This window comes from Emys orbicularis, chromosome 4, assembly GCF_028017835.1.
Source record: "Emys orbicularis isolate rEmyOrb1 chromosome 4, rEmyOrb1.hap1, whole genome shotgun sequence".
In the NCBI taxonomy this organism is placed as follows: Eukaryota; Metazoa; Chordata; order Testudines; family Emydidae; genus Emys; species Emys orbicularis.
The window spans coordinates 130,381,234-130,451,033 of NC_088686.1; the positions used below are offsets into that span (position 1 = coordinate 130,381,234).

At 56.2% G+C, this 69,800-nt stretch overlaps 1 protein-coding gene and 1 pseudogene across 1 annotated transcript; one reads left to right on the plus strand and one right to left on the minus strand.

Moving 5' to 3' along the window:
- Window positions 1–20,760: 20,760 nt before the first annotated feature.
- Window positions 20,761–34,709, plus strand: INAVA (innate immunity activator). The gene is made up of 10 exons (XM_065404215.1): window positions 20,761–20,864; window positions 21,872–22,011; window positions 24,637–24,761; window positions 25,496–25,618; window positions 27,207–27,429; window positions 29,316–29,369; window positions 29,619–29,874; window positions 30,725–30,904; window positions 31,936–32,638; window positions 34,617–34,709. Exons 1-10 carry the CDS (start codon window positions 20,761–20,763, stop codon window positions 34,707–34,709), a joined length of 2,001 nt encoding a protein of 666 aa, XP_065260287.1.
- A 9,130-nt stretch (window positions 34,710–43,839) lies between these two features.
- LOC135877860 (phospholipid transfer protein C2CD2L-like) lies at window positions 43,840–49,489 on the minus strand (annotated as a pseudogene).
- Between the last annotated feature and the right edge of the window lie 20,311 nt (window positions 49,490–69,800).

Consider the following 69,800-nt stretch of genomic DNA (forward strand, 5'->3'; position numbering starts at 1 on the left):
TATTTGTTACCAAGGCACATAAAATCCCCTCCGCAGTTTCAGTCAGCGATGGTATTCTCAATCACTTTCTCTCGCAAACTGCTGTGCACGTTGAACAGCTGCACTGTCCTGCCCCAGAGACGGCTGCATTTCAGCTGAAATTCACTAATCTGTAAAAAGAATACTAGCAAAACCCCACTGGTTTCACTATTCTGTACCTCTACAACTGAGTGAGTGAGGACTTTTAACTACCTTTGACTATTCAGTACTTTTCTCAAAGGCAGGTCCAGTGATGGTGTCCGTTTGTGTAGAGAGGAAGGAAGGCTCAGTGGTTAGGGCACTAATTTAGGACTTGGGAGACCAGGGATCAAGTCCCTGCTCTGCCATAGACTTCCAGTGTGACCTGGGTCAAGTCTCTTGGGGTACGTCTACACCGCAATAAAACACCTGTCTCAGGCTCACAGGGCTTGGGCTACAGGGCTATATAATTGAAGTGTGGCCATTCAATCTTGGACTGGAGCCCAAGCTGTGGGAAAGAAAGAGGAAACCAAAGAGAGTGAAACACAGCCAAAAAAAAGCAAGTGTGAGAGGGGAGTGGGGCAGAGTGAAAAAGAATCACAGCTAACAATCCTAAGTGTTGTGGGACTCGGGTTACTTCTGTGCTAAAAAATTAAAAATTCTGCACACAGTATTGCAAAATTCTGCAAATTTTATTTGTCAAATAAATGTGGAGGCTCCAGCATGGCATTGGGGAGCACAAGTACTGGCTGCACAGAGGTGGGAGATCAGAAAGTCATTTTTCTGTAGTGAAGCAAAGAAATCTGCGGGGGACATAAATTCTGCACATGCGCAGTGGTGCAGAATTCCCCCAAGAGTATTGGGTTTCCTGGCTCAGGCAGTGACTCCAGGCGTGGTCACTGCTGCACCTCTGTTTCCCAGTCTGTGCAATGGGACAGTAACCTCGTTGACCTCGCAGCGGGCTGGGAGGGTTTGGCAGGCCTCGGAATAGGAACCAACAAGGTTCTGCATAGATGTTACGGAGCGCTGAGATGGTTTGGCATGAAGGTGTTACGTATCCAAACCCATTTCCAAGCAAAAAGTTCACTCCTCCTCCAAGTGAGGTGAGGGTCAGAGGGCCAGATCGGGCATGGAGCTACACTGATTTACATCAGCTAAGGATCTGGCCTAAGGTCTGGTATCTAGACTGCAGGGCCCCATGCAGTGGTGAGCTGGAGCCAGTTCGCACCGGTTCACAAGAACCGGTTGTTAAATTTAATAGCCGGTGTAGAACTGGTTATTAAAGGGGCCGGCGGGTGGGCAAACTCCAGTCTGCGGGCCACATCCGGCCCGCGGGACCGTCCTGTCTGGCCCGCCTGAGCTCCCAGCTGGGGAGGCTCCCCCTGCCCCTCCCCCGCTTCCCACCCCCTCTTGCAGAGCCACCGGCACCAGCGCTCTGGGCAGCTCTGCAGCTCCTGCTGCTTTGAGCAGCATGGTAAGGGGGCCAAGGCTGGGAGGAGGGGTTGGATAAGGGGCAGGGAGCGGTTGGAGGGGGCGGAGGTTCTGGGGGGGTGGTCAGGGGACGGGGAACGGGGCGGTTGGGTAGGCGTGGGAGTTCCGGGGGTCTTTCGGGGTGGTGGTGGACGGGGTGGGGGCAGTCAGGGGACAGGGAGCGGGGCGAGTTGGGTAGGGGGTGGGGTCCTGGGGGGCAGTTAGGGTGGGGGGGTCTCAGGATGGGGGGGTCAGGGGACAAGGAGCGGGAGGGTTGATGGGTTGTGGGTTCTGAGGGGGGCAGTCGGGGGCAGGAAGTGGGTTGGAGTCGGATGGGGGGGCGGGGAGACAGGCACGTGGGGCTTGTACTCACCGCGCGGTTCCCTACCGGGTCTTCGGCGGCAGAGGTGTGGGGGGGTGGGTGGGTGTCTTCACTCGCTCCAGGTGAAGGACCCGCCGCCGAAAACCCGAAGCAAGTGAAGACACCCCTCCCCCCGCCGCCGAAGTGCAGCCGAGGACCCGGTAGGGAACCGGTTATTAGGATTTTGGGAGCTCATCACTGGCCCCATGTACCCTCACTGCTGACACTAGGTGTCCTCGACAGGTCCTTGCAGGAGTGAAACGGTTCAGCTGTTAGTGGTGCTAGGACCAAACGGGTCTGAGCCCATTACACAGTGCACGACTGAGGCCACGTTCCCCTGCGCTCGTTGGTGCATTTCTGAGTTGGCCCTGGCCAAAGCATTGTCCTGTTCACACTAGCAGTCGTTTCCTCATGAGATGGGCCCTGGGTTCCTGAAGGAATCTGGAGCGTGCAGAATGAACCCATAGACACTGAACACAGCATTGAAGTTCTGGTCTCAGCCCGGATCCCCGGGCAGTTCATTTGCTCGGCCCCTAAGAAGTACCCAGGCGAGCTGGCTTTCCAAACAACTCATTAGTTTGCCATTGTGCATTCTGCCTATCTGGCGGATTGCTGCTAATCCACCACAAGCCCCACATTCACAGCCAGCTGCCTTGCACACTTTCCTTGTGGGCGGATTTGAAAACACTCCCTGATTCCTTTCTCCCCACACTCCCCCCTTGGGTCTCCCAGGAGAAAAGCAGCCATGGGGGAGGATTGTGCTGCTGGGAGGAGCCCAGGGCCTGCCCTGCCCTGCCTGGGCCCGGGGCGCTGGAATCTGGGCAGGACACGGGGGCGGGGGGATGGTGAGTGACCTCCACAGCCACAAAACAACCAAGCGATCGACGCGAACACACAACTCCGCGTGCAGCATCCCGCCCTCGGCCTGGCGCCGCACTGGGCCCCAGGCCGAGCTTGTAAAGGGCGCTAGCGGCCTCCCCCTTCCCTGGGGCTTGGTCTGCCCCAGGACAGATGTCTGCAGCGCTCCAGCAGGCGGGACGGAGCCGGGCTTTGCCGGAGTGAAACCAGCCCCCCGGGGAGCTTTGCAGCCCGCCGGGCTGGGGCAGCGAGCGGCGGCCGCAGCGCTCCCGGGGAGCGCAGGGACAGAGCCAGCCCCGGTAAGTGGGACCCAACCCCGCCTCTCTGCACAGGGGAGCTCGGATCTGCGGGCTGGAGGCGCCTCGCGATCCCCCGGGGACGTGCGCGCGCTGCTCCCCTCTAATTGCACTTGTTGCTGTTTGAACTTGTTCTGCCGGGAGGAAGAAAGGCGCAGGCAGCCAGGTCCCGCTACCTTGGAACTAAGTTGTTGCTTTCCCACCCCCCTGCCGATTTCAAACCAGCCGGAGCCCAGAGCCAGAAGGATGCTGGGGTCCTTGTGAGATGTGGCTTTGTAATCTGCTGACCTGTCTCCAGGGTGGAGAGAGACCAGACAAAGAGCCTGGCCCGCTCCGGGGCTGTGGAGGTTAGCGCTCCATAGGTTTGGGTTCACACTGCTGAGAGCTGGCCAAAGGAAGGGTGAGATTTGCTGCTTGGAGGAAGAAAGTCAGGCAGAGACAGCCTGGGAGCTAAAACAGAAACCTATCACCGGAATGAGGTGACAGGCTGAGCTGAGACCCAGCTGCCCTGGCAATCCCTAGCTCCGGCAGCTTTCTCCTCCCGAAGGAACAAGAGCAGGAGTTGGCCAGCCAGTCCCCTTAGTTCAGAGCAGGAAGGAAGGGAAAGGTTGGCTGTTGTGCCGGGTGCAGGAAGGCTCTGCGGCAGGTTAATGTTTCGTGAATGTGTCCCTGGTCTCCTGTGTGCACTAGTGTGTTATCCATGTGTGCAGGTCCCTGGGGATCCTTCGGGCCAGTCCTCAGCTGGTGTAAATCAGCACAGCTCAGCTGCCTTGTGGAGCTATCCCAGCTTACACCAGCTGAAGAGCTGGCCCATCATTTCTATTGCAGCAGCACCTACCAACCCCCGATAGGGATCAGGGCCCCTAACTCGGCAGCCTACAAACAAGTAACACAAAGACAGTCCCTGCTTGTGCTTGCATGAAACCTGCAAAGCATTCTCACAATAGAGATGGGCCAGGCCGTCACCAGTCCGACTTGGGTTTCACACTCCTCATTGGATCCAGGAGGCCACATTCGTGTAAATTTGGGGTAACGCCATCAGCTTCAGTGGAGTTACTCTGGATTTACAGCAGTGTCACCGAGCCTGGAGTCTGGCCCAGGGTTCTTGAGCTCGGTGAAAGAGGCTCCGGACCAGGTGTGTATTTCAGTTCTGGGTTTGGAATCGGAACCTTGGGGGAGGGGCTGTGTGTGAAGAACAGGCCAAAGTCCTAGATCCAGCTCTTCAGAGTGATATCACAGAGGAGTCGATACACCCCTGCTGAGATCAGGGCCTCATTAGCCTGAGCGCTGCGCACACAGGGAGAGGCACACCCTGCCTGGCAGGGTTACAGCCTACACACACAAGTCAGATGGTGGGGGGAAGAACATATCAGTGTCCCAGTCTTACAGATGGAGAACTGAGAAGAATGAAATGTCTGTGAAAGTCTGTGGCAGTGCTAGGAACTCAGCACCGATCTCTGGAGGCCCCGTCCAGTGCCTTAACCACAAAGCCCCACCTCTCAGGGCTTTTCACTTGCTGCTATTTATTGTTTGAAGGGAGTTATCCCAGGCCCCAATCCTGTAGCTGGATTGTGTGCCTGCATAGGCCTGCGGGGATGGAATTGCAGGATTGGCTCTGACCTCCGCAAAGCGTGGTGCATGCAGCGTTTGGGACAGACACTGTATAAAGTCACCTTCCACTTCACTGACTTTTTTTTTTAAAAGACGGAGCTGGTTAACTTTTCCCTTCTCAGAATAGTTCAACAGTGATTTGGCCGAAGAGTTGAGATCAGGAATGTCCATTGTCTGCCCGGGGGCAACTTTTGACGGCAACGAGATAAATCCGTGCAGAGTCTGGTCTGTTTGCTTGTGATGGAAGTTCCAATAGACCCTTACCCAGCACCTCACAAATGAGGTGGTTCTTGAAATGCAGGCAGGTTTTAGGTCCAATTCCTACAGTCCTTTTGTAGGCTAGCCTCCCATTATTGTTATTTGGTGTCAGAGCAGCGCCTGCGGCCCCGGCTGAGATCAGGGTTCACTGTGCCAGATGCTACGCACACACAGCGCGCGAGATGGTCCATGCCCCAGAGAGCTCGCAATGGAAAGGAAGTGATGTTGAGAAATGTGAATGGCTCTGTCCACAGTCTGCGTCATTGCTGGGAATACAGCCCAGTCTCCTGAGTCCCACGGGACCTGCTGCTGCCTCTCCGGGAGACATCTTGGACCTTGCCTCCTGTTGTGTTTCTCACCCCTTCCCCTGTGCTCCGTCAATGACATCAGACCTGACACCCTGATAATATTCTTCTCCCGTCTCAGGGCCTTTCACCCCATGTCCTGCTCCCGTGGCATACCCCTCATTCATGGCATACACACTGACATGTTAGCTAAACATAAATACTTTGGCTGGAAGGCTGCAACGTCACACAAGTTTGTGTCCTAGAATGCTGAATGATAGCACACAGGACCAAAACACAGACAGAGACAAAGCAGTCTGCTCCCTAAGGCAACAGGCCCAACTCAGCCCACCTTCCTCTAGGCTGGCTGGCTGCAGGCAGACTGCTTGCTGCTAGGCCTGGATTGCACACTGCCCTACAGAGCCCCCCAGCCTGCAAACAGGACCAGGAACCCCCTTGATATTTAAAGGGACAGTCTTCTATTTTAACACAGGTTTCAATACACCACCCTTCCCTCCTCCCGGTTTATCAAACAACCCAGTCAGAGTGCTCCTAAAAGCTCACTCCTCCCATGATGCCCATAGGAAGCAAGCTCATGACTGTATAAAAGAGAAAAGCCCAGAAATCACACTCCCCACCCTGTGTTCTGTATCGTCCCGTAGCTTGGCCTTTGGCCCTAGTTCGGCCTAAGGGCTGTGCAGGGCTGTGCCGAGGCCCAGCAATCTGCCTGCGTGGATCTGCCTGCAGGACTGGGGCCTGTCATGACAAACTCTGTGGGGCAGGTGCTTTATCTCTTGTATGTACCAGGCACATTACCAGCACTAAACTAGTGCCTCATCCTGCAGGGGGGTTGCCTGTGGGAAGACTGCGGGGTGTGGTCCCCAAAACACAATACATTTTGGATCAGCCTTCAGAAGGCCGCAGCTTCCCTTTAGGCACCGAAATAAGGGCCTGGGTTTTTGGGAGAGCTGAGCGTGTTGGGTGCTGTCTCTGGAAATCTAACCCGAATGTTCCAGGGGGAGGTGCAGGGTGCTGGGCTCTGCTGCAAATCTGGCCCCTTGTGTTTTTGTGATGCCCCGAAGTAAATATCCCCCATTCATGGCTGGCTGCTGGAATCCAGGGCCAGCCCTCTGGGCTCCACTTGCCACCTTCTTTGGTGCTTTGAGCGGTGAGTTTCTAAGGGCATGTCTACACTACCCACGTTACAGCCCGGCCGCAGCAGCACTCTGACATGGGCAGCGTAGTCGCGCTTTATCGCCGGGGAGAGCTCTCCCGGCGATAAAAAATAACCACCCCGAACGAGTGGCGGGAGCGCGGCTCCCGGAGATAAAGCGCTGTCTATATTGGCACTTTTCAGCGCTAAAAATGTTTGTCGCTCAGGGGGGTGTTTTTTCACACCCCTGAACGACTAAAGTTTTAGCGCTGAAAGTGGCGGTGTAGACACAGCCTAAGCTCCCTGACAACCCCACTGTGCAGGCAATAGCGGTTCTTCAGGAGCCCACTTGTGGAGCGAGCTTTTGTCCAGGGAAACCTCCTACCGCCTGTCGGGGGGAAGGATCCCCAACCCTGACGAGGTTTGCATCTTTGTAGCAAGGGAAATCAGTCTCTTTCCCAGCCCTGCTGGATGATGGATGGTCTGTGACCAGGCAGGGAGACATTAACGTGGCACTTGTCCTGCAGTGTGGGTTATTTTTAAAGAGCTGATTATCAGAGCGGGATGAATCCACACAGTGTTCTGTGAATTCCCCTGCCGTCTGGCTAAGACAAAGGAGCCTAGGAGCAGGGCAGGCAGGAGAGGGGTCTTGGAAGGGAAGCTCCTGGGGATCACCACTGCGTTTATCACTGGCTTTCTCCCTTTAATTTCTGTTGTTCTTGGGCAGGGAATGTTTGCACAGCACAGTGCAGTTTGGTCTGCGTGCTGCTTCCTTTGGCACATAGCAGCTGAGAGCTACGGAGCAAGGCAGGTTTAGAAGCGACAAGAGGCAGAGACTGTGACAAGGTTTCTGGGATCAACAGACTCTTTATTGCTCACTGTGCTAACATGCAAACCTGATAATCCAGCCTCTCCCACCCACCGACAGCCACTGGCCTTCCACCCGCTCCTCAGCATGGTCACTTCTGCAAAAGCCGTTGCAGTTTGTTTGCTTTTCCAGGGTGGGCTGGATTTTCCTGAATGACTTAGGAGTCAATGGGACTTGTGCTCCTAAATCACTTTGGCACTTTGAAGCTGCCACCCCCAGTGTACCGTCAGGAGGGAGAGCATGGGGGGAGGGATAGCTCAGTGGTTTGAGCATTGGCCTGCTAAACCCAGGGTTGTGAGTTCAATCCTTGAGGGGGCCATTTAGGGGTCTGGGGATTGGTCCTGCTTTGAGCAGAGGGTTGGACTAGATGACCTTCTGAGGTCCCTTCCAACCCTGATATTCTATGATTCATAGTGTGGTGTTATTCCCAGGGGACGAGGGCAGGAGCCCAGGGCTCTGTTGACCTTGGGCTTGTCACACCAGATTTTTCAAAGGTAGATGCTGGTTTTGGTGTCAAACTTGAAACACTTAGGGCCTGATTTCCCAAAGTGCTGGGCACCCCCAAATCCCAGCTGAAGCCAGGGGACCCTGGGGGTGCTCTGCATCTGGAGATCAGGCCGGGGGGGGGGGTCTCACAAATTCAAGCACCCCAAACCAGTTTAATCCTTCTGGGCTGCAATTTTCCCCATTACAAATAAGGAAAAATGAGATCCTGACCTGCTTCCCAGGGGGTTGTGCGACTGAACCCCTGTTGATGCGGTGCTTCGGGATCCCTGCGTGGAAGGCACTATATGAATGATCTAAGGACGGTCTATTAAAACAAATCCTATTTTGCACTTCTATAGCACGCTCCACCCACAGAGCTCAAAGCGCGCTTCAGTATCGTCATCCCACGGTACAGATACGGAAACGGAGGGACAGGGAGCTTGGATTAGGCTTGCCCATGGCCACGAAACAAGTTAGTGTCAGAGCTGGGACCAGAGCCCTGGTCTGTCATTAGTCAAAAGAAGTGAACAAACCATGTTTGTGATGCAGCCCACTTGATTTGTGTGTCAGGCGTTCGCAGTGGGTCGGGCCAGAAGGGACCGCGCTGAGATCTAGTCTGAGCCCCTGCACAGCACAGGCCAGAGGACCACCCCTGGGTTCCCACGTGCAGCCCATACGCTGTGCTTGAGCTAGAGCAGCCCGGCTAGACAAACGTCCAGTGGGATGTGTGGTTTAGCACTGAGCTCTCCTGCTCCCCGTTGGCAATCCCAGCCTGGCCGGACAGCTCAGGATGCAGTCATTGGCTTCCCCGTTGTTGCTGTGAATTGGGGAGAGTCTCCCGTGAGAAGCGAGGCCGAGGCTGCGCTGGACAGGGGTGCCAGCACAGCTCGATCAGCACCGCTGGACTGGCAAACCCTCCTGCTGGAGATGCAGCATCCACCGGCCAGAAAGCGCTGTTGCCAGTATAGCTTGTACCATTTCCCTGAGCGAAATACACCCCAACCCACATTGCTATGGCAGCAAAAATGTCTAGTGTAGTGCTGGCCTTGGATTACAGGTATTGGCTTCTGAGACAAAGCCCAGGCTCCAGATAAGCTTGACTGACATAGCAGGAATGCAGAAAGAAGGGGACGTCTGTGAGCCCATGGGATTGATCCAGTACAAGGGAGCATGTGAGCTCCCAGGTACAAAGCAGTGCTGAGCAATTGTCCAATTGGCTCATCACCTTGGAACGACCTTGGTTTTATTTAACCAGGAGCTGTCCAAAGTATTTTGCCGACTCCCCTGGATGGGGAAGAGGGAATTGGGCCAGGCTGGAAACACGAAGAATAAAACCCCAAATCAGCAGCACGAAGTTCCAGGAGATTCCCTGGCACCGGCCTAAGGGATCGCTCACCCTGCACTGCAGTGCGGACTGTGGGGGTGGGTGAATGACAGTGCACCCAAAAGTGGGGAGCACTAACCGCCCCGTGGGGATGCTGCTGGCCCAAACGAAAAGGTAGCTAGTTTGCGCTACCATAGGCCTGTTTGAAAGAGGTCTTGTGCTCCTCACTCACTTTAGGCACTTCGGAAATTCCCACCTGCAGTCTCTGTGAGTAACATTTCAGAAGTGCTCGGTGACACGCTGGTAATTGAGGCACTTCTGAAAATGTTCCCCACAGAGATGACAGGTGGGATTTTCAGATGCACCCAAATGAGTTAGGAGCACAAGTTCCATTGACTTTGAGGTGCTTTAGCGGTACCTTCCTAGCCCAGACAGGGGTGCTGCTGGGACCCACACCCGCACCGGGGAATCGGAAGTCCTGATCTTTGCACCTTTCCCAAGGGTTCTCTGTAACATCAGCTGTAAGGAACGATAACAGGTCAGATCCTCAGCCAGTGTAAATCAGCATAGCTCCATTGGAGTCTATCGACCTAGCCTGATTTCCACCAACTGAGCATGTAGACCATAGTCTCGTTTTAAAGTGGCCCTGGAGGTGTACACCACCTCCATCTGGCGAGCACCTGGCACTGTGGTGTCTGGGCTGCCTTTGTGTGCACAATATAACACCCGCCTGCCAGTGAGAGCAGGGAGCTCGTCCTTTGCACTGCTCTACTGCCCATTTACACAGTCCCACAGCCCCATGGTCAGTGCAGCCTGAGGCACTCGGGTGCAGAATTCTTGACTCTGCTGGTGGAACATGAGCCTTCTTCTGGCTGCCTCGCCCCTTCCTGCTTTGGTCGTGGCCACAAACGGGCTTGCTCTCCATGGTCCTCCCAGTGGGGAGGGAGAAGATGTCAGGAAATGCCTGGAGGCCATTCACAGGGCTGGGTTCGGATTGTGTTGCTACCTGTGTCAATCAGGAGTGACTCTGCTGAAGTCACTGGAGTTACACCCAGGTAAACCCAGGGTCAGCGAGAGGGATACAGCCCCAGCCTGTTCAGATCAGCTGATGTTGTGGCTTTGGGAGAGCAGAGAAGCTTCTTAGGAGCTTGGGACAAGAGCCATCTTCCTTCTGTTCCCCTTTTTGTTGTGTTCAGTCTCACGGTGACCTGTCCTGCCCCTATGAAGGGTACAGCCCCCGCCCCACTTGGCAATGCACTCAGTGGCACTGACAAATGCCACGGGCTTTGAGGAGCAGCCTCAGAACCTTTGCCCCAGTTCCAAACACCCTGAGACTATGGCTCTGGCTCTGCATTTATCTAGGAGCCTCTGTGGCCCTTGGCGCTGGAGTATCTGAGCATCTGCCAGCTATCAATGGGCTCCATCCAAGGCAGGCAAGTGTTATCCCCATCGTACAGCTGAGGAAACTGAGGCACAGCATGGGGAAGTGACCTGTCCAAGAGCTCATGGGACTCTGGGGCTGCCCCAGGAACTGAACCCACATCTCCTGAGCTTAGCCACAAGGCCAGCCTTCCTCTCCACCTGAACTCAGTTCTGTCACCCAAGGCTACTTGGCCTCTTTGAAGAGCTCTCCCTGCGGCGCTGGCGTTCCCTGGTCAGTATTTATTTTCAGCCTTCCCCGAGCATGGTTAATAATCCCCCTGTTGATGCAACATCCCGTCCCCTGTGTCCACTGCGTGAATCAGTCCTGCACCAGACAAGGCTGGGCAAGTCAAGTCTTTGTCTTGGGCAACAAGGAAAGTTCTCGGGCCAGAACCCAGCTGTGTTCCTTCTGCTGCTGGCCAGGTGCCGGGTGCCCTGGTCCATGGCTGAGTTCTTACCAGAGTGGATGGGTGGGCTGGTTGGAGGGAAAAAGGCTGGCAGGGATAGCACTAGGGGACAGAAATGTTGGCCAGGATTTTCAGATGCAGGCACTCTTTTTTTTGGCAGCCCCACTTGAGATGCTAGGGCCCTTCCGAGGTGCTGTCTGTGTGTGTAACTCCATTTGAAGTCAGTCACCTTATGCTTCTCCCCTCCCATTCCCGCTTATCCTGGCAGAGATGTCTAAAGAGTGCCTCAGAGATGGGCTATACATCCCAGTGTGCTAGACGGGGTGCGGAGACTGTGTTTCTGGCCATGTTTGTAGGAGCAGATGTGCTGCTGAGCGCGGTTCCTGGGATGTGTGTGGGATCGGGTATGGTAAAGAAAATCCCTTAACTGGGCGTTTCCTTGTTTCGAAGGCCTGCTACACACACATGCTTTGTGCTGGTATCACTGTCAGGCAGACGTGTGATTATTTACCAGTACAGTTATACCACTACAAGCTCAAATGTGGGTGCAGTTATACCAGTATACAGGTGCCTTAAGCCAGGAGAGTCTGTTCCCCCTCCTGGATGGGGATGAATTAGACCGGTAAGAACACCTTCATACCAGTATAGTTGTGTCCGCACTCAGGGCTTGGACCACTTTAACCCTAATGGCACTGTTACACAGTACACCTCTACCCCGATATAACACGACCCAATATAACACGGTAAAGCAGCGCTCCGGGGGGGCGGGGCTGTGCGCTCTGGCGGATCAAAGCAAGTTCGATATAACGCGGTAAGATTTTTTGGCTCCCGAGGACAGCGTTATATCGGGGTAGAGGTGTACAAGTTCTGTGTGGAGACGAGGGCTAAGGGTTGTGGGGGAGTGGTGGCATTTACACACCCGGGCCTGGTTAGTGATGAGAACAACTAATAATCACCCCCCAGCGCCGTGCATCAGCAGCCTGGTTTTCATCCGAGGATCTCAAAGCACATTATAAAGGTTGGTTAATTCAGCCTCCCAGCAGACCAGTCTCACTAGCCCTCCTCTGCAGGTGAAGAAGCGAAGTCAGGGGAGGGGAAGTGACTTGCCAGCCAGCCAGTTGAGAGCAGAGGAACCCCTGGGCTCTGCTCTGACCACTAGACTGTACTCCCTGCAGATATATCCAGAGAAAAGTTGAAGTTCTGTGACCAAACAGCTGCTCGGCCAGGGGCTGGCTCCATTCTATGCGATCTCTCGCTCTGGCTATGCAGCTACTGCACATCCGTCACTGAGCCAGCCTAGACTCGGTCTTGTCTGAAGGAGACAGGTGTGGAGCGTTGTTCCAGCCCCGCCTTGGCGGGGTGGTCAGTGTCGGTGAATTTCCTTCCATTTGCTTCTGTGACGGGGCTGCACAGAAAGAACCGGGCCCCATGGCCCAGCGCTGGCAGCTGGCTGGAGTTCCACTAACTCAGGGTGGGTCTAGCCGAGCGTGTGACTGTAAAAACAACAGCCGCCCAGTATGGGCACTGTACGCAGCCGAGTGTTCGTGGCAGCGGCAGGATTCCGGCTGTTTGGCGGAGTCTCCACTCCCAGGCCTTTGGAATCTAGCAGCTCAGGAGCTCAGCTTGATTTCCAGTATACAGAAATCCAGCCCTTTGTTTGCCTTTTATCTTGCTGCCAAATCTGCGTGCGGTGCCTGTAACCCGTGTGTCAGGTGTGACATACCTGGAGTGTCTGTGTCTGGGTTAGCCGGGGAGCCCCTTGGGGAGAGGAGTGTTTGTACAGGGCTGAACGCACTGGTGCAGAGTGAGTAATTATTAGACTGTTGTGAGGGGTTTTCTTAGCAAATGCTGAGGTGTTATGTTATCATTCTAAGTCCTTGCCAGCAATAACAAACTAGCCCTCCAGTAACGAGCTAGTTTGCAGTTGGGAGGTGGGTGTGTAATATGCTGATTTGGATAGTCCAGTGCCCGTGAGAGATCCCACAATAATAAACAACAACTGGGGTCAGGTTTTCAGTAGGCTAGGTGCTGAGTGCTTGGGGATCTGGCCCTGAGCCCTTTGGGGGGTCTACTTCCATGTCTGTCCTCCTTCACCCTTCCCTGAGGTTTGTTCCCAGCCTGTTCTGCCATTTGTGACTTGGATTGTAATGTTCTTTGGGGCAGGGACTGTGGGGGGAGTTTTGAAGATATGCCCAAGTGACTTAGGAGTGCATTCGCCATTGGAAGACATAAGAACGTAAGAACGGCCATACTGGGTCAGACCAAAGGTCCATCCAGCCCAGTATCCTGTCTACCGACAGTGGCCAATACCAGGTGCCCCAGAGGGAGTGAACCTAACAGGTAATGATCAAGTGATCTCTCCCCTGCCATCCATCTCCACCCTCTGACAAACAGAGGCTACGGACACCATTCCTTACACATCCTGGCTAATAGCCATTAATGGACTTAACCTCCATGAATTTATCAAGTTCTCTTTTAAACCCTGTTATAGTCCTAGCCTTCACAACCTCCTCAGGCAAGGAGTTCCACAGGTCGACTGTGTGCTGTGTGAAGAAGAACTTCCTTTTATTTGTTTTAAACCTGCTGCCCATTAATTTCATTTGGTGGCCCCTAGTTCTTATATTATGGGAACAAGTAAATAACTTTTCCTTATTCACTTTCTCCACACCACTCATGATTTTATATACCTCTATCATATCCTGCCTTAGTCTCCTCTTTTCCAAGCTGAAAAGTCCTAGCCTCTTTAATCTCTCCTCATATGGGACCCGTTCCAAACCCCTAATCATTTTAGTTGCCCTTTTCTGAACTTTTTCTAATGCCAGTATATCTTTTTTGAGATGAGGAGACCACATCTGTATGCAGTATTCAAGATGTGGGCGTACCATGGATTTATATAAGGGCAATAAGATATTCTCCGTCTTATTCTCTATCCCTTTTTTAATGATTCCTAACATCCTGTTTGCTTTTTTGACTGCCGCTGCACACTGTGCGGACATCTTCAGAGAACTATCCACGATGACTCCAAGATCTCTTTCCTGATTAGTTGTAGCTAAATTAGCACCCATCATATTGTATGTATAGTTGGGGTTATTTTTTCCAATGTGCATTACTTGACATTTAATCTCCTAAATCTCTTAGGCCATTTTGACATGCCCATCCTGTGTCTTGCCTTGCTGTGTGAGTGCCAGACACACCTGGAGCGCTATATGCAAATGTTAAATAATGAGAACAATTAATGAAGTCCTGGCCAAGCTCCAACGTGGGTAGTTATATCCCACCTATTGAAACACGGCTCTTTCACTTGGCTACAGTATCTTCCCCTCCTGTCTGTGCAGCGTTGCTGTTCGCTGGGAAACTCAGTGTTGCAGCAGCATCAGAAGGGCCAGACGGAGATCCGGGCCCCGTCGTGCAGGGAGCTGGACATCCATGGGATGAGAACGAGCCCCTTCCTTGACGGCTCCCCGTGGAAATACAGAGGACAGATGAAGGGCAGGAGACAGGCCCAGAGGGGAAACGACTTTCCCAGTGTCACCCAGCTGGGGTTAGAACTCAGCTCTTCTTCCAGTTCACAGGGACACACTCCCCCAGCCCCTGAGAGGGTGAAGTGTCACTTTAGGCACCTAAATCCCATAGTCAGGGATTCACAAAACCTCTGCTCAGCTGCACCAAGCCCTGTCAGTGCCAAAACTTGCTCCCTACATTTTTGCAGTGAAAGGTGCGTCTGTGCACATGCCCTGGTGCCCCGCACCAGGCGTCCAGCCCCTAAACCTCAGAGTGATGCACCAGTAGGGGGAAGATCGGCCTTCCTCTGCCTGCAACTCCCCTGTGCGGCCCCATCCCATGGGCAGGCACAGAGTTCACCTATTGATTTACACTGGGGGGAGTGAGAGGGGAATCGGGCTCAGTGGGTTACTCCTGGTTCACACTGGGGGAGTGTGAGGAATTGGGCTCAGTGGGGGGTGAGGGAGTGAGTGAGAGGGGAATCAGACCTTTAGTTTACCCAGGCTGGTCCAGCCCAGAGCTCACTCAGATCCTGTATCCCTCTGTTACAGACACTGCTCCCTGGTGTGCCTCTGGCCAGTTAGGCCAGGCCTGTGTTTGGGAGACCCCGTGCAGGGATTCCCTCCTGCCTCACCCCTGCAGCTGTGGGGTGGTGAGCTCGGATTACCCCAGCTGAGCCTGCACAATCACAGCGCTGTGTGCGGGCGTGAGTCCCTGAGCCGCTCCTATTGCTGTGGGGCAGTGGGAGGGGGATACGTGCTACAGACGGAGCAGGAGGGATCCACACGCACTGCGGGGGTGCAGGCGATGTGCTGTGCGAAGGCCCAGGCCGGTGCCCCAGCTGAACCTCTGGCTGGGTTGGACAGGCTGCTGGGCCCTGGCTGTGCGTCTTGTGTGGTGCAGGTTTCCCACTCCGCTCTTGGAAGAGGGCTTGCTCCTCCCTGCCCCGGGAACACTTTGTGCTGCTTGCACACTGCCTCTGCGCCTGGCCCCGCTGCTCCTGGCAGGGCTGGGAAGGTGTTGCTCACCTGCCCCTCCTCTCTGACTCACTGGTTTCCCTGGCACTGCCAGAGCCAGCGAAGTGGAGCCAGAGCAAGGGGAGAGGCTGGCAGAGGGGACCAGTCGACTGAGTGTGGGGAGATTGGGAGAAACCCGCAAGTTGGATTTTAAAATCAAAAGGCAACTCCACGCCGTTTCCTTCTGGGGTTCTGGGCCGGCACGGGGCGGAGCAGCCCCCCAGGTAAGGACGGTTCTGTTCCTTCCCGGGGGTCAGTAGGTGAGCTGGGGCGGGGGAATGAATGGAAGGGAAACCCGGGGGGCTGGGGGGGGGATTTGCCAGCCCTGCTGGTGGTACCAGAGCACGGGGCTGTGGCCTGGGAGACATTTCCTTCCTGTGACCATTGCTGGGCCCCCCTGGGTTCCGCTGGGGGAGATGTGGGAAGGAAGAAGCGAAAAGCAGCCTCCTTGTTTACCACTAGCCCTTTGTATTCAAGGACCGTGGGGCTGACCCTCCCCTTTCTGGAGGGTGCTAATTACAGCTCCTGGAAGGGAGAGGTCAGCTGGCAGGCCCTGGGAGGCCCCTCTTTGCTGGTACAATCCCCTGCCCCAGTCCTGAGCCTCCGCAAAACCCGGAGCCCCCTCCTGCACCCCAAACCTCTCATCTCTGGCCCCACCCCACTGCCTGCACCCCCAGCCCAGAGCCCTGACCTCTCCTGCACCCCAACCTCCTGCCCCAGCCCAGAGCCCCCTCCCACACCCCAAACCCCTCTGCCCCAGCTCTGTTGGGTTGCGGGCATCAACAATTTTCTTCAACTGGGTCGCCAGAAAAAAAGTTTGAAAACCACTGGCCTAGTGTATGGAGCACTGCACTGGGACTCAGGAGACCTGTCTTCTTTCCCTGGATCCACTGGCCTGCTGGGTGACCCAGGCAAGTCACTACCGCTGTGCCTCAGTTTCCCCACCTGTACAATGGGGATGATGATCCTGACTTGCTTTGTAAAGCACTTTGAGATCTGCTGATGCAAAGCACTAGATGAGAGCAGCTATTATTTATTCATTATAGTCTTGCCTTGAGTAGAGATAGGAATCACTGGAACCCGGGTTCCCGTCCAGGCTTCTCTTGGATTTGCCTGAGGGCGCCTCGCAGCCCAGGGATGTTTGAAGAATCAGCCTGTTGTGGTGCTGCCTTTGCTCTGTGTGGGTCTCTCTCCCGCTGTAGCTGGTGACCCGTCGCTGTGATGTGTAGGCGCTGTGCACACAGGAACTGCTCTGCATTGTGTCCTGACATGAGACCTGGCCCCCTCTCCCCTTGCCACTGAGCCCAGTGCTGGCACGTCCTTGCTGGCCCCTGCCCACCTGCCTCTGCCCCGCCCCCCCATGGACCTGCGGGGGGGGGGGGGGGGGGAGGGGGAAATGTACAATCAGTGACTTATTGCTGAGCCACCCTTTACCTGGCTCTGTGTGAGTAATGAGGAAGGAGACAGGAGACGGCTGCTTCGCCTCCTGTGACTCGCTCCCAATTAACCCCTTCCCTGATGCCAGCAGGTTCGGGAAGGGGACTTAGGCTGTGCCTGGGCAGGAGTGGAGGTGTCATGCCCTGGCCCTGCTGCCTATCCGCAGGGATGAGGGAACTCACAAGCTGCTTGCAGCTTCCCTGGCAAACCAACCTGCATCCCTTCCAAAGAGAGCACAGGGCTGTGTGGACGCCAGGCATTCATGGCTGTGTGCCAACAACAGAGCCTCATGGGCTCTCGGTTTGGAGATATGCAGGTCCAGTTTTTCTGGGAGCTCAGCACCCAGCACGCTGAACGCTTCAGAGAATCAGGGCCACACTGTTCAGCTTGAGCGTCAGGCGGGCAAACACAGCCTGTAAGGGGCTGGCCCTTTGTGCGTGGGAAGAGCAGGGAGGCTGGCACTGGCTTGGAGAAGGCTGAAAGAATTGCAGACACTGGCTCAGGACGGCTGCCGAATCAATGTGAAAAGAGAGCGAGCCAGAGACTCAGACTGTGTCCTCAGGCTCATGGCAGGTCTTCCCTTAGCAGCAGGAGCTCCTCAGCCTGATCCCCAAAAGGGATCCTCGCGTGGGCAGCGGAAGGAGAGGTGGCAGTTGGCATTGGCAGGCAGGTGCCAGATGGAGTGACATGCAGCGCACGAATCACAGAGGCAAAGAGCCCAGGTTCCAAAGGGCCAGAATACGGATTTCTGATGAACTTTCCAGAGGACAAGGGGAGGGGCTAGGAAGAGGTGGATGAGAGGGAAACAGGGAAAATATTATGATTTGTTATGGCTGTGGTGGGAGCAAGGCAGGCTTTGGCCTGGACAGGACAGGGGCATGCAACCAGCAGGGTGATCCCGTGGGCTCTGCTCTGTTCTTGTTCGTGAATTAATAGTGGCTGACACCTCAGGAAGCTTTCCCAGTTTCTTGTTTTTCCCATTAAGAAAGGGATAGATAATAAGACAGAAAATATCATACTGCCTCTATATAAATCCATGTGATGCCCACACCTGGAATACTGCATGCAGATGTGGTCACCCCATCTCAGAAAAGATGTATTGGAATTGGAAAAGGTGCAAAGATGGGCAACACAAGTGGTTAGGGGTCTGGAACGGCTTCTGTATGAGGCGAGATTAAAAAGATTGGGACTGTTCTGCTTGGAAAAGAGACGACTAAGGGGGGATATGATAGAGGTCTATAAAATCATGACTTATGGGGAGAAAATGACCAGGGAAGTGTTATTTACCCCTTCACATAACACTAGAACCAGGGGTCATCCGGGGAAATTAATAGGCAGCAGGTTTAAAACAAACTAAAGGAAGTATTTCTTCACACAACGCACAGTCAACCTGTGGAACTCCTTGCCAGGGGATGTTGTGAAGGCCAAGGCTATAACAGGATTAAAAAAGAGAACTAGATAAGTTTCTGGATAATAGGTCCATCAGTGGCCATTAGCCAGGATGGTCAGGGACACAACCCCATACTCTGGGTGTCCCTGAACCTGACTGCCAGATGCTGGGTGTGGATGATAGGATGGTTCACTCCCTCTGAAGCACCTGGCACTGGCCACTGTCGGAAGACAGGAGACTGAGCTAGCTGGACCTTTGGTCTGACCCAGGCTGGCTGTTCGAATGTTCTTATGCTCAGTTCCCGCCCAGGGTGCTGTGCGGCTCACACGCCCCCCCGCCCTGAACCTGGGACCTGGTCGTGAGGGAGCAGAAGCGGATTTGTGGGGCTGCTGAGGTTTGGATGCAAAACCAAGTGGAATCTGGATTGTTGTGCCTGAATTCCCAACTAGCCAGGCCGAACTGAGGGGATGAGGACATAGAATCATAGAATATCAGGGTTGGAAGGGACCTCAGGAGGTCATCTAGTCCAACCCTCTGCTCAAAGAAGGACCAACACCAACTAAATCATCCCATCCAGGGCTTTGTCAAGCCTGACCTTAAAAACCTCTAAGGAAGGAGATTCCACCACCTCCCTAGGTAACCCATTCCAGTGCTTCACCACCCTCCTAGTGAAATAGTGTTTCCTAATATCCAACCTATACCTCCCCCACTGCAACTTGAGACCATTACTCCTTGTTCTGTCATGGGGGGGGGGGGCAGAAATGAGGGGGATGGGTCCCTCCCAGGAGCCCATTAAAGTGAGGGCGCTAGGCCCCCCAAAGCAAAGCTGACATCTGCAGCTCCAGTGCCGGCCTCAGACTGGGCAGCTTTGTACCGTGCCCGTTGTCCAGCTGACAGATGTTAGAGTTAAACAAAACCTGGGCTTGGTGCCCAGAGAAACTGGCCATTCCCTTGGCTGAACCTGCCAGGGCCAGAGGGCGAATCCTTTGTCACAGGGAGCGGGTGTGGCCCTTCCCCTGCTACTGAGGCAGGAGCCTGGGGGTGCGACTAAGTGAGCTCAGGGGGGCAGCCAGGACCGGCAGCAAGAGGGAGAGGAGAAAGGAAGAGCTGGCCGGGAGCAGGGGGAGGGGTGGAATTGGGGAGCCAGCCAGGGGCGGGGGTGGATAAGACATCCCAGCGGAGATGGGGGGGATAGAGCGGGGTCATTGTCCAGCAGTGAGTGGATGCAGGAGACAGGACAGAGACAGACGGGGATTTGAGCTAAACTCTCAGGTTACGTCTACACTGTGATGAACCCGTGGCTGCCCCAGCTATGCTGCCTTGGGGCCGTAGAATTGAAGTGTAGATGTTTGGGCTCAGGGACCCTCCCCACTCCCGGGGCCCCAGGGCCTGGTCTCAAGCCCAAGCCCTGCGAGCCTGCGTCAGCAGAGCCGGGCCGGCTGTGGGTGTTCACTGCAGTGTAGACGTACCTCAGTTGTTGCTCAGCAGCGCCCCACGCTCAGCGCTAGCTCTGCCTGTACCAGAGGAGGGCGCCAGAGCAGAGCTGCAGGGACCCTGCAAGCCCGGAGCCAGCGCTGTGCTCCCAGGCATGTTCCTCGGCCCAGTCGCAGGGCGCCCGGGGATGGCACAGGGCCTGAATTTCCCCATTGTGTGACTAGGGAGCGAGTGGCTCGCAGCATACAGCTGTTCTGCCAGGTCACTCTGGGGAGTCGGTGCCAGCGGCTGCAGAGCCTCACCTGTTTCCTCACCACCGTGTGGCCGCTGCTGAGCCTGTGCCAGGGGTTGTGCCTGGACCCGAGTTCTTGGCATAGCCCCAGAGGCAGAGCACAGCACGTGAGGGTGCAGGGTGGTTCACAGGGGGCTCCTGGGGATTCGGCAAACAGTTTGGGGCCCAACTTTCTAAGTGGCCACTGATTTGAGGGGCCTCCACTTTGGAAGTCTCAGTGGGTCTGATTTTTGGGGTGGGAGGCAGCTGGGGTGACCTGTGGGTGTTCAGCACCTTTGGCCTCAGGCCCTGGCTGGGGGCATTTAGGCTCCTGAAATTCAGAGGCTGCATCTGAGAACTTGTCGGCTAGAGCAGGATGGCACCGAGGGCATCTGCTGCCAGGGCTGGGTGCCTGCGCTGGCTGGGTGCGCGGCTCAGCCTGTAACTCCCCTTGGGAAACTGACTTGATTTCAAGCTGCCCGCGCTCCGTTCACAAGAACTGGCTAAATCAATCAGGGCAGGTCTGCAGGCGCCCGTGGAGCCAGCGCCAGTCTGGTGGCTTGTGGTTTCCACTCACAGTGAAGCAAACGGTGAGCGGCTCGGCTCTCAGAAACCTGAAACTGCGAGTGAAACTCGGTGGCTGGGATTCCAGCGTTATCTGAAACTGTGGGGGGGCTGGGCCTCTGTGAACCGAAACGTGGTGCTCTGCGTACAGCGCTCGGCTGGCAGACGGGGCTGGGATCTGGCTGGTTGCTGCCCTTCCTCCTCTGGGACGGGGCACCAGCCAATGGAGCGAATGCGTTACAGCCGCCTGCCCCATGGACCCGCTCTCCGGAGTGCTGCCACCCAGAGTGGCTGCGCTTTCGCTCCATCTACACAGGGACCTGGGGTGTAGTTAGATGTCTGCCAACCCCTAATGCTTACACCAGCTTGCTTTAGTCACCCCAGCGCAGGCTGTGTTTTGCACTGGTGCGGAGTGTCTACCCCAGCAGCGTGCCCTGGGGACCCACAGCGACACAGGTACGCAGGGCGGGGGGATTCGCTCCCTTTCTGTGTGGGCTCCCTCTGTCCCTCCCCTGGGAGCCGCCAGTCCCAGGATAAGCTCCAGACAGGAACTCTGGGCGACTTTCAGGTTGTTGTGTAACAGGCTGACTCAGCTGGTGGAGGTGGGGAGACGGATACAAACCCCGGCTCTGCCCCCAGCAGGAGAGCTGCAGGGTGAGCAGCAGTGAGTGGGACAGGTGGCCCCCAGGGCTCCACTCTCGCAGGCTGGGGGCCATGCCCTGGCTCATGGAGCGGGATCGTTCCATGTGACTGGGGCACCCCGCGCCTGTGCCCCCCTACACCTCCAGAGGAACAGCGCACTCCGGCTGCCCGCGGGGCTTTCCTGTGCCAGGGACAGAGGGAAGGGGAGGCCGGAAAGGGGATGATCTGCCAGTCCCCAGGGATGCCATCTGAGATGCCCTCTGGGGGCCTCAGCAGCTCCTGGCCTCAGCTCCCCCCATACATCCTGGTGCAGCATCGGAGAGCTTGGGCCAAAGCTGCCTGTGCAGCTAACGTTTTAAGTGAGCCAGCAGGGTTTGAAAGAGAGCTTGGCCTGAGGCAATCCCTGAGCCTCGCCCCAGGGCCAAACTGCCCCGTGGGCCAGCTCCCCTCGCAGGGCAGCTCAGAGAGGGGAGCTTGGCGACAAGGCACGAGAAGGAATGGTCCAGCTGAACTAATGCCCCAGTGTGTCTGTGCGTTGGCCTTACTCAACTCTGTGTGTGTGTCTGTGTGATGGCCTTACACAACTCTGTGTGTGTGTGTGTCTGTGCGATGGCCTTACACAACTCTGTGTGTGTCTGTGCGATGGCCTTACACTACTCTGTCTGTGTGTGTCTGTGCGATGGCCTTACACAGCTCTGTGTGCGTGTCTGTGTGACAGTCTTACACAACTGTGTGTCTCTATGCGATGGCCTTACACAACACTGTGTGTATGTCTGTGTGTGTGTGAAGCACTTCTGAGTCTTTGTCTTTTATTTAACCAGTTCCCACTCAGGGTCATCCACGCCCAGGAGCCCCAGCGTGGGTCTCTGCGCCTCACAGTTCCTGCCCCTGGGGCCACCACCGCCCATGGAGAGTAAAGAGGACGTCAGCGACTCGGACAGCGGGATCATGCTGCACTCAGGTGGGTGAGTGGCAGGGGAAGTCCAGCTGCTGGGCTGCGCGCCCTCCCTCTGCATCAGCCTGGTGCTGGAATGTGAGCCCAGGAAGGCGGGTGTGTGGGGGAAAAGCCGTTCTGTGTCAGTGTCTCTTCTGGGGATTCCCCTCCTGGCTGCCGGGTCGAGGTTGTTTTCCCTGCATCGAGAGCTGTGTCTGCAGGGGGAGGCCATTTGCCAGGGACACGTGAGCCCTGAAGTGCCTGTATATCACACACATCCGTCCTGTAACTGTAACCATAGGCAGGGCTGGGCTAGCGGGCTGTGGGGTGGGAGTGAGGGGCACCGGCAGAGCTGGGGGGACCGAGGGCTGGGCTGCAGGGGCTGTGGGTCGGCAGTGAGGGGCACCAGCTGAGTGTTGGGGGGGGCAGTTTGGGGCTGGGCTAGCAGGGGGCTGGGGGTCAGGAACTGTAGGCAGTGCGGGGAGAAGCCCCGGGTTGGAGGAGCAGGGGTGGCTGAAGATCTGGGCGTGAGTGAAATTATCAATGTATCTGTGAACTTCGAGTTTTCAGCATTTATTTGGCAAAAATAATCAGCTGATACTGTCACAAACCCCCTCAGATTTTCCAGTTGAAAATCCTGCTCCCTACATGCCCAGTCGTTCCCGAAGTCAGTCTAAAGGTGCCCCTCACACCTAGAGATGCTGGGCGGGGGGCGGGCGGGGGGGGGGAGTGAGGATGTCCCCAGCTCCATGAAGGTCGAGACCTTACCTGGAATCCCCTGGGCTGTCAGTGAGCGGGGCTAAGATTTACAGCTGGATTCGCTCACAAGAACACTGCCTTCAGTCCAGGACCTTAGCTCTGGCAGGGGCCGGTACCAGGTGTGTCAGAGGAAGCTTCTTAGCCCCAGGCAGCTCAGGAAAGTCTGCAGCATGGAACGGAAAAGGCCAGGAGTGCTGAGCTCTCTGCAAAATCCAGCCCCAAGTGTGGGTCCTGAGCCGTAGGACATTCCGGGCTGAAAGGAACGTCCTGGTGCGAAGGGGAGACATGGCTCTCTCCTGCCCCTCCATGTGCATTCTGCTCCCGGGACCCAGCTCAGCCCTGGCTGTCTGTTAAACCAGCAGTGTTTTCACTCAGGCTCCCTGCTTTATCTGATCAGTGACCTGGAGCTGGCTGCAGCCTGCGCGGTGAAAGGAGCGAATCCCACTCTCCAGCTAGAAACATTCCAGGCTGGGCTGGGAGCCTGCAGGCCAGCCTGTGCTTTGAAGTGCCACTTACCCTGAGATGGGCCAAGCCTGCTCTAGGATAGCCCTACAGGACAGTGTGTTTTAGGTACCAGCCCCACTCTGGCTCCGGGGATGAGCCAAAGGGCAGCTCTGTCTGCGTCATTAAACATCCGCGCTCAGGGTCACCTGGTTCCTGGAGCCGCCCCTCCAGCAGTGCCTCGGCCCCAGTCTGCAGAGGATGAGGAGCGGCGCTGGGTTGACAGGCTGGGGCAGGGAACCAGTCTCAGATGCATTGTGGGAAATATCAGAACAGAAATTGGAATTTCTGTCCCATGGAAAATTCCGATTTTTCTAAATTATTTTTATCCAAATTGGACAAAAAAATCTAAAGATTATGGTCACATGACTTCCATGATGCACTGCCTTGGTTAACTACAGGGTGACCGCAGTGCATCATGGGAGATGTAACCCAGCCAGGAGCCCAGTCCCTAGAGGACGGCGGGGGCACGAGTGCTTGTGGATAGATGAGTGTAAAACTGACTCGGAATGAAACCTGGGTTTGACAAACCAGAGCCTCACTGCTGGGCTGGCCCAGCCCAGACCCGAAGCTCCCATTTGGATTTTCCCAATAGAAAATCAACACGTTTTGGCAAAATCAAAATTTTTCCTGCAGAAAATTTCAATTTGGCAGTTAGTGCATCTTGCATTGAAAAAACCCATTTAGATGGGAAATTCCAGACCCCGAGTAATTCCTCAGCCAGATCAGTGACACTGGGTGGGCTCGGCAGCCGGATCGGCCAACACCTACCAGCTGCTGACGTGAAGTGAGCAGAACCTGAGCACACTCGATCCCTCCGGACTGGGCCGAGATGGGGCGCTCTGTGGGGCAGGGACGTCTCTGGGCTCTTTTTTGGCACAGTGACTAGCATTCTGGGATGCACTTGAGCCAGCTGTAGAGAGTAGCATAACAACGTGCAGTGAATCCACTTGTTTAGTTAAATCTTCACAACGGCTCCAGCAGCAGGTTGGTTTGTGCTGTTATTCAGAAGGGGAAACTGAGGCACAGAGAGGGGCAGTGACTTGTCCGAGGCCATAGGGGAGTTGCTGTTGGTGACCGGAGTAGAGCCATGGATTTCCTGGTGCCCAGTCCTGCGCATGGCATGCAGGCTGCCACTCTCATACTGGAAAGGGGCAGTGCCCCCAGCCAAGGTGACCGGTGTGAATGAAGGGGCCCCAGCCAGCAGGGGGAGAAACCAGCTCGGGGTGGGGTGGGGAAGGGGATGGGCTGCAGAGATGGCACAAGATATGGTGCCCAAGCTCCAGGCACCTTAGAATCCAAGGCCCCAAGTGGCCCCAGTCTGTGCTCAGGGCCGGCCCTGCGTCTCCCCGCTGGCTGCTGAATTGGGACTCCTGGTCTTGTCCCCCGCAGGCCCGGACAGCCCCGTGTCACCACTGAAGGACCTGACCCAGGCGGTGCGCAAGCAGCAGCAGGAGCTGGCAGCGCGGCTGGAGGCCTGTCTGGCGGAGCTGAGGAAGCTGTGTCTGCGCGAGGCGGTAAGGAGCCCTGGGCCTGGCTGGGGACATGGGCGTGGTCGCTGGGGGGATCTCGTGGGCTGGGCCTGGCGGCGGGTTGGCTGGATGGAGATTGTTCAGCCACCTCTCGTTCGGAGAGGAACCTGGTGGCTTTCCTGGAAGTCGGGAATCCCTGCGTGTGGTGGAGGGGGCTCCCCAGCTAGCTCAAAGCCTCGGCTTCTATCTAGGGCTGCCAGTTTTGGTCGGACGTATTCCTGGAGGTTTCATCACAAGACATTATCTTTAATTAAAGATTAATATTAATTCCTGGAGACTTCAGGCCAGTCCTGGAGGGCTGGCAATCCCCGGGCCTTGATCGCAGGCTGCCATGGCCAGGCCAGATGGCTCGGGCAAACCCTAGCCCTGGCATTGAGGGATTAGCTTGGGCCCATGGCTGCTCTGGTATCTAGGCTATCCCAGGAGGACGGGGAATACATGGCAGTGCCAGTCAGTTAGTGCAAAGGTAACAATGTGCCAAGGCCACATGCGTGTTGGCTGCAGTGCCCACTCCTCCAGGGCCTGCTCCTCCAGGGCATCACTCCCCCAGTGCCACGTGCGTGTAGGGTGGGGCACACTCCTACGCAGGACATGCTCCCTAGTGCGCCCCGGCGCCTCACCCATCTCTGGTGGAAAAGACGTGCCGTGTGTGATCCCTTCTTCCCTGGTGATGCCCTGTGCCGCCCTGGAGGCTGATGTCTGTCCCTGCCCTCCCCCAGGAGCTCACGGGCATGCTGCCGCAGGAGTACCCCCTGAAGCAGGGGGACAGGCCCCCCAAGGTGCGGCGGAGGATCGGCACCGCATTCAAACTGGACGAGAAGACAATCATCTCGCGAGGAGTGGTAAGGAGCCTGCTGGTGCCTGGGGATCTCTCCCTGGCGTTAGGCAGGGCACAGATGGGTCACAGCCACCACTGCATGGTGGCTCGTGTGAAATGAGTTTGGAGGGTCTCAGGACAGTTTCACAGTCCCCAGCACCCCACAGGCCCTGTCTGGTGGGCTCTGCTCGGTCGGTCCACAGCACAGGAACTGCCCCTGGCCCCTTGCTGGCTTTCTCAGTGCGGAGGCCAAACAGTGAGGAGGCCGTTCTGGGTCAGGGGGAGGCAGTGGTGAGGTGACGGATGCCCATGCCGGACCCGCCCGGTAGATCAACAGAGTCTCCAGGCTGCCCCATCCCATCGGTACTGAAAATGACCCGGATGCCTGTCCCAGCCGGCTCTGTCTGTCGCTGGCTGTCTCCAAGGGAGGAGAGCCCGGCACTGAGATGTCCCAGTTCTTGTGAGGAAGCCCAAAGGTGCTGAGGCTTTGATGCTCAGGCCAGCAGGGAGGGGGAGGGGAAAGGGCATGGCTCCATCAAAGGGCGGAGTCCATTGATGCTTGATTTGTGCAAGAGTTTGTTAACATTCCAAACTCTCCACCTCGTGGTACCTCTGCCTCGGCCTCCTCTGCCAGCCCACACCCCGAGATAATGACCCAGTGCCTAGGGCGGTGCTGGGGGGGTGGGGAGCTGCTCCCTCTCCAGGGAGGGAGAGGTGGGAGCACGTTTCCTCTCACTTGACTCCAATCTTGGGAACCAGCCTGTTCGGCATCTGCCTCAGAGCCTCAGGATACACGACCGGAGCCAGGAGCCCAGCGTGCAGCCGTCCCTCCGCCAGGGGGCAGGTGGGGCTCTCTCCAGAGCCTGAATCATTCCTGGGACTCCCTGCTAGCTGGGGCTGAGCGTGCTGCATGTGCAGCGCTCCCAGCCCTGTGGGCCCATGGGGGTAGAGCGCAGGGCGGGGAACCAGCTCAGACTCCGTATGGCTGCCTTGGGGGGCACTAGCCAGGGGTGCGCCCGGGATCTGGACTTCCCTGGGGCCAGGGTGGATTCTGATCTGTCCAGCGATGCCCCCAGCCCCAGATGTGGTTCACAACGGAACAGACAAGGCTGGAGACAGCTCAGAGACCATCCCAAGGTGTTAAGGCAGAAGGGCCCCTTTGAGAGGAAGCCTGGCCCAGTGGTCAGGGCACCGACATAGGAGACCTGGGTTCAAATCCCTGCTCTGCCCTGGACTCCCTTAGTCTCTCTGGCCTGGATCCTCATAGCTCCTTGAAGTGCCTGGGAAGCTGGGCCCTGAGCCCTTCTGCCGTAGTGTGCATGGGGGGATGTCAGTGCATGAGACTGGGAGCGCTCAGTTACTGCAGCAGTGGGGCCAGGTCGGTACCTCAGACACGTCTGCACAAACTCTCTGTGATCAGCGCCTCACAAGGAGCCGGAGTCCCAGGCTGCCTCTGCTGGGTCCAGGTAGCCAGGCCCTGCTCTTCTCCCGAAGGCTGAGGTTTCCCCTGAGCGAAGGCCTAGCTGGACGTGGTTCCTCCTAGCCCCAAGTGCCCTGTGGCGGAGGGCAGCTCCCCTGCTCCGTTCCATGGCTTGTGTTCTCTTCCCACCTAGGACCCGCTGAGCACGCTGGAGAGAGACCTGGCCCTGCAGCTGCAGATCGCCGCGGCCACACATCGCCTCTACCGGGAAGAGAACATCAGCAAGCACATCAAGAAGCGGCGGAAGAACATGGTGCTGAAGGAGGAGAAGAAGCTGAAGGAGCTGGAGAATGCCCTCAATGAGTGTCGCTTGACAGCCAAGCAGGAGCCCAGGGCCAGCATCACAGCCCTCGGGGGTGAGCTGCGTGGCAGGCCAGATCTCGGCCTACTGCTCCATCACAGCCTGCCTAGTGCGAGAGAGAGCGGGCACGATCCGGCAGGAGCCCCTGGCACAGCCCCCACTGCTCTCCCAGAAATCAGCTGCCTCTGGCTTGCCTGGCTCCAAGCAGCAAAGGGCCCTGCTTGTAGCCTTGGCGTGACTGGGGCTGGCACTGCGTGGCTCAGCCCGCGTGAGGGTTTGTCCTGCCCCGAGGGTTGGCATGTTAACTGTGCCGCAGGACGTGTCGGCCAGGGGGTAGGTGGTCACATCCATGACTCAGGGAATGCCAGCACTGCCCTGATCACCCAGAATGGCTGTCCTGTGGGTGATTGCTACAGCTTCACACGCTGGCAGGATCTCTTGTAGCCCCCAAGAGCGCCATTCGCTTGGGGAGGGTCTCACTGGTCCGTCGGGGCCGGTCTCCCAGCTGTGCAGTTGTTCAGGAATGGCTGTTGCTGAGGAAGGAGAGGACAGGGCCCCACAGCTCAGCTGCCCCTTGGAGGTACATGCATGGGGGCGAGCTCTCCCCGGCTTCCTTGTTCCTTGAGCAGGAGACGAAGCTACATTTATCTCAGCTCCCCAAAGAACAGCTGGTGGTTCTGCAGCTTTCCCGGGGCTCCTGCAGCAGCCTGTTCCAGAGGTAGTCTCCTCTTCCAGCTAAAAGCACAGGGCTTTGATTTCCTCCAGCGGTGCCTGAGAGAGGGGAATCAGACCAGATGCAATTACTCCTGTGTGACACCAGTGTGAATGGGAGAAGAATCAGGCCCAAGTTGCCTGAGTGGTCATCCCTGGGGGCAGCACCCTGAACTGCACACCCCACTCTGGCTTCACTTTCCTTCCTTGGCTCCGTTTCTCACTCTCCTGCGCGACCTGTCTGTCCCCTCCCAGAGCTCCTGCTGCACTCCCCGCCCCGGGCTGTGGCGGGCAGGGCAGGAAGGGTTTGTTCATCCAGAAATGCTGAGTTGTGCCAAGTGAAGCCGTTCATGGAGTCGATTTGGAGTCAGCAAATCTCCTGACTCAGAAAAACGGGGGGGGGAAGGTGGGGGAGGGAAATGTTTCAAAATTGTTGAAATGGTTTGTTGTGCTATTTTCAAAATGAAAAATTCCAGTTTTCCAATTCCAAAAGACTTTTGGTTTCAAAATTTAAGCTCATTAGACAAAACGAAGATTTGAAAGAAACAAGTGGAAACTGAAATGAAATGTTTCAAAATGACTAAAATGAAAACAAAATGTTTTGAGTCCTTCCAACCAAAACTTTTGCAGTTTTTGGTTAACTAATATTTTCAAGAGTTTGACTTTTTGTCCCAATTCAAAATGGGAAAATTTCCAAACTCTTGAAAGGGTTGGGGATCCGTGTCTGGGGATGGGGGAGGGGGGTTGAAACCTGCAGGAGCAGCTGCTAAGCCCAGCTCAGCAGAGAGGAGGGGGAGGGAAACGTGTAGGGACATGTGTCCTGCATGGTGCCAGTTAACCCTTCAGGCACCAGAGTGCTCCGTGCCTCCGCCAGCTCGATCCCGCCTGGGAATGTCCCACGTTCCTTTGATGGTGCAAACCCCACCGGTTCCACCACAGAGGCAGCTGCATTGGAGTGGTGGGTGAGGGCCCCTGAGAGGTTGGAGCTCTTGGGACTACAGACAGGTTTATTGTTGCTATGTATAGTTAACTACCCCCTGGGGCCCAGGCAAAGCAGCAGGAGACCCAAGCCCCGCTCCTGTAGGCTGTATTCGGGGTTTGTGCAGCGTCTATGTGCTGCCGGAATCCCAACAATCCCTGCTGACTGGGATCTGTGTTACGGCCCCTGCCCGAGCCCAGTGAGCGTCTCTGCCCTTCCTCACCTCTGCCTCTTTCCCCATTGTTCCCTAGAGCTGAGTGCCTCGGATGACAGCTCCCTCTCGGATGCCATCCTGCTGGAGGAGGGTAAGGCATGAGCAGGGTTTGGATTTCCCCTTCCTGCAGGCAGGGCAGTGTCTGACGTTGGGAAAGAGGTATGAGCCTATCTGCTCTGTTCCCCTGGAGACAGAAGCATTTGATGTGGGGTGAGCCAGGCAGGGCTGCTGTGGGGATGGGCTCTGGGCTGTGGGGGGATCTGAGCGCAGAGCCGGAGGGAAGGTGACGGGCAGACACCGCGATTCCTGCACCGCTTTCACCCCCCTCGTTCTCTTTCAGAAGAAACCCAGGCTCCGAATCATTGTGCTGCCCAGCAGCTCACGGTGCCAGTCCAGCCCGGCACGCCGCACAGCTCCCCGGCCCTGCCCACCCGCTGTGCCCCTCCCCAGCAGTGTGAGGGGCTGCCACCCACGCAGAGCGAAGTCCTGGAGCTGGAGCGCTCGCCCATCCAGAACAGCCCCTGGAAGGAGACCAGCCTCGACAGGCCCTACGAGAAGCCCAGGAAGCACTCGGCTGAGTTCTGCAGCCTGCCAAGGTACAGAGCATGGGCGGCACCTCTCTCCCCATCTCCGCTCTGGGGAGCCCTGCTGATCAGGGGGCTGGGGGAATCGCCTTGGAGAGATGCAGTGACCACAGGAGGCATAGAAACAAGTTGGCTTGTAAGGCAGGAGAACCTTAGGGGGAAAGTGTTGGTGGGCTGTAGGTGGCCTCTTCCCTCTAAGCCGGCATAGACCCAACCTCGCAGTGGGGTGCTACCGCTGAGACTGGAAGCCAGAGCGCGGAGACCTGCAGCCACTGCAAATCCAGGGCCCCTGCCCGATGAGTGAACCCAGTGTCCTGGCCAGATGTCAGCCAGGCCTGATGCTCTTCACGTCCTGGCTTAAGCGGCTGGGTTCTGCGCCATTGCCGGGGCTCTGGACAGTCTAACATGTGGCCTTGTGTCTCCCCCTCCCCTGGAGGTCACACCCTCCCCAGCTTCCATTGCTCGATTCTCCCCAGGGCGCTGGGCGGGAGATCATCTTTCCCATCCGCTTTTCCTCTCCCTTCTGCCCCGCTCTCCCTCCCCTGAGAAACGTGATGCCCTGGGTGGCTTGTCGGCAGCAGGGGGCGAACCGGGACCCTGCGTCTAACAGCACTAGCGTCTCTTGGGGAAGTGACACACCGATGCGTGCAGGCGGGTGCATGCCCGGGGCTCTGTGGATCCCTGCAGCGGGGCAGAGTCGCTGTACGGGCAGGGCGCCGATGCAGAGGTTTGGGCGCATTCCCCGTCTCCCCAGGGCCCTGGGCCACTCTGCTCCCATGGAAGGAGCCATGCAGATGTTGCAGTGCGGGGGAGGGATTCCAGCTCTCCTGCACTGGTCTCTGTTCACTGTGCTTCTCCTCAGCAGCCCAGCCGGGACACCCGTGCCAGCGCCTGCCCGCAGCCCAGCCGCTCAGAGGACAGCTGAGACGCCCCGCTACCACTTTGTCCCCATCCAGACCTTGGCCTTGTGGAGGCAGGCTGGCTCCAGTGGGCCGCCGACCCCAGAGATGCAGGCGAGGAGAGGGCAATCCCAGTCCATGAGGTACTGCCCAGCAACGGGCTCTCTCGTTGTGTGGCCTAGCAGCTATGACACTGCACGGGGAGAACTGGCTTCTGTTCCTACCTCTGTCACTGCCCTGCCCCATGCCTCAGTTTCCCCTCCCACCCATTCTCTGTTTGGCCTGTGAGCTCTTTGGGGCAGGGCTGTCTCTGTGCAGCACAAATGATAGTGGTTGAGGCCTCCAGGCAGTGCTGGTAGGAAATGATAAGGAGTGAGGAATAAATACAGAATGTGAGTGTGAGACGGGACCCCCAGAAGGGAGACAAATGAGAGGAGATGGGAGCAGCAAGGGAGGGACCCTGGGCCTAGCCCCAGAGTTTCTGCTCATGGGGAGCTTCTGATTTTGGTGCTACTGATTTGTCTTCCCCCGAGTGCAAAGCAGGGATGTGAAACCCAATTAGCGCGTCCACCCTGAGCTGCCCTTGCTCTAGCAGAACCAACTCCTAGCTAGCTACCTTAGCACTGACCCTGACACTCATCACTGTGGTGCCTGCCACATAAAATCACCAGCAAGAGCCAAGTCTCTAGTGGACTCCATGGAGCCTCTGGCTCTGCTCCCTTCTCAAGGTCAAAATTCTGCTGGGGGGGGGGTTGATTTGCTTAGATGTTATTAATGTCCTCGTTTAGTGTTGGTTAGTGGGGATATGGAGGTGGAAGTGGGGGTCAGCTAAGGTGGTGGGTGGAGCTAAGAGGTGGGTAGGGTTAGGAGGGTGGGTGGGGCTAAGGGATGGGCAGGATTGAGGTGGTGGGCAGGGTTAAGAAGGTAGGCAGAGCTAAGGGGATGGGCGGAGCTCAGGGGGTGGGCAGAGTTAAGGGCGTCTGGAAGGATTTCGGGTGTATTCTCCACTGAGGTCTGTGGGGAGTGCTGGTGTGTCTGTACATTCCCTGTTTGTACTTGTGCTTTGGATTTCTGAGAGCACTCCTCTCAGCCTGAAGTTTGGGTCCGGGCCAGGAGATTCCTTCGCTCGCCCCTGGTGCTAGAATACCCCTAAATAGCTTCCTTCTGCCCCCAGGGTGGATGTGTCCCGTGACCGAGCGGAGCTTCGGGGGAGGAGCGTGCTGCCAAGACGACGCCCCACCTACTACACGGTCACCGTCCCCAACTACTGCTTCCCTCCATCCAAACCTGGCCTGGCCTCCCACTCCATCTACCACTCCAGTTCCGAGGACAGCAACTCAGACGTCTCCAGCATCACATACGCCCCGTCGCCCGGCAGCAGCAGCCCTGACATCTCCTTCCTGAGGCCGGTGCCCCCGCCGTCCACAGAGCAGCCCTCGCCGGTGTTGAGGGGCCCGCGCTCCGCGGCCGAGGCAGCGTACTATTACCAGACCCCCCAGAAGCGGCTGCTGCCTCCCAGTTACTTCCCGGCTGTGGAGTATGTGGCTGGGCGGGAGCTCTGCCGGGGCTACCCCTCCCTGCGGCCTGGCAGCCCAGCTCCGTTCCCCTACGAGCAGGACGTGGTGCAGCTGCGCTGCCACTGGCTGGGCCCGGCCCCCAGCCGGCTCATGCGCACCCCGTCCCTCAAGGACTACGCCCCGGGCAGTGGCAGGGCCCTCGCCAAGTCAGCCGTGTCGGAGGAGCTGAAGTCGTGGCATGAGCGCACCAAGCTGCGGAACTTGCGGCCCCACTCGCTGGACAGGCAGGGGGCCTTCCGCGTGCGGAACGCGCCGGGCAGGGAGCTGTACGCCTCGCGCTTCGCCGGGCAGCAGGCTCAGGTAGGGCCGGCACACGACACGGGGTGGGGAGCGAGGAGGTGCTGCTGTCCCGGGAAAGTGCTAGGGGAAGGGAACCACTGCACAGCTCTCTGCATTCGACTCTCTATGGCCTGGGGCACTCGGAGAAGCTGGGGGGCCCCTTACCGAGCATCACCTCTCAGTGCCCAGTAAGTAAGGGAGAACTGGTAAAGGAATGTACCAGCCTTGCTCCTTCACAGGCCTAGGTTCAGTCGTGTCCTGGGTCATACATTGTCCTAGGATGGATCATTCCCCACCTCACACAAACCCCATCGGCAGAGCAGGGTGTGAGGGGAGCCCAGGGCTGGGATTGCAGGGGCTGTGGGTTGGGAGTGAGGGGCACCAGCAGAGCTGTGTGTGCGGGGAGCCCAGGGCTGGGATTGCAGGGGCTGCGGGTCAGGAGTGAGGGCTTTGTTGGGAGGGCCTGTTCTGTGGGAGTCCCCAGCGATCCCCTCTCAGCGAGGGCAGCTTCTGCCAGCTTGGACACCCCAAAAATCCAGCATTTGGGTCCCCAGCAGCTCTCAGCTTGTGACAGCATTTGGTCACTGCTGCTCCGGGCAGGCCTGCGCCAGGGGCCCAGCACCGTCCATCAGCAGCTCCCTCCCGCTGGGCTTCTGCAAAGGGATCAGCCAGGGAGTAAAACACTCCTCACAGAACGGCCACGCTCAGCCCAGTGCGGGTAACACGTGGCATGTGGAATGGCAGCACCGTAGCCTGCGGGCCAGGCCCTCACTGGTGTAAATCAGCATCACCGATGCCAGTGGGACAATGCCGATTGACACCATCTGGGGAGCTGGCCCTGCTGACGCCACTGGAGCTACCGCCGATTGACACCAGCTGCAGCCCTGCCCCCGCTCTCTGAGGTTAATGTAATAGTATTTGAATAGTCTTAGCGTGCCTATTCAGGTGGGGGAATGGAGTTTATTAATGTTTGAACTCGCCCCCTCCTGTGCCACACGACCCCCAGCAGCGAGCGGGGACCAGCTCTTCCCTAGCACGTTTCTCCCAGGTCCGTGCGGGCTGGCGATGCGCTGGAAAGCTTCCGAGTTCAAATCTTGCCCAGTTGCTGCTTTCCCGTGGTCGGTTGAATGTGCTGCTGGTCGCATCCAGCTCCCAAGAGCCACTCGCAGCCTGGCCCAAGTTACTCCTGCTGGCAGCTGCAGAGAGGCCTTGCAGAGGGGTTCCCCGGGCAGAACAGGGCAGACTGCCATTGGCAGTGCATTCTGGGAAGCCCAGGCCCTTGGCGAGCACACTCAGTGCAGGAAGGGGCTGGAGAGCCCAGGTAGTGAGCCCAGGTTTATCCCATTGGGCTGTGGTACTGGCAACACTTGTCCGACAGGCCCTCCCCCGAGCCACGTCCGTTCTCCTGCCCGGGCAGCTCTCCGCCTCTAGCAGAGGCAGCGGCCCTCCCCAGGCAGGCTGGGGCTTGTGCCTGGATTCCTCCCATCACCGCCCCCGCCAGGAACCAGAGAGCTGCTCTCTGCAGTGACACGCAGCCCGGCAGCCGTCCTCGCCCCTGGGAGTGCCTTCTGGGGGAGCACGGCCCTGCACACCACACCCCAGGGTGGGCAGCATGAGGGGTCACGTCACCCGTGAGCCTAGCAAGAGGGCCAAGGAATCCCTGGGGTAACTCCACGCACACCCGGCCCCTCCCCATCCACGCACCAAAGGCCAGGTCTGCAGCTGCAGTAAGACCATGTCAAAGCAGGGTGCTCTGTGCTGGGGGCAGGGGCCTGGGCACCCCCAGGAGACGGGGGCTGAGTGCCTGGCTTTGTACAGGCTCCATGTGTGACTTTTTGCCAGTCCCTTCCTCCCACGGGCCTGTGCTCCCTATGTGCGGTGGGGAATAGTGCCGACCCCCGGGGGTGTGAGCGGCCGGGACGGGCTGGTTGTTATCACGCTCTTGCTTTGCTGGCTGGGATGGCTGCTCTGACAGGCTCTTTCCTTCACCCCCATGCAGGTGTGTCAGATCCACGTCCTGAAGCGGTCCCCCGAGGGAGCTCCTGTGCAGGTCTACATGCCAGAGAACGGGGAGGTCGTCACTCAGGTCTAGAGTCTGGGCCTGCTGCCAAGCCCTCGCCAAGAGAGCCCCGCGCCCAGCTGGTGAGAAGAGGCAGCAGTGAGCCTGGGCGCAGGGGCTTACTCAGGAAGCCAGCTGGTTGCCCTGGAGGGGACTAGCAAGGGGGCAGGACCCCGGGTGCACCAGTCCTGACCACGTTATTTGGACACTGCCATTTGGAAGGACTGGATTCGTTCTGGCGTTGTCACCTTCTCAGGCGTTTCTCTTTGGACTGTGAGGTGCCTCTTCCCCCAAGAACTCCCCTGTCTGTCTGCCTGTGGGTTTGTGTGGGCTGCAGCAGAGGAGGGGGGCCGGCTTGGAGCAGGACTGGTTCGGCTGCTGGATATGCGCCAAGGGACAGATGTCCTTGCTTCACAGGTGTCATGCAGCTGATAAGAAGAGCAGCAGCTGCTGGGGTGATGGTACTTTGCTAATAGAGAGACACCTGCAGGATCATTGTTATGTGTCATGGTTCAGTCCAGTGCCAGGGAATTGTCCTCTTGTTGATTCAGCATAGAAGCTGCTGGTTTGCCGAGCACCCCACCACCTCCTGGAGAATGCAGCAAGGGCAGTCAAGATCAGAGTGTTTGGGCAATTGGGGAATGGGAGGATTTGATTGGCTGCTAGTCTTGCGGCAGACCCATAAACCACTGCACCTCTCCCACAGGTACGTGCCTTGCCCCTTTCTAGGCTCTAGATCCTTCTCTTCAGTTGTATTGAAGAGAGAAGTCAAAGGAGGCCATCTGCCCAGCTGTGCCAGCAGGAGGCGCAGTTTACAGTTGTACTTACCTGGCTCCCGCCTTCTAAGACCTTGTGGCTTGAAGCCTGGGGGATACCACCCCACTGTACACACCGGGCATTGGTGAGAATAAGTGACTGGGCAAAGTCCTACAAGGAGTCAGTGGTAGACGACGTGGGTTCAAACCCTGCCTCCAATGCCCACCACAGCAATCGATCCCCAAGCCCAGCCGGGAGAGGTGAACAGAGCATTGGCCAAGGAATCACGATACAGTAGAACCTCAGATTTACAAACACCTTGGGAATGGAGGTTGGTCTTAACTCTGAACAAAACATTATGGTCGTTCTTTCAAAAGTTTACAACTGAACCTTGACTTAATACAGCTTTGAAACTTTATTGTGCAGAAGAAAAATGCTGCTTTTAACCATCGTAATTTAAATGAAACAAGCACAGAAACAGTTTTTGTACCTTGTCAGTTTTTTTAAACGTTCCCTTGATTTTTTTAGTAGTTTACATTTAACACAGGATTGTGCTGTTTTGGCCTTTTTCCCTTGTGTCTCTGCTGCTGCCTGATTCGTACTTCCGGTTCCGAACGAGGTGTGTGCTCAGCTCGTAACTCTGAAGTTGTACTGGAGTTGCCAAGTCCTTGAGTGACCCAACTATTTGCTGCCTTTGCTTGCGCACGGTGCTGGGGATGAGAGGGCTGGTTTTCTTCTGCAGTCGAACACAGAACTGACATTTGCTTCCTTTGAGGCATCTCTGTCCAGGCACCTGGCTTTTCCCACACGTCATTTACCAGGTTGCGCCAAATGCTTCCTGTACAAACATGCCCCAGAGACTTCCTCCTGCTTCAGCCACCTGGGGCGCCCTGAACATTGGCTGCCCAGGTACTTACAGGCCCTTCCCACTGCAGTATCTGGGCGCTTTGCAGTGCCCCGGCAGGTACCAGCACCATTGTACAGGGCGGGAATTGAAGCCAGAGAGACTAAGCACAAGATCCATTTGCAGATCTAGGTGCCTAACTGCTAGTTTAGGCATCCAAGTCCAAAAATTAGATCCTCAAATCCCCCCACCTCCCCAGGAGCTGCCTAAATCTCTGCTGGTGGCCATATGCCAGGCCACCTAAGTCCTGAGTGGCTGAGCTGCTCGGTGCCTAAGCCCCATGCCTCTGCCTGGCTCCGAGACGGCTAATGGATTGGGTCTGGCCCAAAACAGCTCAGGCAGTGGGCTCTGGGTGCCCCAGTGCGTAGAGCCTCCCCCCAGCTGTGGGAGAGCCAGCTTCAGCGCCCCGCTGTGCCTGGTGTGGAGCAGGAGTGGCCCCTGGCTATAGTCACACTCGCTCGAACGACTGGGAGCGAAGGGTCACAGAGCACCCCTGGGGCGCTCACCATAGGGGGCTCCCCAGGCACCAATGCCCAGGGAGCCTGGGCACTTAACCCAGGGCTGGGGATTCTGCCCGGCACTTCACTGGACATTGCTGAGTGTGAATCCCCTTTGTGGGTCTAGCCCAGTGATTTGCACAGGGAGCCTGTGGCCAGCCAGGACCTGACCCCCATGTCTCCGAGTGCTTCACCCTCCAGATCATCCATGAACCCCCTTGTCCTGCTGTCTCCCTGGTCCCTGCAGCAGCCCCCTATTGCTCACTCCCCTGTGGCTTTTATAACTGCCCAGGCATCTTTCTGTGTTAGGCTGAGAAATTAACCCATTAATTACGGTAGCCGACTGAGTTTAGATACAGCATCTGTGGCACCATTTCTTTATATTAACTTATTTGCAATAATGTACAGTATTGGGTCCCCACCCCGTGGGTTTGTATCGAACAGCAAGGGCTCAGGTTGTCTGGATTTATTCCAAGCTCTCTTCTTTAATAAATGCTGTTGTTACTTGGGGTCCCTTTGGTATCTGAGACTTCATTTTTGAGGCATTGGGCCCCCCTCAGGCTGCTGGCACTGGCTTGTTACCACTGCAGAGTGCTTTGTGGGGTGGGCTGACAGGATGAGCCAGCAGAGAGACCCCACTGTGACCGTCAGCCAGGTGCCTGCTCCAGAGCTCAGTGTTTGGCAGGAGACAGCAACGTCACTGGGCAGTGAATGGAGCAGCTCAGCTCAGTCCTAGGACATGAACCCGGCCTTCCAAAGGCCCCTCCCAGCGGTGCTGGGGCCTCCATGAGGGACTCGACTATTGCTCTTGCTATACATGCAAGGTGCCCAGGCGCTATGGTGATGGGCAGCAGGAGAAAAGCTTAAACTAGCTCAGTCCCAGTGCCAGCCCAGTTCCTGTGCTGGGGGAGGTTAACCCTTAGTTCCCCAGGGACCAGCCAGAGCAATGGGTTCTCAACCTTTTCCACCTCAGGATCCCCCGTGACAGCACCAGAATATCGTGGGGTCTGGCGCGTCCAGTGTTGCCGAATGATGAGATTTTGATGGGGGGCCAGAAGCTCAAGCCTGTCAGCAAATTTGAGCCCTCTGACTGGCTGCCTGCCTTAACTGCCCGCCTCGTGGGGCAGAGCAGCCAATCAGAGCTCTCCCTCCCCAGCCCCTCAGCAACCCAAAGCCGTTCTCACGGGAGGGGATGGGGGAGGAGGGACCACAGAGCCCGGCAGCCCAGAGGGCTCCACTCCCTCCCCCTCCTGTGAGCAATGGGGATGGGACAGCGCCTCTCCACCCCCTCTCCAGCATTAGCTGGAGGGAAGGGGGCTGAAGAGGCCCAGGAGGAGCAGAGGTGAGGCTGGAGTGATGGGGACTAGGTGGGAGCTGGGCAGATCGGGGCTGGGACTGAATTAAGGGGGGGCTGGGGGAACAGGGTTGATTGGGAGGTTGGGGAGCAGAATTAGTTGCTAGGCAGGGGCAGGTGGCTGTGGGAAGGAGCCCTGCATACATGTGGGAGTTCTGGCAGCACTGAGGGCCACCCACGTGTGTGGAGAGACGGGTTAAATCAAAAGACAGACAAAAAGCAAAATAAGATCTTGAAAAACCCTCATGATCGTTGGGGCCTGCCCCAGGATTTGAGATCCTTGCGGTTGGCAATACTGAGCCATAACGCAAGACAGGGTGGTTGTGACTCCCAGAAACCTGTTTGTGAATCTTGGGGGGGTCCCAACCTCCAAGATGTGAGTCCAGGAGGTAGGACCCCGGCCACAAATACATAAAATCCCAAAGAGGGAAGTGGTCTGTTTTCCACACTGTGCTAAGAGAGGTAGGGGGGCTGGGCAGGCATCGGTGTTCTGGGGAGGACGGGAGTCGTGCATTACCGGTGTCTACACGCTTCGAGGAAGGGCCACGCTGAGCATTGTGGGAGGGTTTGGCAGTGGCAGATGTTTGCGATTGGCCCCCAACCGTCCCAGTGTTCACTCAGGCCCATGCAGACTCTGGGTCACTATGACTGACCCCTGCAAACACGGCCCCTCATTGGGGTGTCTCCATTTCCAGGAGCCCCTCTGGAGACACCTGATCCTGAGAGGTGCAGAGCTCCCAGTGCTCTGGCTGGAGCCAGTGAGAGGCCCAGGTACTCAGCATCTCTGGGATTCATTGTCCGAGAGCCCGTCACAGCCAGAGCGAAACCTGTGTGAGGACTGGGGTGTGTATCCAGTCAGTGCTGTTTGATAACATGCAGCCATGGCAAACAGCAACTCCCTGCCTGAGTGAGTAACTCCCTCTTCGAGAGACAAAACGGGTGTAGCCTGTCTCGGGACTCCCTACCTGACTCAGCAGGAGTTGAATAACATGCCCAGCACTGTCATTATTCCATGATCTGTAGTGTCGCCATCAAATACTGTCACGTCCTAACCCCTGCACTCTGGCTATGGCTTCACTACGAAATCGGAGGTGTTTGTATACAATGAGAGCCCTCTGGATGTAAAACCTTAGTGGAGACAAGGCCAGGTGGTTTCTACCTCGGTGTAGCTAGTTGAGTTCAGCCTCACGTGGGGTGTGGGTGTCGCAGTTGCAGGGCTGGCTGCCCCTCTGTCCGTTTCCTGGCCTCTGAGTGCATCCCTCAGGTGGCAGGTCTTGGGCCTTGACGTCTCCTGGGCTGGAATCACAAGCTTCTCCGACTCAGACCAGGCCATGGACTGCAGTACCCTGGGCATTGCTGGTGCTTACCCAGCAGGTCTGACCGGCTCGGTGCCTATGGATCGTCCTTCGGGAGCCAGGGCCCACAGGAGAACAGCGTGACCAGGCAGCGCTCACACCACAGTACAATAGTGACAAAGCACTTAGAGAAAAAAGGCTTTTAAAAACCACAAACAGTGACAACCTTATCTAACGACGTGCTACCCCATGGGAACCCAAGCAGGACTCTGTCAGAGCGTCGCAGGGTCTAGTCTAGGTCCCGGCCCGCAAGCAGGCTCTTGGGAGTGACCCCTTCAGTGGGCCAGGACCCACACAGTTCCGCCAGGGCAGGCCCGTGGCCACCACAACGCCGGGACTGGACCTTCGGCACCAGCAAGCCTTGTATCTCTCTGTGGCTCCCTGCAGCGAACCCAGCCAAGGCAGACGTGTCCTGTCTCCAGTGCTCCCGGGAGTATTTTCCATGACACAGGAGCCAGACAAGGTAACCACTGATCAGTCACCTGGCTGCAGAGTCTGAATGGCCAGAGGTTCGCAGAGGGGCAGGAGTGAACCATAGCCCACCCTGGCCACGCCGGTGCCAGCCAGCCAAGCCGTGATGGACTCCGCCTCCAGCTCTCACTTCCGTCCCCTCCGTCTCCCCCGGTCACAGCCCCTGGCTCAGCTTTGTTCAATCCGTCTAATTTTCAGTTTAAAATGACGCTTGAGAGTCCCCACTGGCCCTTTCTACAGCTGCTCAGTGTCGGTGAAACCCACATTAACTCAGGATGAGTCTTTGTGTCCCTCTCGTGGCAGCACCTTGTACAGCAGATTATAAATCAGCTCTAGCCTCTAAGCCAGAGGTTCTCAACCTTTTCCTCCCCCCCAACATGCTATAAAAACTCCACGGCCTGCCAGTGCCACAACTGTTTTTCTGCATATAAAAGCCAGGACTAGCATTAGGGTGTAGCAAGCAGGGCAGCTGCCCAGGGCCCCACACCACAGGGGTCCCCACAAAGCTAAGTTGTTCAGGCTTCAGCCCCAGGAGGCAGGGCTGGGAGCCCTGGGCTTCAGCCCCATACAGTGGGGCTTCAGCTTTCTGCCCTGGGTCCCAGCAAGTCTAACACTGGCCCTGCTTGGCGGCCCCCCCGGAAACCTGCTCATGGCCCCTCAGGGGGCCCCGGACCCCTGGTGCAGAAGACCAGGCAAAGAGACAGCGCGTGTTGGCCAGCACATGGACAGAAGACGTAAAGGAAGGACAAACTCAGCACCTGGATTCACCTTCCTGGTTCCAGGCTGCTGCTCAGGAGGACGTGCGCCTCCCTGCCCTGGGAGATCAGCTGCTCCCACGATAGGGAAATTCTCCCCCTGCACCCAGAACAAGTAGGAACCTGTTATTAGAAACCAAACCCAGCTAAAGGGAAGCACCAGGCTGTGCTCAGCCTTACCAGCTATTTCTCTTAGTGGCCAGTCAGGGTAATGCACAGAGTGTATCCGCCCTGGAGCAGCAGTGACACCCGGTGGCCATTTGGGGTGATGCACAGACTCTTTCCCACGGAGCAGCAGTGACAGCCGGTGGCCAGTCGGGATAATGCACAAAGAGTGTTTCCCAGAGAGGAGTAGTGACAAGCTGTGGCCAGCAGGGGCAGCACCAGCCTCTTCCCTGTGGGGGGGCTGAAGTAGACAGAAAATGCTGGCAGCTGCTCCCCCCCCTCGCCATGAGTCCCTGCTGCTCTCTGTGGCCCCACCCCCTGCAGCTCCTCAGTAAATATCAGCCCTGCCTCCTCCCCTCTGGGGCCCCGCCCCCTGCCCAGGTCAGAGGCCAGAAGCCAGAGCCGGGAGGGGCAGCTGCTGCGCTCGCTGCTGCCATGGTGTGGGCAGCTGCAGCGCTGCCCCGTCTTGTCCTCCTGCTGCTTGGGGCTGTGACTGCTCCTCAGCTCCCTGCCGCCCTTCGACTGCTCGCAGCCCGTAGAGCTGCCTGGGTGGGGGGCCGGACCCGGTGCCAGCAGAGTCCCCGGGGAACAGCGACCATGGCGGGCAGGACCCAGGAGCCTGGGCTGCAGCAGGTCAGTCCAGGGAGCTGTACAGAGCCCTGGACCCTGCACCAGCCCTTGGTGATGCACCCTGGTTGGAGACACAGGCCAGGCCCTACTCTTGGGCACCCCCTGATGACCTCTGAAGCAGGCCACAGTCAGTAGAATCTCACCCAGGCAGGGCCGGCTCTAGGCACCAGCAAACCAAGCACGTGCTTGGGGCGGCACATGTTCAAGGGCGGCATTCCGGACACCTTTTTTTTTTTTTTTTTTTGCTTCCGGAGCAAAAGCCTAGAGCTGGCCCTGGCAGCAGCAGCATGTCGTGTGTGTGTGGCACCCTGGGGCTGCTGCGGTTCGCGCCGCGGGGGAGCAGCGCTGCACCTTGTGGCCGGGCCGGGCAGGCTCCGAGTGGGAGACACTCGGGCTGGGGGCCGCCCCATGGGGCACATGGAGCCGCCTGCAGGTGCCGCAGGGCGGCCGCCCCCCAGCACCGCAGCCGGGGCTGGGCGAAGCGGCCCGAGCCGCCCACGGACTGCGGCAGGGCGGCCAGAAGCAGCAGCAGCAGGGCCATAGAGAGCGGGGCGCTGCCGTGCGGGGCCCGCGTCCCGCTCTCCGGGGCTCCGCTCCCTCTGGGGCTACCCTGCCCCGGCTCCTCAGCCCCCTGCCGGGGCGGTCCCCCGGCACTGTCCTCCCGGGTCCCGGCCGGTCCTGGAGGCGGGAGCCCCGGCTGGAGGGACCCTGGGCCAGGGCCGCACAGAGGATTCAGGGGGCCTGGGGCAAAGCGGGGGAGCGGACATACTCACCGGGCGGCGCTCCGAGTCTGCAGCGGCGGGTCCTTCAGTCACTCCACGTCTTCGGCAGCACTGAAGGGCCCGCCGCCGAAGTGCTGCCAAAGACCCGGACCGCCGCCAGGTAAGTAAAAAGGCGCCTCTAACCAGGGAAGGGATTCTCGGCCAGGGCTTGCGGGGCCCCTGTGGGGCTCGGGGCCTGGGGCAAATTCCCCCCCCCCGGGCGGCCCTGCCCTGGGCTGAGGCGCGGCCCGGGAGCCCCGCTGCTTATCCCGACCCTGCCAGCGCCGGACCGGCTGGAGGTGAGGGGGGAGCGGGTGGAGTCAGCACTGGTGGGGGGGGGAGCCCAGGGCTGGGGCAGCAGAGGGTGCGGATGGGGGGGGCGGAAGAGAGAGCCCAGCGCTGGGGCAGCAGGGGGTGCGGCGGGGGAAGAGAGAGCCCAGCGCTGGGGCAGCAGGGGGGTGGAGGGGGGTGAGAGCCCAGGGCTGGGGTGGGGGGTAGCCAAAATTTTTTTTGCTTGGGGCGGCAAAAAACCTAGAGCCGGCCCTGCACCCAGGGATGTAGAAGGGAGAGAGATGAGGACTGAGCATCTCTGGTTACAGGCAAGTGGCTCTCCAGGAACTTACCATACCTCAGGATGACTCCATAGCAGCTGACATCTCCTTGAGAGGGCACAACGGGCTCCCCCAAGCTTGCCGGGCTCCAGTTAGATGCAGAGAGGCCTTTCCTCAGGGACCCCCCCAGGCTAACATAACAAATTCTCTCCACAGCCAAGAGTCTTGGCAGCCATCTTTCAATACTTACCTTAAGCAAATGTCTGCAGATCACTGTCTGGTTTCCATCCCCAGGGATGGGCTCAGGTGGCCGCGCCTTCTTTTGGTCTCCGCCACAGGCTGGCCATTCTCTCAGCTACCCAATGTCATTAGGAACTGAGAAGAGAAAGTGAGAACACTTGTAAGTGTAACCCTTCTGCCAGGCCAAGTTGATAGCAGCAAGGGCCGGGTTCAGTACATAGGGGTCCCTTCCCAACAGCGTGACACAGAACCAGCTCGAGCCCCCACCCAGTGACCTGGGAAAATCTTACACACACCCCTGGGCGCCTCGAAGAGGCAATACTTCCCCTCTCGCAAGCACAGAGCCTCGGTGTAGCAGAAAATGTTTAATAACATGAGGTAAACGACATAGCATTAAATTGGGAAAACACCACAACTAGAGTTCATAGACCAAACCATGAGCGAAGACCCACCCCAGCAAATTGGGCCGTGTCCTTTCCCGTTGGTTCTTGAAACCAGCCACCCAAGAATCACCAAAGTCCCAAAAGTCCAACAACCCCAAAGTCTCTTGGGTCCAGCAACCCAAGAATCACCAAAGTCCCAAAAGTCCAACAGCCCCCCCCCCAAAGTCTCTGTCCCTGGTCAGTGCAGCCCCAGAGTTCGGGGGGGGGCGCAGGGTGTTAAGGGGCACCTTACGTGATCCGAGACCAACCGGCCACCTCTCCGTGGGGTTCCGCCGCAGCCTTCACCAGGAGCCGCTCCACTCCACCTGCTGTCCCGTGAGCCGCTCCTGCCCTCCCACGAACTGCTCTGCTCTGCCAGCTGCTCCGCTCACCGACCTGTGAGCCGCTCGGCTCCGCTCCACTTCAACCGTCCCTTGGGGCCGCTCCAACCGTCCCCGCAAGGCTCCGCTCTGCCAGCTGCTCTGCTCACCGACCTGTGAGCCGCTCAGCTCTGCTCCAACCGTCCCCGCGAGGCTCCACTCGGCTAGCTGCTCCTCCAGCCGTCCCCGCAAACTGCTCCGCCAGCCACTTAGCAATAGAGCTTCAGGCTCCCCCACTAGTTAGCACAGCCTCAGTGATCTCAGCTCTTAGTAACTTTAGCTCTTTTGTGAGTTCAGCTCTTAGTGATTTCAGCTCATAGTAGGGGAGCCCCAGTGCTGGTGCACTAGTGACCCAAAGTGAACTCAGCTCAGCAGCCTGTAACTAGACTCCTAAGGGAATCAAAGTTAGCTCTGACATTCAACAGTGGAGAGAGGAGAAGATGCAATTGGTGTTTCAGGCCCACAAAAGGGACCCACACCACCAGGTACTAAACTGATAAGAACAGATATAACTTAGAGAATTTTTTCACTTCAAGGTCCCTGAAACAAAGGCAAGGTTTTCATCTCGAGGCCAAAAGACCAAAACATCAAGACACTTGATCACGGCCTTGGATAGACCAAGAGACTACCTACACTTGACCAGAGCTCAAAGAGCCAGGACCTGCCCCCAACCTCTCTCAATTCGCTGGGTTTTGTAACCCATGCCCCTTGACAAGCAAATGCTACTTAGGTAATGGTGAAGGACTCACTCAGTCCTTCTGTCATACAACAGTTCCACTGGCCTTGATTCACAGAATCAGGGTAACAAAATTTTATTCTTCCTGCCCCAATAACAGAGAAACTGGGGATCCCACACCAGCCAAAGTAACCACTTTCGGTTGCTGTGGGCTCATGCTAGGCGTGTGGGTGTGCCTATGCAAACAAGATCCGCCCCTGGAGTTCTTTTCCACACTCACCATAATTCCCCACCAGATGTCAGGGTAGAGCTCATCCTGACTCTGCTTACATAAGATAGGTCAGAACTGGAGCATGGAAGACCGACAGACAGACAGACATGTGTCACCTGGCTGCTGCTCATTGGATCTCCCTTCTCCATTCCCCTCCAGCCTACTAGGGCCTAAAATGCTCAGTACTTGTAGAGTACATACAGCCCCCCAGGTCTCTTCACTCCCTCAGCCCACGACACCCACGCCTGCACAGAAAGCTCTGGTCCTCTAAAGAAAGGGATGATTGTTCTCCAGTTTCATACTCAATGTGGTGCCCAGTCACTCAGGATCTCCAAGCTAGCAGTGTGAATTACAGGAACACAGCTCAGCTGTATTTGTTCACAACAAGTGACTGCCTTAAAACAAACCAAAACCCTTATGGAAGTAGCCACAACTACTCGTTCCAAACACACCCACGTACCCTCTCCCCCCTCCCATTAGAAGAGCAGAAAAGCAGCATCACAGAACACGAGTGAAGTTAACGTGACTCACATGTCGGGCGCTAGAGGGAGGATGTTGCGCTGCCAAAGTGTGAGGCTGCCATGTCATCCCCCAGGCACTGCTGAACATTGCTCACTCACCCTCACCTTTGTGATCCTTTAAGCTCCTGGTCTCCAGGCTCCTGTGGAGTCAGTTTCAGATTCCACATCCTCCCCTCAGGGTCTTGCTGAGATGGCTGAGCGTGTTGTCTCATCCAGCTCCCGAGTAGCCCTCTGTCCTGAGAATGATGCTCCCAGCCGCTGGGATGGCTCAGTGGAGCTCTGCATGTGGCCGCACATGCCTGCCATCACAGAGTACCCAAGCACGGTGGCCTCCAGAGATGCAGCATAACCAAGAGCAGGTGCCATTTCATCTTGGGCAACTGGTACCTGAAGAGGGTGCAAAGGTCAAACAGGAAAAACCCGGGAGTTCAAGTTCACAAGTAACCTTTGTCTCCATTGGTCCCTCTCCTCCCCTCCTTAAAAAAGAGCTCAAGCCGTTCTTACTCATTCTCCCACCTAGAGGAAAATGAGCTTCTGGGGGCTGGATGGAGACTGCCCCCTGAGAGAGGCATCAGGTGGGACTCCTGAGGCTCAGGATGGATGGGCTTTGTGCATGGTCTTAAGCATAGTGAAGACCCATGTTTTGATGCTCAGGCCTTCAAGTTTTGTCTCCTCAGAGGAGCCAATGCCCCAGTGTGGTGCTAGGAGACGGTGTGTTTGTATAGTTGCCATTATTTGGCGAGACATATCTTAAGTGCATGGATCTCATAGCACAACATGGTTCTCCCCCTCCTCCTCCGTCCTCCAGCCAGGGGCATCTGGCAAAATCCCATCCCCCCTCTCTAAATTCTCCATGACGTGTCAGCTGGACACTGCATCATCTTCACTAACTTCCTATCCTACTGCTGTGACCTGTTGAACCCCCCAAAGGCAGCTGCATTTCAGTGATGGCAATGTGCTTTGAGATCCTTTGTGGGGTGATGCTACATGACTGCATGTCATTATTCAGCACAAATAGATTCCTTCATATATGAGGTCCCTGGCAGGACCAAGCATCATGACACCCATACCCGTATTAACCACCAGCAGCCCACAAGTTTGGGGGAGAGCTCCCGCATCACCAGTCACCTTGGAAACTCCCAAGATGATCACTGTGCTGCGTTTTGTAGGGGTCTTCTTTGCAGGTTTGTTATTCGTTTCAGTCAACTGTCTGATCGCTGTCTCAGCCACAGGATCCAAGCCATGGACATATGACTGTCCCCTAAACACAAAAGAGGAAACTGTGACAGGTCCCCCCCGAGGTGCTACCTGGAACTGAGGTACAGCTGACTCCTCTGTCTCACCAATCTGGGTTCCCTCAAGCACTGTGACCTTGTGACAGTCCAAGCTTGCCCTCACACCAACATCCACAGGCAGGGCCCACACCCAGCTCTGTTCATGGATGTTCTGGCCAGCCACCGCATGAACCAAGAATAGAGCCAAATACCAGCCAAAATACCCCCAGCTCCCCCATTGCTGAACTGTCCTGCCCTGGTCAAAAGCCTGCCCAGTGTGAATGAATTACAATTACCCAGTTTGCCCCTCCCTCAATGTGGAGAGGAATATGCACAAAACCTTTGTTAACTGAGCTGAGATTTTTCCCAAACACTTCACTCAAACCGCACTGTTTTAGGTAAGACACATAAAACAGATTTATTAATGACAAACAGATAGATTGTAAGTGATTATAAGTAATAGCAAACAGATCAAAGATAGTTACCTAAGAAATAAACAAAATCGCAGTCTAAGTCATATAGACTAGATAGCATTTGAATCAAGCTGTATCTCACACTGTTAGACAGTACAAACAGTCCATCAAGCTTCCATACACAGGCTAGAAATCCCTTTAGCCTGGGACCTGCACTTCCCCCAGTTCAGTCTTTGTTCCTCAGGTGTTTCCAGGTGTTCTCTTGTGTGGGGAGAGGGGCCCTGCAGTGATGTTACTTCCCCCTTATATAGTTTCTTCCATAGGGCGGGAACCCCTTTGTTCCCAGCTCAGTTTGTGGAAAAATACAGGTACCAAAATGGAGTTCAGTATCATCTGATTTGGTCACCAACCCTTGTCTGCTCCCGATGAGTCATGGCAGCCATTGTCCATAGGCTGACTGAAGTGTCCAGAGGTGAGGATAAGCTCTTTCATGGTCCGCTGTCATTGCTGATGGGCCATTAGCACTGTCTAGCTTCTTCACTGTTGTACCTGAAAGGCCAGTGATGGGTGTTTCCAACCTCACAACATCTTTCAGTAACACACACACAGCAAAACTTCATACACAATGACTGCACATACAATCCAACAGGATATTAATGTGAACAGATCCAGACTTTTAGAACGATACCTCCCAAGGCAAACTTTGTACAAAACACATCATAATTATATGACAGTGGTGAATATGGGGGTGCCAGGGTGTTGCTGAAACACCCCACAGACATGACTGCAGCGCTCCTGAGCAGAGATAAGTCACCTCCAGACTGAGATGCATTACATGGAGAAACAGGCCCAGGAAGAAGAGTATCCACAGCCTTTCCTGCATCACTCTGGCGAAGGAAGTCTTGGAAGAGTCGACAGCTGAACTGCAAGACTTCAAAATTCAGAGTCCGAGCCACTCCTGGGCATCAAAGTTCCCTTAGCACTTTTTGTAAATTATTAGGAGTTTGGTTGCCTGTGTCCTGGCACAAATGACTAACTCTGGTAATTCCACTTGGCCTCCCTAAATCCACCATGCAGTTCCAAATGGATATGAGATTCTGCTTCACTTCCTGTCCTAAACGGTCGTGAAGACTTGTTGTGTCCTGTTAAGCAGCTGGTGTGTTCTAACCCAGAGGTGAGAAGCAATCCCTGTGGATACAGCCCATGAAGCACTTTGGGATGAGATGCCTTACAGACATGCAAGATGATGACAAGGTGCCGGGAGATGTGGAAGGAAATTAGGGAGTAGAGGGTTGGGTTTTGAACTAACCCACTTGCCCCCTTACAGTAACTCAGGAAATTTGCTTCAATGATTCTGAAGAATGTGAGGTTTGGAATGTGGAACCGTATGGAACAGCAGCGGGTCCAGTGGGGCCATGAGCATGAGCCACATTTGGCCACTGCTGATGAGCCTCACCAACTCAATCCCCACCTTCTCACTGCGAGGGAGGAGGGAGCTCCTTTGCTCCAGATGAAGCTCTGTTTCCTGTGCACTTACAGCTGCTGCTGGGGGAGGTACTGCTGGGACAGCTGCTCTCTTTCCAAAAGCCTTTTCCTCGTCTTCTCTGGCACTTCCACCTTGCATGGGGACCTTGAGGGGCAATCTAGACTCAAAAGGGAAAGAGAGGCACAAAGTTAATATGAACAAGAGCTGGGCCTCAGTTGAGGTTGCCAGGAGCCATTGTTCTATTTATCAGGACAGTCCGATGCCAGGACAGTCCCCCTGAGCTCTGGGGAGGGCTAGGGCTGCATTAGGACACCTGCCGTGCAGCTGCTGGAGAGTCAGCAGGAGACATTGCGTGAGGAATGGAGCCCCCCAGGGCAGGGGCCATTCAGGAGACCCAGCATGGGGGGAATCAGGCCTGGGATGCTCTGCAGCAGCTGTTGCCACCTAGGCCTTGGAGAGATGAGCCGCGAAACCCACACAAAGCTGGCCCCTGGCACACAGCTCTGTAGCACTGGGACCCCATACACCTGAGCGCAATCCAGCAGGGCCCTGGGCCAGCCCCACCCAATCACCCTCTCCCACTGCCGCGCTCTGGCAGGCCAGGGCACGAACACACTGGGCTTCCCCCTTTGCACGACCCAACAGGACGGCAGGGGCTTTGGCCAACACAGCTTCCCCATCAAGCGCCCTGACAGGACGAGGGGGGAGTCTGGTGCTAACCCTTGTGCACTGTCGCTGAGAGTCTCCAGGCCCACGTTGTGGAGACACAGAACACAAAAACAATTCTCGCCCAGGGAGCTTATGGGCTCAGCAGTGGATGCTGCTGGATCTGTGACCGAGTGGCAGGGGGCACCGATCGGCAGCTGGCCTGGGAGTGGGGTGAGCCGGGCCCATTGCCACGCAGAGCTCCGTTAGCTACGCGCTCACCCATGGGTCTGCACTCCCGCGAGGCACATTTGCTGCTGCTTGCAAATACAGGTGTGATAATGAAGGGGGGGGGTAGCTCCCTTTGATGGACACCCAGCCAACCAATTAGCTGTAAAATCCCTCTTGGTGGCTGTTCTCTACTTGCTTTACCTGTAAAGGGTTAAAAAGTCCCCCAGGAAACATAGGTGCCGACTCTGTGGGTGCTCCAGGGCTGGAGCACCCACGGGGAAAAATTAGTGGGTGCTCTGCACCAACCAGCAGCCAAGCTCCCCGCCCTGCCCCCCCCCCCCAGCTCACCTCACCTTACCTCACCTCCGCCTCCTCCCCTGAGAGCGCCGTGTCCCCGCTTCTCCTCCCAGCACTTCCCGCTGCAAAACAGCTGTTTTGTGGCATAACAAGCTCTGGGAGGGAGTGGGGAGGAGCGGGAATGCAGTGCAGTCAGGGGAGGAGGAGGGGAAGAGGCGGGGCCAGGGTGGGGATTTGGGGCAGGGGTTGGAATAGGAGCAGGGAGGGGGCGGAGTTGGGGTGGGGACTTTGGGGCAGGGGTGGAAGGGGGCAGGGCAGGGGTGGAGTCGGGGCGGGGCTGGGGGCAGAGGGGGGGTTGAGCACCCACCGGCGCCAGCAGAAGTTGGCACCTATGCCAGGAAAGAAAGAAAAAAAGTGGGCACCTGGCCAAAAGAGCCAATGGGAAGGCTAGATTTTTTTTTTAATTGGGAAAGAAAGTTTCCCTTTATCTGTTGTTCTCTGGGCTGGAGGGACATGAACAGCAATGCTATAAGCAAAATGCTATGTAAGGTTTGAACCAGGTATGAAAAAGTATCTTCCATACCTAGAAGAAAATATCTGGATAGGGAATGTTTAGTTAGACACAATCAGGTTTATTTCTTATTTTGGCTTGTGGATCTCCTCTGTGCTAACCCCTGATGCTTTTGTTTGCTTGTAATCTTTAAGCTAAACCCCCAAGAAAGCTAGTTTGGAAGCTTAATTTTTGGAATTGCTCTTTTAAAATCTAGCAAAAGCCTAAGTTCCAGATGTAATTTTTCCTTTTTGTTTTTAATAAAATTTACCTTTTTTAAGCACAGGATTGGATTTTTGGTGTCCTAGGAGGTTTGTGCAAGTTGTTTGATTAGCTGATAGCCACAGCTGATTTCCTTTGTTTTCTTTCTCAGCTCTTCCCCATGGGGTGGATGAAAGGGCTTGAGGGTACCCCACAGGAAGGAATTCCCAAGTCCTCCTCCCTGGGTTCAAAGGGGTGTTTTTGCATTTGGGTGGTTGCAGCGTTTACCAAGCCAAGATCAGAGAAAAGCTGTAACCTTGGGAGTTTAATACAAGCCTGGAGTGGCCAGTATTCATTTTTAAAATCCTTGTGGGCTCCCACCTTCTGCACTCGGAGTGCCAGAGTGGGGATTCAGCCTTGACATGGTGGCAGAGCGGTGGGATAGTTTTGAACCAGAGGCACAGACCTCAGGATTTTAAAAGGACACATTTTTCCTTTTGGCTGCTTGAAAGCCAGGGAGTTTTTTTTCTCTTTCTTTGCCGCCTGAGGGGGAACAGGCCCACAAAGGGATCACCCTGCAAAGCCAGGGAGTCCAACAAGCCATTTTTTTTCTTTTCTATATTTGTGACAAGGAAATAGCTAGGCTAGAGTAGGGCAGCCCTGTGCATGAGGCTGAGGTCAGGCACTGAAACCCTAGAGAACCCAGTCTTCCCAAAGCGGCTCGCCACGGAGAAGACAGGCCCAGATCAAGCCCAGACACCCAGCCCAGAGAACAACAGATAAAGGGAAAGTTTCTTTTCCAATTTAAAAAAAATCTAGCCTTCCCATTGGCTCTTTTGGTCAGATGCCCACTTTTTTTTTTCTTTACCTGGGGGACTTTTTAACCCTTTACAGGTAAAGCAAATAGAGAACAGACCAAGAGGGATTTTACAGCTAACTGGCTAGCTGGGTGTCCATCAAAGGGAGCTCCCACCCCCGCCCCTCATTATCACAACAGGCTTGTCTGATAAAAAACACACTCTACCAGCAAAGACACGAGCCCTAATTTCAGCCCATCCGGCGAGGAACTTGCTTCTCCTGGAAGTGAATAAACAGCCTTTACATCCATGGGCTATAAGGGGCGGGCGCCTCTCTGCGCCTTCAGATACGCTATTGCCGTCCACTGCTGAGCCCGTAAGCTCCCTGGGCGAGAATTGTTTTTGTGTTCTGTGTCTGTACAATGTCTAGCACCGCGGGGCCCTGATCCGGGCCTGAGACCTCTGGGCACTGCTGAAATGCAAAGGAGAACAGCAGGGCTGGAGGATTTACAGGCTCCGTGTGAGGAGGGCTGGTTGGGTTGAGCCAGCAGTGAGTCCCCAGTAACACAGAGCTGCGCTAGTGATGGAAGATCTATTTTGTCTTCCCTACTTAGCACAGTTCACAACTTAGCACTGACCAGCTGCAAGGATCCTGGCGGGCCCTGGTATGGTTGTAGCAGCAGACTCAATGTTCGGGAAAAGCGAGATATGTGCAATAGGCAATGTAGTTCCATCTGGGCACCAGCCAGCTCCTGTGCCCCAGAGAGCTCTCACAGCTCACACTGAACCAGGGACAAAGGGGGCAGGAGGTTGGAAGAGAAGGTGCCAGCCTGGGACCCAGGAGACCCATAGTCAATTCCCAGCTCTGCCACAGATGCTCTGCGTGGCCTCGGGCAAATCCCTTATTCCCTCTGTGCTGCAGTTCCCTGTCTGTTCAGTGGGGGCAGCAGCCAGGCCCTGCCCCACAGGGAGCAGTTAGAATAAATGCAATCGAGGTTGGGCAGTGCTCTGATGCCACGGGGATGAGGGCCAGGATGGTGCCTAAGACAGACCAAAAGCAAGGGGGAGCTACAGAACCGGTGGTGAGAGGGGTTTGGCCTTTGACAGTCTGCTCTGGGTGCCTGGGCTGTCAGACCCCAGCCAGCCACTGGCATTGCCAGACCTCCCTGATCTCTGGTGCTGCTGCTCTCCCTGCTTCTAGAAGTCACTGCCTCCCCCTGGGCCGAGACTCCCGCAGCAATCATCTCCTGGGGCTGCCGTGGCACTGAGCGGCTAGCAAGGCCTGAGACTCAGCTGGGGTGGGGGGCTGCTCTTAAAGCAGCTTTTGTGTTGTTGCCGCGGTGGGAGGGGAAGCAGAGATGGGGCCATTTTACATCCTACGGCCAAGGCGCCCAGCAGCTTGGGCAGGCGCAAAGAGCCGCCCGCGTGGGCTGGGAGCTGGGGGAGGGGAGAGTTCGGGAACCCCTGTTCTGCGCTGTCACAAGGAGGAGGAACCGGGATGGAACTGATTCTCCCACTCGGGGATCCGGAGACCCCCCCCCCCCCGGCTCCAGCTGTATGGATGCGGGGAGGGGCTCTGGCCTGGGGTCTGCAGGAGCTGGGACTAGATGAGCCCAGCGGTCCCTTCCGGCCTAAAGTCTGTGACTGTGGGGAGCGGAAGGTCCCTCCCATGACCCCGGTGGGGAAGGAGAGGCTCTAAAGCCCTGGCGAGGCCAGAACTAGTCTGGGCTGGGGCATCCCATGGCTGGGCAGTCACACATTGACTGGCTTGTGACTCGCCTGCCCATTGTGACACGCCCCCTGCTGGCTGCCAAAGCCTCATCCCCTCACTGCCAGGCTTGTCTCTGGCAGAGCGAGAGCTGGCACGTGCCGCTGGGAAAGCTGATCCGGCCGTTTCAGCTCCGCCACTGGTAGCAGAAAGTGGGTGGCCCATATACACGCTGGCTTCTGCCCACTCCTGACTCCAGGTAGGAGAATCTTCTATTGCCCGCCTCTGCTTTTCCATTGCATCGCCAGCCACACCGAGCCTTCCCCGAGCTCCTGGCCGGGCGGCGCATGTCTACCAAGTGCCCCTTTATCCCCCCACCTAGAGACTTAAGAAATGCATAGGGGAAACTGAGGCACCCCTACAGTATTCAGAGGAAACATTAAGAACAGTCCCACTTCGTCACAGTGAGGGAGTTGGAGAGTCTGTGGGAAGCCACCTCTCTTGTGAAATCAACCACCCCCACACGGTGCGGGCCGCTCCAGATCGGGGGAAGGGGCCAGCTGTGAATTTGGAGCCAGATCCTGGTTTGGATCTGAATCCACCGGCGCTGCGGAGCGTTCAGATGTGGGGAGCTAGCTCCCGCCCGTGCCAGATCACAAAGTGCCACTTCAGCCAGCCGCCTGCCAGGCTCTGGCAGCGCCCTGTGTGAAGCTGCAGCTGGGCCCTCCAGAGCCGAGCTGCTGCTCCTCCTCTCTGCTGGCCAGCCAGCCGCAGCGCCTCAGCACCTGCCCGCTCAGCCCCACCTCAGTGCTCCTGCCTCCCCAATCTCCTCCCTGGCGCTGCACCTCGCCCCCTGCACCTGGCATGTCAATACCCAGCGGGGCCGGGAGCCAAGCGTCCCGGGAGCCATCTGTAAGGTGCTGATTCCCTCCTGTGCTGGGCTCCAGCTAATCCACAAGCCAGGAACTGGCCTTGTGACTCCCAGAGCAGGTATATCAGTCTCACAGCAGCAGCTCAGTCTGCTCAACATCACTCCAGGGCCAGGAACTCGCTCCTGCCTGACATAGGCAACAGGCTGAGCCTGCTCCAGCCCTGTTCCTAGTCCTACTCCAGCCCTGGTCTCCCTGCAGCCTTGCTCCACCCATGCCCTGCCCCGCCCCCTGAGTCCAGCTCCAGCCACTAGGCCTGACCACCTCCATCACCTTTACTGACACCATCACTTCCATAGGGAATGGCACTGAGGTTGCCGGGGGAACAGGCATTCTCAGGTTGCCAGGAGCCATTGTTCTATTTACCAGGACAGTCCGATGCCAGGACAGTGCCCCGAGCGCTGGAGAGGACTAGGGCTGCATTAGGGCACGTGAAGTGCAGCTGCTGGAGAGTCAGCAGAACCGCCCGGAGACAGCCACACTTGCCTCCCAGCCCGGGAAGCCCAGAGACCCAGAGCATCTCTGCCAGCAGGAGACATTGGGTGAGGAATAGAGCCATCCCGCCTTCGGGCAGGAGCCATTCAGGAGACCCAGCGTGGGGGGAATCGGGCTGTGTGTGTACAATGTCTAGCACTGCAGGGCCCTGATCAGGGACTGAGCCCTCTGGGCACTGCCGAAATACAAAGGAGAACAGCAGGGCTGGAGGATTTACAGGCTCCGTGTGAGGAGGGCTGGTTGGGTTGAGCCAGCAGTGAGTCCCCAGTAACACAGAGCTGCGCTAGTGATGGAAGATCTATTTTGTTTTCCCTACTTAGCACAGTTCAAAACTTAGCACTGACCAGCTGCAAGGATCCTGGCGGGCCCTGGTATGGTTGTAGCAGCAGACTCAATGTTCGGGAGAAGCGAGATATGTGCAATAGGCAATGTAGTTCCATCTGGGCACCAGCCAGCTCCTGTGCCCCAGAGAGCTCTCGCAGCTCACACTGAACCAGGGACAAAGGGGGCAGGAGGTTGGAAGAGAAGGTGCCAGCCTGGGACCCAGGAGACCCATAGTCAATTCCCAGCTCTGCCACAGATGCTCTGCGTGGCCTCGGGCAAATCCCTTATTCCCTCTGTGCTGCAGTTCCCTGTCTGTTCAGTGGGGGTAGCAGCCAGGCCCTGCCCTGCAGGGGGCGGTTAGAATAAATGCAATCGAGGTTGGGCAGTGCTCTGATGCCACGGGGATGAGGGCCAGGATGGTGCCTAAGACAGACCAAAAGCAAGGGGGAGCTACAGAGCCGGTGGTGAGAGGGGTTTGGCCTTTGACAGTCTGCTCTGGGTGCCTGGGCTGTCAGACCCCAGCCAGCCACTGGCATTGCCAGACCTCCCTGATCTCTGGTGCTGCTGCTCTCCCTGCTTCTAGGAGTCACTGCCTCCCCCTGGGCCGAGACTCCCGCAGCAATCATCTCCTGGGGCTGCCATGGCACTGAGCGGCTAGCAAGGCCTGAGACTCAGTTCGGCGGGGGGGGCAGGGGGAGGCTATGAAAGCAGCTTCCGTGTCGTTGCCGCGGTGGGAGGGGAAGCAGAGATGGGGCCATTTTACATCCTACGGCCAAGGCGCCCAGCAGCTTGGGCAGGCGCAAAGAGCCGCCCGCGTGGGCTGGGAGCTGGGGGAGGGGAGAGTTCGGGAACCCCTGTTCTGCGCTGTCACAAGGAGGAGGAACCGGGATGGAACTGATTCTCCCACTCGGGGATCCGGAGACCCCCCCCCGGCTCCAGCTGTATGGACGCCAGGAGGGGCTCTGGCCTGGGGTCTGCAGGAGCTGGGACTAGATGAGCCCAGCGGTCCCTTCCGGCCTAACGTCTGTGACTGTGGGGAGCGGAAGGTCCCTCCCTTGACCCCAGTGGGGAAGGAGAGGCTCTAAAGCCCCGGCGAGGCCAGAACTAGTCTGGGCTGGGGCATCCCATGGCTGGGCAGTCACACACTGGCTGGCTTGTGACTCGCCTGCCCATTGTGACACGCCCCCTGCTGGCTGGCACAGCCTCATCCCCTCACTGCCAGGCTTGGCTCTGGCAGAGCGAGAGCTGGCACGTGCCGCTGGGAAAGCTGAGCCAGCCATTTCAGCTCCGCCACCGGCAGCAGAAAGTGGGTGGCCCATATACACGCCAGCTTCTGCCCACTCCTGACTCCAGGCAGGAGAATCTTCTATTGCCCGCCTCTGCTTTTCCATTGCATCGCCAACCACACCGAGGTTAGATGAGAAGGTACCAGCCTCCCTGCCGCTCTCCTGCCTTCTGCTCCTGCCCCTTCACGGGTGTGTCTGAGCAACTCCTGCTGCTCACGAGCCCGCCCCAGCTCCCCCACCCCGCTGGCCTCGCCCACCTGCGAACTGCCACGGCCCCAATATTCCGGGGGGAAGGGATCAGGGTCATTTCATTGGGCAGGAAGAATCCTGAGTGGTTGGATCCAGCCTGTCTGCTGTGCAGCTTGTGAACCAGGAGAAGGAGAGGTGGGCGTGACCCAGAGGAGGCCGTTTGGCCTGTGGGATGGGCTGCTGGCCTGGGAGTTCGGAGACCTGGGTTCTAATCCTGGGTGACTTTGAGCACATCCCTTCCCTTGTTTCCCTGCTGGCTGCCTTGGCTAGTTAGAGTCTGAGCCCTACAGCCCAGCCATTGTCTGCAGCACCTGGTGCAACAGGGCCCTGAGCTCCGCTGGCATCTGGAGGTGCTGGTGGGACAGAAAGAACTGGGCTGGCCCTGATGCTGAACGGGGCAATCGCCTCTCGTCACTCACAAGCAATGCCTTGTCCTGGCTTCTTGTAGGATGGCTGAGGAGGGCCGCCCAGAGCCCAGGCGCGCCTGGGAGGAGACAAAACCTCCCCCAGGGAAGAGTCGGCGGAAGAGGCCATGGCAGCAGCAGGAGCTGTGTGTGCCTCAGCCCTTCCGTGCCGGTGAGTGGGCGCCTTCTGGGTGGGCGGAGGGGGCTGCAAAAATGACCGGGGCCATGGCCCTGCATTGGGGTGGGGCTTGGCCCCTGTGGGGGTTGGGTGGCAAGACTAGGGTGTCACTGGGGGGAGAAGACTCCATAGACCTTGTACTGCTCTGGGCTGCCACGAGATGGAGAGACAGGAAAACCCAGGCAGGGGGGAATGGCCCCTCCTGCTGGCAGCAACTGCAGCCTCTAAAGCTGATCGGGGCATAGCGGCAGAAGCATCAGGTGGAGACTGACTGAATCGCCCACCCCGATCTGTCACGCTGCAGGGTCGGAGGATGTTTTCCACCAGTCGAAGGGGATGCTTGGTGCACGGTGGGTTGTTAAAGCCTAGGATTGCAGGGCGCCGGCCAGAGCATAAGATGCTCCCTGATGTTGCAGCCCCATCTGCTGGCTGGCTCCTTTGTCGCATGTCGCAGCACAGGGCATTTGGGGGGGAGTGTTGACGATGGGAGCCCAGTGCCTGCCCAGGTTACACCCAGTGGCTCTGGCTGGCTGTTGGTGGCAGGAGAGGCAGTCAGAACAAGCAGAACGGGCAGGCTCTGGGTCCCCATATCCCATGCAGACTGGGCAGCTGTTCCCTCTCCTGCCGCAAGGACCAGACCGATTCACTCCCAGTCCCTCTGCCCCCTCCAGCAATGGCCCGGAGAGTGGGGACACCCCTCATGGCCTGACATTGTCCCTCCTTCCAGGTGTGGCGCTCCCCAAATCCCCAGACTGAGCCTGCATGCTGGGTGGGGAAGTGGGGTGGCCGCTGGGAACCAGGGCTCCGACTGGGTCTTTGCTGGGCTGGGCAGCAAAGAGGTGGGGAAGCCAGGGATCGCTGTGCCAGACCCTGCCGTGCATCGGGGCTGCTCCCCTGCTGGGGCGGGAGTGGGGGCAAGGGTTTTCTCTAAGATCTCTGTCACCCAGACTGCAGCTTGGCAGACCCAGGTATTACCACTGCTCTGTCTTTGATCAGATTCACCATCCCCATGTAACGACGCCTCCTGCTTTAAGGGGCCAGACTTGAATGAGAAAGAGGCCCTGGAGTGCATAGATGCCTTTCTGAAGGACAATGAACAGGTACCAAGAGCCCTCCTCTGATCTGTCAGCTAGTGCCCTGTCCACATGCACATCTGCCCTTCTCCAGATGATGCATGGATTCTAAGGCCAGACGGAACCACTGTGACCTCCTGTATAACACAGGCCAGAGACCTGCCCCCAAATAATTCCTGTTTAAACTAAAGCATCTTAAAAAGTCCCGTCTTGAGTTACAAAAGGTCACCCACCATGCCCCTTGCTCAGTTGTTCCAATGGTCTATTACTTTCTCTGTTAAAAACGTACATTTCCAGTCTGAATTTGTCTAGCTTCAATTTCCAGCCCCTTGTGGACTTGTGCGCACTGGATTTGGCCCGTCCCTAGTGTGACGGGTTGCCCCCCTTTGAGGTGCCACCTGATGTACCGGGATACCACCGAGCCCACCTGTTCTGCCAGCCTGGGCCCCCTTTACCTTGTCTTGCTGGGCTAGGCTCACAAGCCTCTTCCAGCCATGCACTCAGGCAGGGCCACGCCCAGCTGCAGAAAGACACAGACACTGAGATCAGCTCTGGGAAGACTCAGCTGAAGGGACTTGTCCCAGTACTCTGGTGCCCACCTCCTTTGGAGTACAGACCCAAAGGTTTTATGAAATTCGCCCCCTCCCTCGATGTGGAGAGAGGTATGCACAACTCTTTGCCCCTCCCACCCAGTTACTAATTGCACAAACTGGGTTATGATATAAACAAGAAATAAGATTATTAACTACAAGAGGTAGATTGTAAGTGGTTATAAGAGATAGCAAATGGTACAAAGCAGATTGCACTAGTAAATAAACACAACACGCAAACTAAGCTTTCCACACTGGATAGATAGGCTCTACATTAGCAAATTTCAGAGTAGCAGCCGTGTTAGTCTGTATCCGCAAAAATAACAGGAGTACTTGTGGCACCTTAGAGACTAACAAATTTATTAGAGCATAAGCTTTCGTGGGCTACAACCCACATGCATCCGAAGAAGTGGGTTGTAGCCCACGAAAGCTTATGCTCTAATAAATTTGTTAGTCTCTAAGGTGCCACAAGTACTCCTGTTACATTAGCAAATTCTTACCCTGAGTGATAAACGGGTGGGCAGATTCTTAAGGCACAAGCTGCCTTGGCTTTGCAGCTTGGATTTCCCAGGTTTTCTTACACAGGCTAGGAATCTCTCTCCAGCCTGGGACCATCACTTCTCATAGTTCAATCTTTGTCCCTCAGGTGTTTCCAGGTGTCTTATTGCAGGGAGCATGAGGTCCCCCCCGATGTCATTGTTCACCTTTTATCTCCTCTTCCCACCCGCTGGAAAACTCTTTTGCTGTGACCTGGGTCCAACAGTTCCCATTGTGTAGCGTTCTCTTGGAGAGGTTTCTATTGAGTACAGTTCCTGGGGTAACCCTGCTGCTTATGTGCATTTCCTCACTAAGCCATTGTTTGGCGTTTTTACTGTTGTACCTGAAAGGCTGTTTTGAACCTCACAACGTGTTTCAGGAACACAGACATAGCTGAACTTCATAACTTCACATACAACGATAGCACATACAATCCAATGAGACATTAATGTCTAGCAGATAAAGACTTTTAGAATGATACCTTACAATACGTACTTTGTACAAAACATATCCTAATGACATGACAGTGGTGAATATTGGGGTGTCAGGGTGTCCCACCCAGCTGTTCCTCCCACTCTGTCAAGCCCCCAGTAACACTGTCTGGCTGCTTAGCCCCCATGTTGCAGTTCCTCTTTGGACACCTACCCCGTGAGATCTGCTCCCTCTCTGGTCCGGTTTCATACAGAGCTGCCCTGCCCTCCCCAGATAGTCACTCCTGTTACCAGATGAATGGCCTTCTGCCATTCGGCATATCAAAGCCTGAGCAGCACTGGGGGGAAGCTTTCTAACATCTCTCCCACTGGCAGCTCCTTTCCACGCTAACCTTCCTGTTTGTGTCTAATCTCTGCGGGGCGTAGGACGAGGCCCAGAAAATGAAATTTTTGAAGGACATCATCATCCTCAGCAGAGCCATCTGGGCTAGGAGCCCAGAAAAAAACATGGATAATGTGACCAGCAAAGCCCTGCTAGTGGAGAAGATAAAGGTGAGTAAAACACACACTGGGGCTGTGTTACCTGGCGGGTTTAGTGATTGGCCTGGAGATCTCTGCAGATTTGTCTAACTTGAGCTGCCAATCATTGGATCGTGTTAGACGTTTGTCTGTTAGACTGAAGAGCCCATTATCAAATATTTGCTCCCCGTGTAGGTACTTACAGACTGTCATCAAGTCACCCTGTAACCTTCTCTTCGTTCAGCTGAACTAATTGAGCTCCTTGAGTCTCTCACTATCAGACATGTTTCCCAATCCTCCAATCACTCTTGTGGCTCTTCTCTGACCCCTCTCCAATTTATCAACATTCTCCTTGAATTGTGGGCACCGGACCTGGACACAGGATCCCAGCAGCGGTCGCACCAGTGCCAAATACAGAGGGAAAATAACCTCTCTAACAACTGGAGTTTGCCCTGTTTCTACATCCCAGGATGGCATTAGCCCTTTTGGCCCCAGCGTCGCACTGGGCGTTCATGGGCAGCTGATTACCCTGACTGCCAAGTCTTTTCCAGAGTCACCGCTTCCCAGGTTAGAGCCCCCCATGCTGTGAGTGTGGCCTGCATTCTTTGTTCCTAAACATATAACTGTATGGAAATGTAGAGTGTTCCCTTGCACCCAGCTTCCCAAGTCACCGGGTCGCTCTGTATACGCCAGTCTCCCTGCCCAGAGCCCCAACACTCCGCAGTCAGTGCCCACTAGGGAACTAGCAACAAATCTGCTCCGTAGATTTGGCAAGTCTTTGCTCTCCAGCACTGCAGAAAGCTTTCCAGAGCTCACCTCCCTTCCCTGAACGTGGGACAGCGTGGGCTGGTGGGTGGTCCAGTGGGCTGGGGCTCAGCACACCCGGGTTCTACTCCCAGTTCTGCAGTAAGACCTTGGGCAAGTCACTTCCCCCTCTGTGCCTCAGTTTCCCTCCCATGCCTTGTCTCGTCTAGTTAGCTCGTGAGTTCTCTGGGGCAGGGACTGGCTCTCACTGTGTGTGTGCAGCACTGGGCACAAGGGGGCCTGATCTCAGGTGGTGTCCCTGGGTGCTAATGCTGATGGAGCCTTTCAGTGCACTGGCGCGTGACACTGGGGCACTGACCACAGGCCCTGCACTGCGCTCCCCGGCTGGAGCCCTGCACACCATCAAGTCCGCAGTAGGACGACCTGGCTGCCGAGCCCACATGTTGCAGGCCCTGCGCTTTGCTCCCCAGTCGGAGCCTTGCAGGAGCTTGGAGCCCGGCTGGCATTTCCCCACGTTGTCTCCCCAGGAGCTGATTCATCACGAGTCCGTCGACTCCCTGACCAGCGTGGTGCGTCAGCAAGCGATGCTCGCCATCATGGAGCTGAGGTACCCAGCCTGCCCGGCCCAGCCCCAGCCAGTGCCTCTTCGCATGGCCAGTTCTCCAGGGCATTCCCCCCTCTGCTCCTCCCCCATCTTCTGATTCCGCCGGGCACGTGGCACCAGGTGATGGTGCTGGTGCATGTGGGCTGGCACCAGTGGGTAGATGGTGGAGGATTCTTCGGTGCCTGGCGACCTCTCCACGTGGCCTTATGAAGATGTGGGGGAGGGAATGAGGGGGTTAGGACTGGTCCCCTCTGGGACCCCGCAGGCGATGGCTCTGGGGGGAGAGGGGCAGTTGGGTGCTGCTGGAGCGGAGCAACCGAAGTCACTGCCAGCTGTGCCAGCTGCGTCACACCGGCAGCTCAGCGACCCCCTGTGGCTGAGAAGTTGGGCAGGCTGAGCCCTGGCACGTGGCACTGCCTGTGCCATGGGGGGCTCTCTCTCAGTGCCGCTGGTGCCCTGCTCTGAGCTTCCCAGAAGCCTGCCCATCAGGCGTCCGGAGGTGGCAGATGCTGCGGGCTGGAGCTGGGCTCTCGCTGTTGGCTCAATAGGTTCCCCAGGAATGGGAGGGGGAGGCGGGGCAGGCGCTGGAGCGGCTCTCCCCACTGGGCACTGGCTTCCTGACAGCGGGGCAGGCGACGGCATTGGCCACGATCCCATCTCTGCTGGGGCGGAGGGGGGGGATTTGCGTCAGCAGTGGGCGTAGCTGTTCCTCACTGGCTGCCGCCTGCCACGAGGGGCGTGGCTCTGTCCTGCAGGGGGCAAGTAGTCACCTGGCACCTCATTGCATGTGCTGGGGCCATGCTCTGGCAGTGGGGGTGAAGGGGTTAATGCTGTCTGGGCTGTCCCCACCTTCCTGCCCCCCTGCACACAGCTGGGTGCCATGTCCAGCAGGCTGAGAGCTCTGGTCAAGGGTCAGGGCTTGGATCCCTGCCTGGATTCTGCCCTGCTGCGGGCTGATGCAGCATCTCTCTGCTGGCCTGGACTGTGCAGCCACAGTGCAGACGGCTCTGGTGGGAGGGTCTCTTTGCCCCCAGCGGGACAGGACTGGTAGACTCCTTTGCACTGTGGCCACTTGTTTCAGAGGCACTTTGGTGCCAGCAGGCTCTAGTCTCCCGTCCGTGCCGTTTGCGGGATGTCGTTTCTCGGCGAAGCGCAGCGATCTCTGCCCCAGCTGGTGAGTCCTGGTGGGGTCACAGCAGACAGCTGCAGGCTACACTAAGTCCCTGCCTGTTGGTATGAGAGAAGGCAGCACCAGCTCCCTCCACCGCCCCCTGACCTGTTCTCATCCGCCACCTCCCATCCGGAGCCCCCCCAGGTGTTTCCATGTCCTGGGAGCCTGACGCCAACATTAGCGCATCAGTCCCGCCTCAGCCCTCCAATCCGCACGTGTCTCTTCTCTTAGCAAAGTGAAGCCACCGCTGCAGGGCCTGGAACAATCCAGCCTGCTGGCTACCTGCTTCTCCAGTGTCTTCTCCCTGCCTCCAGCAGAGACCATGCAGGGCGTGGAGGCTGCTCTCTACACCAAGGTAAGCCCCAAATCGGCCACGCGGAGCCGCCCCAAACCGAGTGGGAATCCTGCCAGTCGCTCATGTACCTGTCCCCTGGGTAACCTGGCACTGGCACACGAGTGTAATAATCATAGCTCCTCGGCAGGACTTCAGCTCAGGACCTGCAGCACCAAAGCACAGGCCCCACTGCTGCAGATAAAGGAGTAACTCCCTCATAGGGTAGCAGTAGTAGGCATTTATCCTTCACATGCACCGACAATTAGTGGGGAACAGACACTCCCTTCACAAGCACATTCATCCCCAGTGCCTGGCTGGAGGCACAGGCCTGCGATCGGCTGCTTCAGACGCACACAGGCCAGGGGAACCGAAGCTTGGCTGGAAAACTCCCCCCCAAATGTGCAGTCCTTTCTGACTCTTCCAGTGGGTTAGACTGCATGCAATGGCCTTTCTGGGGACAGCAAAGGCAGGTGGCGTCCTGTTGCCAGGAGGAGTTTGCAGTAGGTCCCCTGTGGGTACAAGTGAGTGGGTGAGCTGGAATACCAGGGGCTGCTGTGGCCTGGGGGGTGTCACACGCCAGGGCATTGGTTCATCTCCTGGCTGGGTAACGCCACTTGCTCTGGTGTCTCCTCTGCTCTGCACACAGACTCTGAGAGCCATGGACGAGATGGTGAAGGCCTTGGTGTGCGAGGATCGGGAGCCCAACCTTCTGGTGGTGGAGAACATCTTGGAGGTCTGGAGGCGTGGGGGCAGGAAGGGGACTAGTCCTGTAGCTGGGGTGGGGCTCAGGGACCAAGGCTCCATTTAATCCCAAGCATGGGACACTCCCCCCCCCCCCCAGTGCCTTTGGCTCCTCAAAGTACGTTCTATACAAAGGTTCTTGGGCTGGAGGGCCAAGTGCCCCCGCTATATCTGAAAAACGTCTGCACGGGGTGGGGGTGGAGGAGTGCAGGATCTGCCGTGTTCTCCACTGAGCCCCCATCTGACCCTGGCATTCATTTGTGTTCACCATGGGCCCCACCAACCTGGCCAGAGCCCAGAACTAGATTCCCCCAACGTTCTAGTTCTGGGGCCACAGGAAGTAGATTCTGTGGGTGGTTTGTGCTCCAAAAAGAGGGAAGCAACAGAGGGTCCTGTGGCACCTTTAAGACTAACAGAAGTATTGGGAGCATAAGCTTTCGTGGGTAAGAACCTCACTTGCATCTGAAGAAGTGAGGTTCTTACCCACGAAAGCTTATGCTCCCAATACTTCTGTTAGTCTTAAAGGTGCCACAGGACCCTCTGTTGCTTTTTACAGATTCAGACTAACACGGCTACCCCTCTGATAAAAAGAGGGAAATGTCCTTGACAGAGATTCGGTCTCCTCGATTCCAGAGCCTGGGAAGAGGGAACAGAGAAGTGCAGGGCTGGAAGGGATCTCAAGAGGTCATCTACTCCACCCCCTGCACTGAGGCAGGGCCAAGCATTCCTAGACCGTCCCTGATGAGTGTTTGTCCAGCCTGTTTTTTAAAACCTCCATGATGGGGAGTCCACCACTTCCCTAGGTCACCTGTTCCAGTGCTTAGCCACCCTTAGACTTTTTCCTATTATTTAACGTAAATCTCCCTTGCTGCAGATTAAGCCCATTACTTCTTGTCCTACCTTCAGGGGACATGGAGAACAATTCGTCACCATCCTCTGTATAACAGCCCTTAACGTATTTGAAGACTGTTACCAGGTGCCCCCTCCGTCTTCTCAAGACGAAACATGCCCAGTTTGTTCAACCTTTCTTCACAGGTCAGGTTTTCTAAACCGCTGATCACTTTTGTCGCTGTCCTCTGGACTGGCCCCAGTTTGTTCACATCTTTCTTAAAGCGTGGTGCCCAGAACTGGACACAGTGCTACAAGCTAATACACCTCAGAATGACATTTCCCTTTTTCACAACAGCATCACACTGTTGATTCATATTCAGTGTGAGACCCATGATAACCCCCAGATCCTTTTCTGCAGTACTGCCACCTAGCCGGTTATCCCCCACTTTGTTTTTATGCATTTGATTTTTCCTTTCTAAGTGCGTTACGTCACATTTGTTTTGACTGAATTTCATCTTGTTGACTTGAGATCAACTCTCCAATTTAGCAAGCTCATTTTGAATTCTAATCTGTCCTCCAAAGTGCTTGCAACCCTTCCCAGCTTGGTGTCATCCGCAAACTTTACAAGCATACTCACCTCTCCATTAACCAAGTTCTTAATGAAAATATTGACTAGTACTGGACCCAGGCACACCCCTGGGGGACCCCACTTGAGACACCCTCCCACTTTGCCAGCGAGTCAGTGATAACTCCTCTTTGAGTATGGTCTTTCCATCAGTTGTGCGCCCACTTTATAGTAATCTCATCTGGATCATACTGGCTTAGTTGGCTTATGAGAATGTCTTGTGGAACTGAGTCAAAAGCCTTACTAAACTTCATATACATCATCATATACTGCCTCCTTCCATCCACTAGGCAAGTAACCCTGTCAAAGAAGGAAATTAGATTTGTTTGGCATGGTTTGTTCTGGACAAATCCATGGTGCTCTTCCTTATCACCCTATTATCTCCTCTAGGTTCTTACAAACTGTTTAATAAGTTGTTCAGTATCTTTCTGGGTACCAAAGTTAGGCTGACAGGTCTATAATTCCTTGGGGCCTCCTCGTTCCCCTTTCTGAAGATAGGTTCTGTGTCTGCCCTTCTCCAGTCCTCTGAGACCTCAGCCCTCCTAACGGTTCAGAGATTGCTTTGCCTAGCTCCATCTAGGGTGAATATCATGTGGCTCTGCCAGCTTGAATTCATCTAACTGACCTAAATCGTCTTTTACCTGTTCTCTCCCGAGTCTGGCCTGTATTCCTTCCCCCTTGTTGTTAATATTGTGTTAAGCATCTAGTCACCATTAACCTTTTTAGTGAAAACTGAAGCAAAAAAGGCATTAAACACCTTGGCTTTGTCTGTGTCATCCATTATTTTCTCTCCTTCCCTGCTGAGTAGTGGCCCCTCACTTTCCTTTGTCTTTCTCTTGCTCCGAATGCATTTATAGAGCTGCTTCTGATTGTCTTTTATGTCCCTTGCCAGTTAGAACTCATTTTTGCCTTAAGCTTTCTGATTTTCTCCCTATGTGCTTGTGCTATTTTTTGGTACTTCTCCTCAGCAATTTGTCCCAATTTGTTTCTCTCAGGTCCTGCTCCCCTGGACCGCATCCAAGGAGGTGCATGGGCGGCTGAGGGCAGTGGAAAGGATCACCTGCCTGTCGAAATTCATGGCTGAAAAACCCAAATTCAAGGTGAGCAGCCTGTGACCCTGGCCGCCTCCTAACTGCACTGAGCAGCCTCGCGGTGCAGCGCTCCCTGGCAGGGAAAACCCGGGCCTAGAATAGTGACTCAGCAAGATCCTCGGCAGGAGTCCAATCTACCGAGCACTGATGTCAATGGGTCTGTCCTCTGACTCCAGTGGGCTTTGGGTCGAGCCCCATAATTCTGTCTCCAAGGACTCTCCCCGCTAGCATGGTTCCCCTAGCACCAAAGTCTGCTCCACAGGGTCAGTGCATTTACACAGGATGGCCCTGAGAGCCGCCTCTGAACCCAGGTGTCTGTTCACCCCCTTTGTCAGTCACCCGCGGGATGCTTTGGCATCAGCTCCTGCCAGGCTGCCAGATGAACGCCCCCTGCTCTGGGTGCTCAGGGCCATTGAGCTGCTCCAGCTGCTCCATCCCCCCTGTGTCAGGGCCTCCCCTCCGGCAGCTGGAGGGGGGCGCTTGGATGATGTGCCCCCAGAGGCTGGGGCAGCAGAACAGAAGGAGGGAGCTGGGAGGGGACACACTGAAAGGGATGGGAGGGGCCAAAGGAGCCAGAGCACTGGGGAGTGGGTGTGGGGAGGCTGTGCAGACCCCTGGAGAGGAGGGCAAGGGGCTTGGTGCGAGGTGGGGAAGAGCAGGGAGCCAGCGCAGGGGCTGCAGGAGGGGCAAGGGAAGGTCTGGCAGGAGGGGGAGACGAGAGGACAAGGCTGCAGGAGAGAGCCGGCGGGAGAGAGCCGGCAGGCTGGGGATGGCGCAGAAAGGGAGGGCTCTGGGGAGCTCCAGGATGGAGTGAGAGAGGCGGGATGCAGAGCAGAGGAGTCCAAGGTGACCCCAAGCTCCTGGGCCTGAGGTCAATGGAGGGAGGGGGATGGGAGAAGGGGCTGGGATTAGGCGCTTGCCCTTGAGATGGAGACTGGACGATAGTTCATTCGTTACCCGGGTCCCCACTCGGGAGCAAGGTTTGCTGACTTTGCTGACCAGATTTCCCCATCCCTGCTGAGCTTTCCTCAGCCCCTGGTGATGGGCCCCACGGCTCCTCCTGCTCTCATTGTCCCCAGTCTCTCTGCGCTGGGCTCTGCCTCCCCCAGTTCTAACCCATTGCTAGGGCAATGCCAGGGGGACACGCTGCGCTAGGCCTGCAGGGGCGAGTGACTCCCTTTGCGCCCTCTCTCCATCAGGGAGCGGAGGAGTTCAGAGTCCTGGGCCAGCTGGTGGGGTGTGTCACTCTGTGCCATCCGGAGCAGGAGATCTGCCAATCGTCAATGTTGGCATTTTACCACCTCTACTTCTTCATGCTGCGGCTAAAATGTAAGAGCCCTGGAGACCCTTGTCCTTCCTAAATACACTGACATGGGGTTTCCAAACACGGAAAACGTATTTCTTGAACACTTCTGCCTTTTCTGCAACCTTTTAAACAGTCTCCATCTAGTAATGAGCCTACACCACTGCTAAGATTTCTTTTGTTCCTAATACACTTTTTTAAAAAAACCTCCTTATTATCCTTAGTCCTGCAAGCCATGGAGTTTCCCCTGATGTCTTTAGCTTCCCCTATCTATATTCTACTCTTCATAACTCACATAAGAATGGACATACTGACTCAGACCAATGGTTCATCTAGCCCAGTATTGTGTCTTCTGATAGTGGCCAGTGCCTCATGCTTCAGAGGGAATGAACTGAACAGGGACATTTTGAGTGATCCATCCCCTGACATCTAGTCCCAGCTTCTGGTAGTCAGAGGTTTAGGGACATGCAGAGTATGGGTTTGCATGCCCTGATTATCTTGAACCCAATTATACTTTTAGCCTTCACAACATCCCACGGCAACAATTTCCACAGGTTGCCTGTGCATTGTGTGCAGAGATACCTTCTTTTGTTTGTTTTTAACTTGCTGCCTATTCATTTCATAAAGTGACCCCTAGTTCTCGTGTTATGTGCAGGGGTAAATAACACTTTCCTATTCACTTTCTTCACACCAGTCATGATTTTATAGACCTCTATCATATCCCCCGTTAGTCATCTCTTATCTAAACTAAATGGTCCCAGGTCTATACTACAGACCTATATTGTTATAACGACATTGCTCAGGGGTGTGAAAAATCCACACCCCTGTCGGCAGGAGCACCTCTCCCACTGACCTAGCTAGCGCCGCTCCGGGAGGTGGATTAAGAGCTTGTTGGCATAGGAGCATCTTCACTTAAATGCTACAGCGCCGGTGCAGCTACGGCGTGTGCTGTACCCAACCAAAAGAGTGAGAACTCTGTTATTCTCCGACAGGCGATACAGTGTTTGAAGTGTAGACTTGCCCCCAGTCTTTTTCATCCTTCCTCATATGGAAGCTGTTCCATCCCCCTAATCATTTTTGTCGCCCTTCTCTGCACCTTTTACAGTTCTGGTATATCTGTTTTGAGATGGGGCGACCAGAACTGCACGCAGTATTCAAGGTGTGGGCGCACCATGGATTTATATAGAGGCATTATGATATTTTTCTGTTTTATTATCTATCCCTTTCCTAATGGTTCCCAACATTCTGTTTGCTTTTTTAACTGCCACTGCATGTTGAGTGGATGTTTTCAGAGAACTATTTACGATAACTCCAAAATCTCTTTCTTGAGTGGTAATTTAAACCCCATAATTTTGTATATATAGTTGGGATTATGATTTCCAATGTGCATTACTTTGCATTTATCAACATTGAATTTCATCTGCCATTTTGTTGCCCAGTCCCCCGGTTTTGTGACATCCCTTTGTAGCTCTTCGCAGTCTGCTTTGGATTTAACTATCTTGAGTCATTTTCAAAAAGAACAGGAGTACTTGTGGCACCTTAGAGACTAACAAATTTATTAGAGCATAAGCTTTCGTGGGCTACAACCCACTTCTTCGGATGCATATAGAGTGAAACATATATTGAGGAGATATATATACACACACATACAGAGAGCATGAACAGGTGGGAGTTGTCTTACCAACTCTGAGAGGCCAATTAAGTAAGAGAAAAAAAACTTTTGAAGTGATAATCAAGATGGCTCAGTACAGACAGTTTGATAAGAAGCAAGTGTGAAAATACTTACAAGGGGAGATAGATTCAATGTTTGCAATGGCTCAGCCATTCCCAGTCTTTATTTAATCCTGTGTTGATTGTGTCTAGTTTGCATATCAATTCCAGCTCAGCAGTCTCTCGTTGGAGTCTGTTTTTGAAGTTTTTCTGTTTTAAGATAGCCACCCGCAGGTCTGTCATAGAATGGCCAGACAGGTTAAAGTGTTCTCCCACTGGTTTTTGAGTATTATGATTCCTGATGTCAGATTTGTGTCCATTAATTCTTTTGCGTAGAGACTGTCCGGTTTGGCCAATGTACATGGCAGAGGGGCATTGCTGGCACATGATGGCATATATCACATTGGTAGATGTGCAGGTGAACGAGCCCCTGATGGTATGGCTGATGTGATTAGGCCCTATGATGATGTCACTTGAATAGATATGTGGACAGAGTTGGCATCGGGCTTTGTTACAAGGATAGGTTCCTGGGTCAGTGTTTTTGTTCAGTGATGTGTGGTTGCTGGTGAGTATTTGCTTTAGGTTGGGGGGTTGTCTGTAAGCGAGGACAGGTCTGTCTCCCA

Coding starts and splice junctions, on each gene's coding strand:
- INAVA (XM_065404215.1), top strand. CDS start 20,761: ATGCTTACACCAGCTTGCTTTAGTCACCCCAGCGCAGGCTGTGTTTTG. Junction 27,430..29,315: donor CAGCATCACAGCCCTCGGGG/GTGAGCTGCGTG, acceptor ATTGTTCCCTAG/AGCTGAGTGCCTCGGATGAC. Junction 32,639..34,616: donor TCGCCGGGCAGCAGGCTCAG/GTAGGGCCGGCA, acceptor ACCCCCATGCAG/GTGTGTCAGATCCACGTCCT.